Source organism: Falco punctatus, assembly GCF_963210335.1.
Source record: "Falco punctatus genome assembly, chromosome: 10".
Taxonomy (NCBI): Eukaryota; Metazoa; Chordata; class Aves; order Falconiformes; family Falconidae; genus Falco; species Falco punctatus.
Genome location: NC_137590.1, coordinates 19,797,435 through 19,850,149, shown reverse-complemented (window position 1 = coordinate 19,850,149; position 52,715 = coordinate 19,797,435). Strand labels below are relative to the sequence as shown.

The 52,715-nt window shown below is 38.8% G+C and overlaps 1 protein-coding gene across 1 annotated transcript; it reads left to right on the top strand.

The window, feature by feature from the left end:
* The first annotated feature begins 11,173 nt into the window (after positions 1–11,173).
* CAT (catalase) lies at positions 11,174–30,960 on the top strand. Its single transcript, XM_080404912.1, has 13 exons — positions 11,174–12,460; positions 17,691–17,862; positions 18,868–18,978; positions 20,241–20,371; positions 21,288–21,392; positions 22,421–22,546; positions 23,884–24,075; positions 25,010–25,162; positions 26,308–26,446; positions 28,390–28,520; positions 29,141–29,248; positions 29,864–29,950; positions 30,398–30,960. Exons 1-13 carry the CDS (start codon positions 12,395–12,397, stop codon positions 30,461–30,463), a joined length of 1,587 nt encoding a protein of 528 aa, XP_080261038.1. The 5' UTR covers positions 11,174–12,394; the 3' UTR covers positions 30,464–30,960.
* The last annotated feature ends 21,755 nt before the right edge of the window (positions 30,961–52,715 follow it).

Below are 52,715 nucleotides of genomic sequence, written 5' to 3'. Positions count from 1 at the left end.
CAGTGTTCTACCAGGCCTCCTGTGTTTACTGTTGGCTAACTCTTGGCCGTACAGCTACCCTGGGTATTTACCGTAAAAGGAGTAAAGCAACATCCCCTACACTGTGTGAGCACACCTGTCACCATGTACACAGTATTCCAGCCAGAAATAGAAGTCCTATGCTGAAGGTTAACAAAAGGCGGCATTCTTGTGTTACATTGTCCTGGTCCTGTTCGTGTTTTGACACTGCCCTACATCAAAAGGTCAGTAGTGCCTACCCTGTCTTGCACTGTAATGCATGGAGCATTCTCCCTCCCATCCTTGCTAAGGTGTCATGTGTGGCCTAGGGTGACAGGCCTATTGGAAGAAGTCTTCTGCAATTAGGAACCTCTGAAAGGAGTTGGATAGGAAACACACATCAATAGGAAAAGATAAGAGGTGTGGTGACTATCCCTTCACCAAGATGATACCACATAATTTATATAAATGGCATTCCAGCCTGTTGTTGATGTTGTTTCCATAGGAAGTAAGGATTGACTGGGCTTTGTACCCAGGGAGCACTAACTTTTTCTGATCTGCACAAGAAAGATTCCAAGGAGGCACATACACGCACGGGAATGTATGGATGCTTGTCAGAGCCTTTTCTTGCCAGGACATGTATGCATCCTACTATATTTAATGCAGTCACATGCTCTCCTTCACATATATTCTGCTTTCATTTTCTGAAATTAAAAAGGGCCCTGCTCACCACTATTGGCAGAATTCAGGGGTGTTAAGCTACCCTAATACCTGCTAGCAGTGTGTCAGGCTGATTGTGCTGGAAGTGACACCTCCAATCTAGGCCATCTCCAGGCATGACAGAACTATGCCAAAGTCTTCTCACGAACCCAAGCCAAAATGCACTTGATGGTTTTGTGTTCAGATTTACTGGGTTGTTTTTCAGGTTATCCTGAGCAGTGTCAAGGTGCTGGCAACCCTCCCAAAAGCCATACTGCTTAGGCTAGGTGTGGTACACTCTAGCAGGGAGTAAGGCAGAGTATGAAGCATAGGAGAGTATGATGCCTTCTGGGATGGCACGGGAGGACAGTCAGGCAGAGGTAGCCAGACTTTGCACAGTGCCCTCCACACCGTCTTTACGACTGTCTTCTGACTATTTTTTCAGACACACTGACACTTCATCAGCAAGGGACGTAGTACATTCAATCCAGAGACACCTCAGGAGTGAACTAACTATTCAGGTTAGACCATGGAGGCCCAGGCCAAGGAATGTGAGAGCCATGCAAAGGGACAGTGCAGATGTATCCAGGAGATCCTCAGCACCACAAAGGACCTAGCAGCTACAGTAGTCATCTGGCACGCATGGCTCATTTTAAGCCTTGTCTAAATCTAGCATTTCATCTTGATTCTTCCCATATTTTATTAAACTCTTTCAGCCACCAACTCATTGCTGTTCTGGTTTGGTAGTGAATCAATAATAACATATTAAGCCACCAGAGCAGTAAAAGGGCAAGTAAGAGAGACAGACTCCTGCAGTACTATCCCCATAGCACTCATCTGGAAGGCAGGACAGAGAAAATGTCAAACATGTTTGTGGGAAAAACTACAATGCATCAGGATGTCCAGCAACAAAATAATTACTAAAAGAATGCCAAACATGTTACAATAAGGGGGAAAAAACCCACAACACAAGGTCTTCACTTGCACAATTCTCTCTTCACTAATAACTTCCTATCTTTTTATGTGACCCCTAATTTTCTTTTCTCTGATTTCTCTGATAAGAGACTTCAGCCATTTCCAATATATAGAGAAAACCTTGCCTACCTGCACGTAAATAAACCTAGAATAGAATCTTACAAATTTTTCAGTTGGACGTATACTTCATAGTGTTTAGATACCTCAGAGCCAATATTACATAATGTTAACAGTAAATAAATGAGTGATTGCCAAAAATTAGGGTGAAATTTTAACAAAATTATATCTAAAATCTGTAAGGCATATGTGAAAAGTTCTATATAACTTACCTAGCATGACCATCAATATTGGCATTTTAATGAAAAAGAAAATGGAAAACAAAGCTTTGCAACATTAGTAGGCCACTGAAACATGAAAGTTTGAGATAGAGGTAAAATTTTTGGTTTTCTCTTAAAGATTCTGTAACAGTTTCAAAGAAATCTTTTTAGTCTACATAACACCATAACAGCACAGTAACTAGTATTCTAGTATCCATCACTAAATTATGTTGCCATATTAAAAATTCTAAGAAACCTTCAATGAGAAGATTTAATCTCAGTATGTTGGAGCAAGAATTTGTAGTTTGACACTTATTATCCAAGTGAGTGTACAAATTAATGGAAATTTTCTGAGTTTATATGATGGCCAATAAGTACCTCACACAATGCACTGTTCATACTTTTTCAGTGTGCTTGCTCCTAGTTCTTATGTGAATGAACAGTATTTTACCATCTCACTATTCTTGTGAAGATGCTGAATGTGTATACCACCATACAGGTTTTGCTACAGCAGAAGAGCATGCATACTTCCAACCCAAAGAGTAAAATCATGTGAAAAACAGCAGGGAAACAATCACATAACAAGGTTCCAAAACTCACTGTCAGTTCAGTACATGCACATGTAGCTGAGTTGTTTATTAGCACTGTTGGCTCAAGACCACCTCATCAACATCCAGCCTTAATAAACATAACACCATCCACCTTCTTATACACGTAATTCCAGTTATGACACAGGGTTCCTTGTTATCATATAATCCAGGAATATTTTTCAAACAAGGAGACTGCTGACACAGGCACACTGTTATTGCCACTCAGGATGAAGCATATGCTGTAAGCAATGGATAGATAATTACCAAGTCCCTTTTTTTTCCACCTACGTCATTGGGAAGGCATACCTGTGACACATCATCTGTAATGGCAGTATCACAGTGCTATACAATGCTCTATGCATAGCACATCCCAGTAACTGGTCCTAAAAAATCATATAAGAATAGTCTGTATGATTCAGTAGAAGGGGGGCTGGCACCAGGATCATGAAATATGGGATCCATCAGTACTCAATAAAATGATGATTCAGAGGTGTATCAGAGGTTGACAATAGAATTAAATTAAATGAAGAATGGTGGGTGGATGTCACAGGATAAGTCATTAGAACTGGATCACAACAGAAACCTCCTTGTTCAGATCCATTAAAATACAGGGGGATAGACCAAGGTCTATCTCTAATCCATAGAAGAATACTTGGCAGTTAATACAATGGAGCCTTTTGTGAATAGGATATTACTACTCCTACTACTGGTAAGCAGGGAAAACATCAATGTGGAAGAAGATGGTGAAAAGATCTGTCACGCAGGCAGAAAATTAAGATATCTCTGTATCTTGAAACATATTTTGAGATTTCAGGAAAATGTATGAATAGCAGTATCAAACAGAAGAGGTATTAGCACACTATAAAAACGAATAAAGAAACCCCCTACAACAGTAACAACAAAAGATAAGAAAAAAACCCCTCCTCAGCCAAACAGTATGATAACCAGAGAAAAAAAACCCTGTTTTCACTGTTGGACACGGTTGTATCATGTATTAATTTCTTTGTAGCAGTAAAAAATTATCCAACATTTTTAGACTAGAAGTACTGAAAAAAACAAAGGCAGCATATTCAGTGAAAAATATGTATTCCTTATAAAATTGTTTAGAAGTCCACACTATGGACCAAGACCCAGCTGTGCTGTTCAAACACAGAACAAACACTGCTCATAACCCAACAAAAACAAGAAATGCACATAAAAGGAATGCTGATAGATCACTGTAGATCTCTTTAGAAGGTTTTAGCATGTTCATAAGTTTGATGGCTTTTAAGTTATGACCTTTATTTAGTTTTTATCCCTCCATTGTAAGTTTCTTGGCAATGTAAATGGCTTGTAAACCTTTTGTAAATATCTTGTACATGGCCAGCCAGGGTGCAGGGGACAATTAGTAGTGAAAAAGAAACATATCGATATAATTAACCTGATAACTTAATGTCAACCTCCAGAAAAAAACCCAGCAAACTAATAATTTGTTACAGTTTCCAGGTAAGTTTCACCACTTAGTGGCTGTCATGAAACTGCCAAGTTCTGTGCTACTATGTCAAAGTAACTATTACCTCCTCTAGCAATTTCTATAAAGCAGGAGCACGTTTTAGAAACAGAGCTCTCCATACACGTAAAAAACAGAGTATATTTAGGATATATAAAATTGATCCAAATGTCTAACTAAATGCTGTAAAGACTACTGTTGTTATGGAATTACTTTGCTTTTTTTTAGTATATTAGATGCTTCCATCATTTTAACTTACCTATTTGAAGCAACAAATTTCCTATGAACGGAAACCCTAAGAAAAATGAGGTCGAATGTATATAAGACAACTCTGGCTTTAAGAGTAGCCATACCTAAACATACAGAAAAAATTCTGCTGTTTATTTTCCATGCACCTACCTGTGGTCAAAACAGTCAAGGGCTTGTCCAGGTCTTTTATTCTATTCTACTTCAGCAGAAATCTGAAGCAGTCCCTGGCAATTGTGTAAGTCTTAAACAAAATAATGGCCATCTTTGCAACCCATAATGACATATAACTAGTCAGTGTGAAAAACTGCTTTTATCTGAACGACTGGAACAACAACTCAGATGCTGCCATTAGACAAGACAGCTGGGGCAAAGGGCATCAGCAAGCTGCTGGCCATATGGCAGGCACTGTGGTGGACCAATTATCCCAGGCTAGAAGAGCTATTCTATATTTATCTAATATGCTACTAACAGTGCTTTATTTCACTCTGACTGTGCCCCTCGCCTCTCTGAATCTTATAAGACCATGGAATTTTTTGTAGTCCTTCTTATTGTCAAAATTAAGATATGTAAGCAGATGGTATACAGACTTTTTACCAGTATTCCATCCTTAGATGCCTCCTATTATGATGTAAAATATACTGGGAATGACAGCTACTTAAAGTGACAAAATTGGCTAAAATATTCACACCAAAATAAAAACAGATTTTCAAAGGTACTGAGAATCTACAAGCCCTATCAATTCAAACAAAACTAATCAGTGTGCTCTTACCCTAGGATTAATTATTCCCTTGGTTCTATTTGCAACCTTAAAATCATAGACTCGTTTAGGTTGGAAAGACCTTTAGAATTATCGAGTCCAACTGGACCATCTCAAGGGACAAACCTTGTTTTACATCTACTGCTGTTGCTCCTCTTAAAAGGGCAACTTAAGAGACAGCCATGATCCTCCTTCAATAATAAAGCAGAATTTTAAAACTGCATTTATTTCAAAATTCATTGACATTATCTTCAAAATATCTGAGTTATGTTAACCATCTATTTATCAGCTAGTTTAGAGACATGGAAAATAAATCAGTGATGAGCTAGCTTCCATTATATATTTTAAAGAATTTTTCAGGACAAAAAAGTGAAAGAGAAAACATATTAAAGTACAGGTTGATTATAAAGATGTTAAACTTAGGAAATATTATTATCTTAATGGGATCCTGGCAGGCAATCTCTGCCTTGGGAATTTGCAACAATTACCTCCAGGTGCTTCCATGGGAAACTGACCCATCAAGTCAGCACGCTAGATTATTATATATGTAAAACACTCACTGATACTCTAGCATACAAGTATCACGTGTACCTATTACAATTGTCACATGCACTGTCATAGTCTCTGATGTATCTCTGCCTGCAGAGCACCACACCTTTCACAACTTACACAGAAAAAGATCAATCTGGCCTTTCTTTAGATACCTAAACATTATTTAGATACCTAACTTAAATCTCTCAGGTTTAACAGTTTTGACTTCATGACTGAATAATGTATGGAGAATTTCTAGCTACTTGCCTGTTGGTTTCAAAGATAGTGACATCTTCTCTTTTTGTACTTTACAAACGCAACATACCTTCTTCCTTGTCCTTCCTTGTTTCCCAGCATCCACATTTGCCCTGGGTACGGCAAATCCATCTTGTTTGTTGCCAGGCCACTGGCTGGTTTGTTTGGGTTTTTTTCCCCATGAACTTCCTGTGATCACGTTATTGCCTCTTCCACTCATAATCATGATTTTATATTCACAGGAAAATTTAGAAATCACCACTGTAAAGAACAATGTGTGATCAGATGACAAATTTTAACATTGTTTTAGTACTAAAACTATGTGAAAGTTGAGGTATTCACCACGCCTAAATGCACCGTTACTGGTGTTATTCACCTAGCAACCTAAATATCAGTCATGCACTCAAAATGCCACTAATTAGGGTTTTTCTTTCAAAATGGAATACCCAGATGATAAAGCAGTATTGATACTGTTAAGGCACATAGGCAATCTCTTTTGTTCTCTTCCTATTCTGTAGACCTCTAATAAAGAACATATCAGGTATACCTTCCCACCTGCAGCATAGAATTAGATGTTTAAATCTGAAATACTACACTGATCTTTCCAGCACAGCATCAAACTATTCTTTCTTTTGCTTATAGATCATAGAACAAATATAATGGGCAAACAAATTCTGTTCATACACAAAGTAGCAGCTTCAGTTTAGTTCCTTTTAATGGCATATTAATGAGTTGTATGAATAATCTCTGTATATCAGTTGAGAGACACATTGATGCATTTAGCTACAGACATATATCCAAAATTTTCAAAAGCACGTATCTAAATCTTACTGGCAATAAAATAATACCCTGATTTTCCAGTCCTGCTGGGCAACCAACATTTTTAATTGCCTTTAAGTTTCTGAAAATTCCACTCGTTTGAAGAACCGGTTCATTTAGGATTCTCTTCTTTCTACAGAATTAGAACATATAAAATGACACCTATTGTAACAAGGTATCTCTTGGATCAAGCATCTATATTTATACATGCAAACATCCAGCAAGCCAATTAAGCGCTTGACTAATTTAAAGCACATGTCATGAAGTCATACTGGATGGTTGACCCATTTAAAAGTTTAAGAGCTTCTGATTTTAACAACAGAAAAAATATTGCTGTGTCTAGTTTTAAATCTTTTCTCATGCAGAATGAAGCATTAATGGGCAAAATCGTGTTTCAAAATATTAACTGCTATTAGCTAAATGCTTCAGACAATGCAGAGAACAAATGCAGAAAAACATTTATCAGCTTACTTATTGGTGCTTTAACTTGAAAGAAAATCAAATAAATGCAAAGGCATTAACGAAAGAAAATTGTATTTTATGATTTGAAATAATTTTAATAATGTAGTTTCTAGGAATAAAAATAAAGAACTGAGATATCAGAATGCTAAATACATGTTTGAATACCTTACCACCTGAGAAGTGCTGCGTTTCTTATTGTTATTGTTCTGCTCTCAGTTATCTCAAGTATAATGCAGCCATCTTTCGAGCACTAAATATGAAACACAAATTCTTATTATGATCATTAGGAGTAATGTTTATGATAATTAATACCTTATTGCAAAACATTAATATAGATAAATAAAATAATATTTTCAGTAAAAATACTGCAAAATTTATTTTACTTTAGGACTGGTGTATCCATTGACATTTACTAACCACATACACTATTAAAGTTTGAGGAATCACCGAAACCTTTATTATCTCTGGAGAATGAAAGAAGCAGAGGAAAAGAAAAACATGTTGTTTGAAACACATAAACTACTATTATTCTAACACACTTTTCTATGACTGAGGGTAGACTTTTTGTCTAGTGGTTTAAATTAAGACCTTGTGCTAGTAACTACAGTAGAGGATGGTGGAAAATTACAAATACAAACAGAGGTTTCCTAGCTGCGTTTTCCTAATTTTCTTCTATGCATGTCTTCTCAGAAGTCTATGTTTTCTCTCTGCTATGCATCTCAGTATCTCACTCTGTCAACTGTCAGCCCAATATATATGTGCTATTTCCCATAAAAACCAGCTTTTACTTCCTGCCTGCTTACCTTTTCCACTACTATTCTCTCAATCCTTAGAAGTTCACCTCTTCTGAAGATGTTATATTTCACTATTTTCCATGTTTTTCATTAGAAACTGATGACTGAAAATACAAAAATAAAAAGGCTACATATAATTCAAGCTACTGAATTATTAACTTATGATGATAGCTTAAGCAGCAAAATGTTTTCAGACATAACTTACAAAGTATATAAAAAGATCTCCAGTTTATTATTACCTATCTCATATTCCATCTCTTCTCACCATGTACTATGTCTACCATCTTAGCACCTGCCACCCAGATGTTGGCTGACTAATGGCACAGACTCCATGTCTATCTAATTGCAAGTTTAACGTATAAAATCGGTTTGGGAGTGTATTGCCACTTGGGAATCAAGACAGACAATATGTTTCATCTACTATATTACGGTGAACATTAACCTGATGTTTCTATTAGTATTTCTCTGTTTTTCTAAAATATAATAGCAACCTTTTCCTTCTGACTGTACTTGCTGTATCTACCTCTCAATCCTCTGTCATGTAAATGAACAGTTAAGTAGTTCCTCTTCCCTTATATGTTCCTCTCTCAGTGCTTTGCCTGTGCCCTGATGCTTACATCAGACATGACAGCACAAGGATCAGTGGACCAGTCATTTGTAGAGGTTCCTGAGGTACTTACTGTAAGTATCCCAAGGCTGGATGCTTATAACAAGGCCAATTGTTATTTCAAGTCTCAAGAATAGTTTCATTATATTACTTCACAGTTGGAGTACATGCAGTAGATCAATTTGTTTCATGACTGAAAATATATTCAGTAGTATCAATTATATTTTTATTACATGAGCCTAAAACAGGTCTTTCTGACCTTATTTCTTCTGGCACAGGTAGAAAATGTACCCAAGCCTCATCTCTAGATACATAATTTGGATACTCTGGGAGATAGTAGTTTGAACATTTTTAGTAGAAGGGGAAAAAAATTAAGTCTCCCGATCCTGTGATAAGTATTCTCACCAATAGTTTGATAAAAAATAAGCACTCTGTTTCTTTTTCCTGATCTTTTAGAATAAAAGTCATTGTGGCCCCCATGTTCTGTGCTGAAGTTAAATGCTTTGGCTATGTAGAAGTACTCTGAGCATACTTACTCAACAGATGTTGTCGAGAACATGGAAACATTTATGAATCTGATGTAATCATAAGCAGGCGGTAGGTACCAAGTCGGCCAGCTGACATGGCTGATATATGTATCATGAAAGCTTTAGGTGCCTATGTAACTTAATTAGCAAAGCAACAGACACTACTGACCTTGTACTCAACTAATTCTAGACCATTCGCTTGGGTGTAAATCACTGAACTATGCGTAAACTTTATATACAGCACGATTCTGTGTGTGTGCATGCGTCAGAGTGGAATTGACCTTGTAGTTTAAACTCACTTTAAATACAGAAAACAAAATACAAATGCTAAGTATTATGACTTTTAATCTCACAAAATCTTAATTAAGGGTGAAGTGTGGTTTGGATTATGCCTCAGAAAGACACGCAGCAACATAGAACCAGTCTCCCCAGCTAAATAAAGATGATTAATTTGGAATTGTTTGAAGTTTGTTTACTTAATGCATACAAAACAGGAGGCTTATGCAAACAAATAAGATGCCGCGGGAATTAAATATCAAAATAGATGGGGGAAAAAAAGGAAATAAATACAGATATCCACATCAAGGTACCTGTGGAGTTCAAACCAGTACTCAATGCTTTCTTCACTGAAAAGATAGAAGATTAAGGTGAGATGAGAGAAAAATTTCATATTTGTTTCACATCTAGCTTTGTATATAACCTTTCTTAACAAATGCAGTGGCTTGGTTTTAGTAAAGCTAAAGAGCAAACACTTTGGAAAAAACATGCCACTTGCTCTCTCTTGGATATTTTTTTTTGCATATTTTCTTTGCCAATATTTAATCTCTTCTTTTTTTTTTATAACACACACATACATGTACATATACACACATATATCCTTTCCTCCATCATTACCGTTATAATAAGAAGAGTTTATGGGAAATGGAAGAGAAGCAGTTTTTGCAAGTTACTCTTACTTTGAAGCAGATTTGCGACAAGCAAGTTTATCTACACATATTTGTTGACATAGTATTAAACTTTAAAGGAAAAGCAAACAGTGAGTTTTCATGAAAATGTCCACATTTCCCTCATTTTGCTGGTTAAACAAACTGACATATCAATTACTTGATTTAAAGAAAGTGTGTATGCACTCCTAATATTAAGTCTATAGGACTTGTCAATCAGTCTTTTCTTATGAAAAGACCATATTTTTATAAAACAGTCATTCTAAAAAAGAAAAGCTGTATGGAAGAACAACACATAAGTCTGAATGAATACCTGAAAAGACCATTAAATATTCTCAGGAATGGCTGATGGTGAGGCCTACAAACTTAGTTTGCAGAATGGGAGCTAGCAAGTTGAAAACTAAGTTTTCTGTGGGTTGAGACCTTGTTGCGAAACTTGGATACTTTTCTCTTTGGCTGATACTATAGAGAGTTTTTTGCTGTGTACAAAGACTTTTAAGATCTTTGGGGATTTACTCCCATTTAGCTTTACCAAGGATCTTCTGAGTGTAGTGGAAGTCTGGCACATGGAAGTGATCAGTGGTTGCACAGAAGATGCAGTAGTAGGTATAGTCTGATGTTGTATATTTAGCATATTACAAACATAGGGGATGATCTTTCCGGCTCTTCTTTATGACATTGGTTATCGTGTTAAGGAAGAAAAGATTGAGATTTGGAGACATGAAAGAAATGTCCCAAATAAGGCTGAAGCACAAAAAAGGTAGTTTACCGTTCTTACCACTGAGGAAAAGGAATAATACCATTCATGATATTCCCTATGTAGTACAGACCTGAATTTGTGAGTCTTAGCCATCTAATACATAACAACACATACTAGATAAAACAGTTGTCTGATTGAAATAAGGAGCTAGACCATTCTTTGTACCTGTTAAGAGAAAAAAATGTGTACATAATCTTGCAGACAGGCATTTTCTCAGTTTCATTTCTTTCTGACAGGCTATGGGTAAACAGAGCTGCTCTGCTTCATTGTTGTAATATGTATTCTGTAAAGAACCATACTGGATTTTTATCAAGAATGATGGGGGGTGGGGTGGGTGGGAAAGAAACCACACGCACACGCACATGTGTGCACGCACGCGCACACACACACACAACACACACACTAGCTGGTTCAGTTGATTTTATAAACCAGCACTCCTGTAAACCACATTTGGGTAATTGTTTGTTTGGACAGGTCTCCTATCTGCTGTGATTACCCCTGTCATTGTCATTCAGGAAGTGTTAATAAGGGGAAAGGTGTATATATCTTAGTTTTCTAGCATGTATAAGAAGTCTTACCACCTGTCTGGGTCCAGGAACCCCCATACAGAAGATTGTGCCATGAAGTGCAAGTCCACAAAATAACTGGTAGATAAATATCTTAATCTATCTTTCAAGTGTCCAGTGTCACACAACCTAATAGTTTAAAACAGATTATTCATGTTGTTGGAAGGTTTTGCCTCAAAAATAGGAAAAAAACCCTGCCCGTTAATCTCTTTTATCACCTGCAGTACTACAGTTGCCTGACGGGAGAAATGTATTTACCTCATAACTTGTAAGTACAACCCATGGAGTCTTCTTATTAGTTCAGAAGTAGGGGTTTTTTTAAGGTTACAAATTCAGGCCTCCAAAGAAATCCAGTTTACAGTTGGGCACATACGAATTATGAGCAGTGTTCGTGTATCACCTGTGCTTCATTTGAGGTACAAAGACAAGAACCAACATTTAACTATAGTCTCGGTCACTCCGATTTTGCAATTTAAAACATTTCTTCCCGCTGAAACAAACCCTGCCTCTGAAACTCCCTAAATAATTGCAGTTTTCACAGTGCCCTCATCCTGTAATTTCCCACACCGCTGAATGCCGTCTTCCCAATCAGCAGCTTTAGAAAGTTCCGACATCGCAAAACTGGAAACACGCACCAAAAATTACTTACACACCTCCATACCACGCCATAATTAAACACACCAGAGTGCCCAGGGAAGGCTGCTCCCCTCACCGGCCCGTCGCCGACCCCCGTCGCCTCAGGCGATGGCGGGGCTGCCGTCGGCACCGCCTCACAGCGCGCGATTGACGCGCGCCTCACCCGCTCACAGCTCGCGCTGCCCGCTGGGCGCGGGAATATTGGCCGAGCAAGTAGCGGGGGCGGGCGCAGCGCCGGGGTAGGAGCCGCGGCTGCAGTAGCTCCCGCTACCTGCTGGTGCTGCAGGGCGCGGCGGTGCCTTTCCGCGGGGTGACCTCTGCGGTGCTGCCTCCTCGCTGCACGGTCCCGCCGCGCCGCTCCGCGCTTGCTCCCCCACCGCCGCGCGCGCCGCCCTTCCCGCCTTGGGGGTCTCTTGCAAGATGGCTGACGGCCGGGACGACGCCTCGCAGCAGCTGAAGCAGTGGCGGAGCCAGCGGGGCTCGCAGGTACAGCTCGGCGCGGCCTGAGGGACGGCGGCCCTCCCTGGGCGGGAAGGGTCCGGCCCGGGGAACGGCGGACCGGTGGGGGGCTGCGGGCGTCCCCGGGCGGGAGGGCGCCGAGTTCAGGGGGGGCCCGGGCCTGAGGCGGCGGCGGGCAGCCGGGGGGGAGGCCGGGGAGCCGGAGCGCCGAGGGGCCGGGGGCGGCAAGGGCGGGCAGCGGCTGCCTCCGCCTCAGCTCTCCTGGTGGGCAGCGGCGGGGCTTGGCCGTGCCCGCTCGGGCACGGCCTTGGGCAGAGATACGTGTGCATATACATATATATATATATGTTTCTTTTTTTGGTCTCAGATCGGGTGTTCACGTTTTCATTTCTGTTGTCCTGTTGGTAGAACCCAGTGAAAATGTAACTAGAGATTAATATGAAGATGAAACGCATTCCACAAGAGTGGAGGCTTGTTTGCCAGGTTGAAGTGGGTTTGGGCAAGCAGTTGGCTGAAATCATGAGAAGGTGTAGGCAACAGCATGGCATTCGGTCTTCTGGAGGTGTAGAATATACCCCGAAATATTTGGGTACAGGTACCAATGCTGCAAGAGTTGATTTCCCTTCTTCTTTATCAAATCACTGTGGCAGTTTCTGCTGTGTCTTTTCTGATGGAAGTGCTTATTTGGTGTTAAATAGTTTTTCTGTTGGTTATACCAAGCACCACTCTTACAAGACACAAGTGGATGTCTCAGGTCCCACTGCTTGCGGTTGTTAAGTCATCTCGATTTCACTTTTTTCCACTTGGTTCTAAAAGGTACTGTATGAAAACTACCTTCCAGTGATGAACTGTGACCCCATCCTATTCTAGCGTGTGTCATAATTATTTTTGTACCGTGACTTATTTTTTTTGGTATGAATATCAGCTTTTCTGTAACAAAGCAGTATTTGAATACAGGCCAAGGTTAATTTGAAGACTGGGAGGCAACCAGAAGTCTGTGTTGCATAAAGAGTCATGAGACCTTAAGATAGAAAGTAAGGAGGACTTATTAGAATTTTAAAGTGACTTGTATAAGGTGCAAAGTATCAGTAGTGCATGGAAGTATGTACTTTGATGTATGGTGTTTACAACAGCTGTGACTAAAACTCTCCTGGCTTTGTTTCCCTTCTTTCTGTCTTGGCAGGTTAGTGCTGTAATGAACTAAACATGCAGATTTGAAAGTTCTTATCTTTCAAGGTTTTGATTGTATGCAGTTCCTAACCATATGAAAATACAGTCATCAAACAAACTCAAGTCAAAAGTAGTATGAGAATTCTTCCTAAAACTACTGTGGGTTTTTTTCTCTCCCTCCACACTGATGGAACTTATTTTGCGTGCCCCACATAACGTTATCCTGAAACTAAAGTGAATATATCCTACCACTTTAAAAAAAAAAAAAAAGTTTGTACTTCTATTCAAATGCTGGAAAGAACCTTTCAGAAAGTCTGCCTACACAAAAGAGACTGTACAGCCACAAAGCTGTTAAATTTTTTGACAGGTTTGAAACTAAATATTTTGAAAAATTGTGGGTTTAGCTACTACTTCTAGTAGTTTTAAATCTTAGCATTATAGCAGAAGAGGTTTTTAGGCAAAATTATAGCCTGTTGGTTTGAGAAGGGCTGTATTACCTCTGCAAACTTTTATCCTTTGTTGCATGTGTAGTTTACAACTAATATGCAAGGGGTTTTTCTATCCCTAAGGTGATCACATGACAGGTATCATAAAGGTATAGGTGAATCAAAAGGACCTAAAAAGTCTCCTTAAGACTAAGGATATAGTTGTTGGGGGTTTTTTAACTCCTCCTGTCTTTTACCAGGCTCTTGCAAGGGCATTGTAGAGGAGAAGGTCATAGGTGTAGGTATATGCATTACAGTGTGTGTTTAAACCTGTGAGGAGCTGCTTATAATTTATTGGGAACTCCAGGATGAACAGGTCTCTAATTCAACATAATTTTTGTTTCCCAGTGTACTGAATGAAACTTGGTTGCTGCTTCAAGATAACATAAGTATTAGTGATTTTAAAAAGTGGCTGTATGGATTGGAGGGCTTTTAAGAGCTATGTCTCATGTTAAAAAAGAGTTGCCAGAATCCAGTCCCCATGTTTGCTGTTCTTGGAATTCCAGTAGTCGGAATTCATGAACAGTCCTGAAGCTGGACATGGGGTTTTTGTGTCACAGGCTACCTTAGAGTGAGGATGAAGTGGAAATATCTGTATGTAGAACACATTGGAAGGATGGAGATGTCTGTAATGAATAATAACGCAAGGAGGTTGGAGAGGAAAATGCAGAAGTTTAGGATGCATCGGTAGGGTCTGTTATTTTCCATCACATTACAGTGAGCTTACCCATCTTAAATGAGTATGGCAGTCATCCATACAAAAAAATGTAATTATGATTAGAAAACCTAATACATTAGGTTTCATCTGTGAGAAACTTGAAGCTTTTAATAAGCAAAGCTAATGAAAATAAAAATATTGGCAGTGCTGGAAGATGGATTAAAAAAAATAGTTTTCCCTAAGCAAACTCAGAAAAAAATTCTTGGCAAAAAAATTTGAACTTAAAATGCTCACACGTCACAACAGTTCTTAGACTAATAGTCTGCCGACTGCCGTGTTCTAAGAAAGGGTTTTTGAAAGCAGAGGCTTATAATGGGTTCCAGGTTGGGTTGCTTGTAGCTTTCAGTGCAGAAAATGTCAGGATAATGAGCTGATAATATAGTTATGTTAATTTGTGCTGGGTGAATATCTTAAAGTAGAATATGTCAGACTTAGTAGACTGAATCATGGAGTGGATGAATGAGCTTTTTCCTGAAGTTCCTTGAATGTGATGGCATCCTGCTGCTTACTGGAATGTATGAAATTAAATTCTAAATAAAAAAATTCATTTGTAATGGTGACTTAAGCAATTTCTAGTTTAAGCTGATAGCTAAAACATAATAAGGCATACATATTTACAGATGTTAAATTATATGGGGCTTTTATGTTAGGGTATTTTTAAGAAGTTGAATTCTTAAACTGATTCAGCATGGGAGAACTTCCCACGTGGTCTAACTGGGTGATTTCTCATTGTGAGCAGTGAAATAGTTTTCTTGGCTCATTCTAAACTGAGCGAAATAGAAGGTAGGAAGCATGCAATATATAAGCAGTGGAAAGAATACTGAGAACAGTTTCTACTTTAGCATGTTTCCCTTGCCAAACTATAGATAACATTTTGATTTAGGTTGATGTTCCTTTGACTTGAAATACTTCAAATAAAGCTCAAGTAATAACTTTCCTGCAAGTTTCTGAACATCGTGTTCCTGTTTGTAACTGGATGTGTATTGTCTTTTTTAAATGTTTGTACAAATTTCTGAGTAGGTTAGGATTTCAGGCATCCTGAAGGAATTGAATTTATGTGTATAGCTTTATGCTAATGAAGTGGTGAATGAAGAACCTAGATATTTTGGGAATTCAAGCCAGCTAGTGTGTGTTGCATATTAGTAAGTACACACTGGAAATGCAGTTATCCTGTCAAATGTCTTTTATGTGGTTATTCATGTACCAGAGTTAAACAAAGGTGCGTGTATAACTCTCCCTGTGTGCTCTGCCTCATCCAGAGCTCTGGGTGTAGATGTGAATAATTGTCCTTTCCCCTGCCTTTGTGGGCTGCTGCTTGAGGTCGGGGGCGGGGGGGGGCAGGACACAAACCAAAAAAACCCCAAAACCCCCTGGAGGTTAGTGCAGTTCAGTATGCTCTTCCATAAGATAGAGATGGGATTTTTGTCTGTTTACAGTAATTAAAACAGCGCTTAGATTGTCAGTATAAAAATTGGAACCCCATAAAGTCACTGATATAATAGTGAAAGCCTTCTCATCAAAAAAGTTACTTTTCCCTTCTCTTCACTGTCCTTTTTCATTTATAGAACTTTAAAGGAAGGAGAACTAGGCAGCAGGGGATGAGAGAGTTTATTCTGTTGTATTTCCCATGGTTCAGGTGTGTGGGTGCTACTGGCAGAAGAGGGTAGGATGGTATGGATACAGAGGCCATATCCATGTATGTTCAATGTGACGTGTAACTGGATTTAGTGTTGGCTGGTCACTATCTGTGACTGATATTTGAGCTCACCCTGTTGCAAACTTTTCTTTTGTTTGGGGTTTGTGTTTGGTTTTTTTGTTTGTACTAACTTCTGTTCTGTTCTTCAAAGTCTTTTGCAAGCATTGCCCAGGCTCCTAACAATAAATGTTCTCCAGGAAAAACTGACACCAGAGACTTGACAATCGCAGGAGCTGATGTACTTTTCTTGCTGTTTTCTACAGTAGCCAGTAAAATAGGACTGGTTCCTTTAGAGGATTATATGACCCTATATGTGATGCAAATAAAAGTTTTTTCAAGTTAATTTTTTTTTAAGAAAGTAGGAGTATGCTCAATTATAGTGCTACAGAGTTCCAACCAGTGTTTCTTGAAGTTGTCTTGGAGTGACTGTTTTTTTCAGGTACAGGGTTATTTCTGCTGTACAAGGTGCTGCAGCTCTAAGTAGGTTAACTTAAACTTGGTATGGGAGGGGGAAAAGGATTAGTATGGGCTATCTTGCGCAGTTTCTTTAAAGACAATAATGATCTTGGTAAAAGAAAAAAGGTGGTTTGCTGTCCTTTTGACAGCACATTTATTGGCAGTACGGCTTCTTAGGGGTTTTGTTAATCTTAGTCCTTCTATGGCTCAAGAGTTGAGAACGATGGTTCTTCAGGTGCTTTTGCTTATGTTGTTTTTCCACAGCTCTTCCATTTAGTCTTTATGCTGTGTGACTGTATGTCTTTTCTTTTGCCTCCATCCCTCTACTGACATTACCTTCTTCCTCTCCTTTCTCCCTTATTACTTTCCAGCAGCAACTCCTTTTCTAGCTGTCTCTCTCCTCATCCTGTCTTGTTGAAGCGAGGGTAAAAAGTGAATTTTAACACCTGTTTTTAAGGTTGATGCTTCATATTTTTCTTGAAGCAAGATAGTCTCATTTCCGAACCATGGAAGACATTCTTGGATTATACATGACTTGAACTCCCTTTCTTAAGTAGCCCCAGATGCAGCACAGTGTTGAGGTGTAGACATCTATATTTTCTGTAACTGGTTCCACAATCTTAAGTCCTTTTGCTATGTGACACATAATGGTCAAACAGGCGTGCACATTGTGTGGCTCAGGTAGAAAGGGTTTTTAATTTCTGTTGTTGTAATATTGTTTCTTGCTTTCAGAAACCAGATGTTTTGACCACTGGTGCTGGCAACCCTGTAGGGGATAAGCTTAATATTCTGACAGTAGGGCCACGTGGACCTCTTCTTGTTCAAGATGTTGTTTTCACTGATGAGATGGCTCATTTTGACAGAGAGAGGATTCCTGAAAGAGTTGTGCATGCAAAAGGGGCAGGTATGTTTAAAAACACATTCTTTTTCTCTGTGTAGAATCAGACTTTAAAAAGCACCGGAATTAACATGTAGAATTTGACAAACTGCATTATATTATCTATAATCCAGTATTATAGATTATAATAAACAATTTTATATCAATGACAGTAGTAAAGCCAGGTTTAAAAAAACTCAATGTTAAAATTTGAAGCACTGAAAAACTTTCTTTTTTTTAAAAAAAAGGAAATATAGCTGTAGCCCTTGGACTTTTACTGTATTTCCTGTAATCTGTGCTGCTTCTACCTGTTCCTCCATATTACCCCATTCCTCTGGAAAGGAAGACTTGCCCATCTCTGTTTCAATGTCTGTTTGCAAGTTATTTGATAGAGATTCTTGCCTTTGTCATCTGCTGTATCTGTCTGCCAGAGCAAGATGATGATCTGATATTTGAATTTTAAAACACCTAAACCAACTCTTAAAATTTGTTATTGATCTTAGCAAGGTAGAACTGGCACCTCTGATTAGTTATGTATTGCTCTAGAAGAAGAAAATAAGGGATTGAATTTATAATGTGAACGTACATGGGAAAAATTCCTCTGTGAGGGTGGGAAGAATTTTATTGCTTCATCCAGCTTACATGTGGACCAAAAATTCTGCAACACATCAGGATTAAAGAAATACTTGTCTAGCTCAGAGATAAATATGCAAATCTTGGCAGAAGAGCATTCAAAAAGCTACTGTTTGTTATTTTGCACAGTAGAAATGGAAGTCTGTATTGTTGCTGGGAACTGTTAATGTTCAGTGAAGGAAGGAAGAGTGAGCACTGTGCAAATAGTTTAAGTAAGTTTCATTTTGTGAAAACGAATCGAGTATTTTAGTGGGTAGATATGAACTGTGTTTTAAACTGGTGTATTTCCGTGTTTCCTTTAAGTCAAAACTTTCATGTTCTACCACAATAGAATAACAGATATGCTGTGAGTGGAAGGAAGGTATGTAGATCTGATATTTTGAAATTATTTTTCTTCAGGAGCCTTTGGCTACTTTGAAGTCACTCATGATATTACCCAGTATTGTAAGGCAAAAGTGTTTGAACATATTGGAAAAAGAACTCCGATTGCTATACGATTCTCCACTGTTGGTAAGGCTCTAAAGTTATTCTGTGTCTTCCTATGTGTGTGCCATAGTTACACTGGTAGCCATGTTTGCATTGTGGAGTGCTTAATGGACTTAAGGTAGTTTGAAATGCTTTCTGCCAACCAGTTCCTCGTTTGTGAACTTCATTTAAATTCTAAGACCTTAAGCAGCTTCTGCATCTTTGTCAGAGCTCTCTGTAGACACTTTTCTATCTGGACTGTGAGAGGAAGGATAGCTTTGAGCTATTTCTTTTTTTTCTGACAGAAAGCTTGCTTTGTTTCTGGATCATAATCAGCATTTGCATACTGCAGTTTTAACACTTGAAAGTTAAAAACCTCTAATCTCTTAATGCTGTAGAAATGTTATGGGGATGAATGCTGTAAAATAAGTACTAGGCAGAGAAAAATAAACAATGTTCCGTAAATAAACTCTTATTTCTTAGAGCTGAATGCATAAACTGGCAAAATCTTAAATGCTATTAGTTAAAACATGCATTATGTTCAATATCTTGCCTGATAGAAAACTGATATTTCAAAATGTATGTGTTACTAAGTTACCTGTATTTAAAAGAAATGAAATCCTAATGAAGATTCAGTTCAGGAGATAGTATTGGAGAGAGAAGTCCAGAAAGGCTCAAGATGCTTCTGGGTTTGGCCTACTGGCTTTTCCTTGTGTCGCCAAAACTTAAGGGCATGGAATGTGATACAGGGGAAAGACATGCCGCTGAGTTTGATCTGCAGACTTTGTGCTGCAGTGGTTCATTGCATAGTTACCTTTGCTTTCCCTGCTCTGTTTGAACATGTTTCTTCCTAGCTATTCTGTAGTATGCCCCCCCCCTTTTTTTTTTTTAATTAATGAGAGAATGACTGTCCTCGTACTGTCCTTGTTATTTCATCATGATGTTTTAGTTAGCATGAGCTGTTCCTGAATACTTCTGGAATGCTTTTGCTCAGATATTGTGGTAGACACTTTGGCACTTTTGCTCTGGTATAAATTTGCCCATTGAAAAGACTCTTCTGGATAAAGCAGGAGGGAAATTAGAAGGGTTACAACTCTTCTATAATACATTTCCTTTTCATTAGGCATGCTATGTAGATTGCTACCTTCTAAATGAGAGCTTTCACACTGGGATATGATGCACAGAAATTAATGAACCCCGTCTTTCGAAGATTTTTATGGCATATTCTCAAATTCTATGTTTTTATGCTTATAATTTGTATGCATTTCCTATTGTAACACTTCTTTCTGTTCATGTGCTTCTTCAAGCTGGAGAATCTGGGTCAGCTGATACAGTTCGTGATCCTCGAGGCTTTGCAATGAAATTCTATACAGAGGAGGGTAATTGGGATCTTGTGGGAAATAATACTCCTATCTTCTTCATTCGGGATGCCATGTTGGTGAGTAAGCACAAAAGATGAGTGTACTTTGTGAAAGAGTCCAAAAGTTCATTCACATCTTGTTCTTGCTTCACTAAGAAGCAAAACCTGTTGTTAAAGTTTTGTTGTTTGTTAAATGGTCTGAACACTTTTGACTTGAAAAGGTGTTATTTTTTAGAAAAACAAATTATTTCAAGAACTAATGCTTGTTTACATACATGGTTTCATACCACAAACAGAACATGCATAGTTGTGTTTGCTGGTACATATGTCACAACAGAATAGCTAGCAAGGACATCATTGTGTTTTTAACTTCAGATCTAATAATTTTCACTGGTGTTCATATTAGCTGTTTTGCTTTGTAGACAGTTTTTTTTTGTCCTCAGGCTATTTCAGAGGACCGGGGACAGACTTTTCACTTTAAAAGCTTCTTGCAACTTCTTTTCATTAAATGATTGTTTTGATGTTTCAGTATAACAGCACTTTGTAAGTAGAAGGGCTTTCCTTGAGTGAGGGAGTTCTGCACAGATATTTTATAATATCTCTGTATACGGAATATCAGACTCATAAGTGAAAAGTTCAGGTATACAAATACAAAAGATTCACGTCTCGCTTTCAGTCACAAAATGAAATAATTCTCTAGCTTTGACCAGCCTGTTTATCGTAGCTGTAAATGTTTTACTTACCCTAATTTTACTGGTCTGTGAATGAATTTGGTTGCAGGAGGGGTATAACAACGAGCAGATTTCTTTTCAGTGATCTTACAACTTTCTCATCTTTCAGTGTGCTGTTCCTTTCACTGTTGAGTGTATTGGAAAAAAATGTTTGTCTTGTTTTGTACCAGGAGTTGCTTAGGATACCCCATATAGTTTGGAAATGTTACAGAAATCTTTTTTCTTCTTAATTTTTCCCCCTCCTCCACTTCTGGACAAATTAGTTTCCGTCCTTCATCCATACCCAAAAGAGGAACCCTCAGACTCATTTGAAGGATCCAGACATGGTGTGGGACTTCTGGAGTCTTCGCCCTGAGTCTTTGCATCAAGTGAGTGTCTCTGACTTTATTTTGTATGATTAAGAAAATCATGTTATGACAGCATATGTTTTTTAACTGTCTCTTTTCCAGTTTTATCTAAAGTCTACGTAATCTAGGAACAGTAAAGGTGAAAGGCCTATCATAACTTTTAAAGCTGTTAGTATGTCTATCTAGCCTTTTTTCTTTTAATGACACTGTGAAACGAGTGATATTCTTCTGTTTTCATAATTGTATTTTATATAAGGATAAAGGGCAAGTTGTGAAGCTTTCTAACACTAAAACAGTGGAGATACTGATGAACAACAAACTACTAGAGAACAGTAAAAAAAAAAAGTACAGGGGAAGTAATGTATAGTTGTATATCGCGTTGCACATTAGATCAACCCCCAAAATGACTAGAATTCACAGTGCATTCTAGCTATTCGGGAATGTATTTATATTTAAAAATTATGCAAAAAAGCTAATATAAAATTAAAAATGCAGTTGTTGTCTTTTTTTTTTTTAAGAGACTAAGTTCACACAGAAGCCTTCCAGTAATTACTAATTGGAAAAAGTACCACAAGCATTGTTTGTGATCATAAACCTAAAGAAAAACAGCATTTTGAATATGTTTGCATGATGATATGGTTACTGCTTGAAGACTACGTTATTAAGGACTTCTGTTTTCAGATTTTGTCTTTCACCTGGAAAAAAACTCTTATTTACGTTTGTAACTTAAATTATCCATGCTTATCTGCTCTGTGCTTACAAGGGAGATCATAACATTATCACTAGGTTAATGTCTTGTACTTCACTGAATATTTCACGTGAATTAACCTACATGAGGTTTTATGCCCACAATTGTTCTTTGTGCAAAACCAAAGCAGTCTTATTTCATTAACACTCTTAAAACTTAAACTGGAAATTCCTCAAGGAATTCATAACGTTAAGATAGCTTCCAGGGATGCAGATTAATGCAATAAATAAACTTGTTCTTGAATGGTCACTTTATCCTTGATCTGGTGAGTCCATTGATACAGCTTGATCCTTCTCTTTAGGTGTCTTTCTTGTTCAGTGATCGTGGTATCCCTGATGGTTATCGCCATATGAATGGATATGGATCGCATACTTTTAAACTGGTTAACGCTAGTGGAAGACCAGTTTATTGCAAGTTCCATGCAAAGGTATTGATATTTTTTTCCAATTACTTACAGATAGTATACATCATTGGTTAAAAAAATCCATTTAAATAGATCATTGAAAAATTTTCTATGACTTTTCAAGTTTAATTCAGGAAAGACTTCTTAGTGCATAAGCTCAATCACCAAGGTGCATGTTTTTGTTTTTTTTTTTTATCAGTTTCATGCCTTTAACAAATATGACAGTCAACATTTTTCTTGGTATGGATTTACTAGACTGTGAAGAACGCTTTGTTGGGAACTCTCTTGTTATTGCAGAACTTGGTGTACTCATGTAGTGAGCTATGATATCTAGCTCAGCTTACTGGACTTCAGCCTCATGCCACTGGGAGTTGTGGATGTGAAGCTGTGCAAGAACTTTCCATCGGGCTCCCTTGCTATTCAGTGCAGATGCAAGAATCCTCTAGTCCTTTGGAAATTGTTTTGTTCAGTGTGTGATATGTTCCTGTTTCATATTCATGGTTATACAGAAGTTTGGATTCAACAGGTGCTTCTTCAGATCAAAATTCTCTCAATCTGGATCTGGTTTTTGTTTCTGTTTATCCTCTGGATATAAGCTGCATTGATCTAGTATTTTTAAGGTGGCCTGAACTGTACATCAAAATATAAAAACTCTGTTTCTAAGAGCTCTGCAGCTGAAGCTTGTGGCACCTCACAGAACTTTCACACTTTTCTGAGAAAGCAGTCTCTAGCATATCTTGCTTGAAAACAACTTCCCTTCAAAATTTTAAAGGCCATACAGCTTCTTACCTCATTAGACTTTACTGAAGGCTGGACATCTACCTTTGAAGCAAGACTTCAGAAACCATTATTTTAAACTAAAAGGGATTGTATATCAGCTTTTAGCCTTCAAGGATTCATTCAAAAGCTTATTAAAGTGATATTTTAGTCCCATTTTAGATGGGAGTAGGAAATTGAGATTCATGTAGAATCTCAGCCCTGAGGGCTGCAACTGTTTTATCACTTTATGTTGGCATGTGATCTGTAAGAGAAGGTGGGATGGTGGGACAGTGAAGGAGCACTCCGTCCTGTAAGGACAGAGGGGAAATCTACTTCATGTGCTGCAGGTATCATACCTTCAAGTTTGATGTCCTGTTTTGCAGTATAGCGTTACCTATTTATTTCACTTTTATCAGAGAACTAATTTTTATCTTGAAGGCAGCTGTTGAATGTACTGTTATTCTGAACTCAAATTATTGGAGATTAGAACATGGACAGTCACATTCTTGGATTATAAGTCTTGTTAAAGTACGTTCTTAGTAATGATTTCTGTAATACTTTCTGCATGTTGTAACTGGTGCTACTGTTTTAATCACTTTTAGACTGACCAGGGCATCAAAAATCTTCCTGTTGAAGAAGCAGGAAGATTGGCTTCTACTGATCCTGATTATGGAATACGTGATCTTTACAATGCCATTGCCAAGGGGGACTATCCATCTTGGTCTTTCTACATTCAAGTTATGACATTTGAAGAAGCAGAGAAGTTTCCATTTAATCCTTTTGATGTAACTAAGGTATCTCTGATACTGCTGTGAATATTCGATTTCAGCTAGTTTAAGAAAGGTCATGAGATCAAAACGTAGCAAACGCCAAAACTGAGGTTTCTGTAGAAGTGTAACAGTTTCCATGGAGTAGCACTGTTTTCTTATTAGTCCCTATCACTAAAGTTAGTCTGTCCTTTTTATTTTTCCCTTCTGTTTAAGTGTACTCTTTATTATAATGATCATGTTAAGTCAGAAATCTTGGAGATGAAATTATATTGATGTTATATCTGACATTACTTTTCCTCAGTGAAATATGGATAGGGCTTGATTCCAGGCCTGCAGATTACAACTGCACTGCACTTCCAAAGAGTCATCTCGGATCATATAGTCACACCCTGAGCTCGCTAGTTTTAAGTGGTGTTGACAACGTAGCTTCTGATTGTTGGTTGGATTTTGTCAGACTTCCAGTTGCCGTTCCAATGAATGGCTTGTTGAAACATATTAAACTAAACTTGTGTTACTACTTTTTTTTCCTCTTTTTTTCTAATATTGCTCACCCAAAGTGGCTAAAGACTTTTGGACTTGAAAGTACAGGCTAAGATGACAAAGAAAAGACTAGCTAAGCTAGCTGTGTTGTGAAGTAGCTGAAAACAATCATGCTACCATCTCCACCTACGATATTGCATTCCTAGGCAGTTTTTCAAGCACCTGTGGGTATTTCATTTAAGTAGTAAAGTAGCTGAGATTATGCTGAAATGATGAAATAAGTTGCATTAATACTTGTAGTAATTGCAAAAGGCTTCTTAAAATAAGAGATCTCCCAAAATGTTTGTTAGCAAAAAAGAAATTTCTTCAGTAATGTATTCGCTCAGTCAAGACTTAAATCAGGCAAATGCTGCCTAGTAATTATTTAAGCTGCATAATTCTGTAATAACATTGACTTTATGTGTGTTATGTCTTGTAGATTTGGCCGCATGGTGACTACCCTCTCATGCCTGTGGGAAAGCTTGTCTTGAACAGGAATCCTGTGAATTACTTTGCAGAGGTAGAACAGTTGGCCTTCGATCCTAGCAACATGCCACCTGGTATTGAACCTAGCCCTGATAAAATGCTGCAGGTAAACTACAATGCATGTAAGGTTTTACCTGAAGAGCATTATGTTTGCGTTGCTGTTTCTAAATCCTATCCCCTGTTCATGTAGCAGCAGTAGAACCTGACAAATGAAAAGTAATTGGTTCTTTTTTTTTTAATTTGTGGTTGTTTTTTAATGATCACAATTTGATGTGCTCATCAAAAATTTAAATATAAGGAGAATGGGAAAGAACTAAAGGAATAGAAAAATCTAGAATTTACAGGGTATCTGCAACAACTATCAAAGTTAATGGGGAAATCTGCCAGGCTGGCAAGAATACAGGATAAAGTCATAGCAGTAGTGCATGTTTATTCATGTTTTTACAATAGATCTTAGAACTATAAACTCTTATGAGTGTGAGAGGTGGACTTCAAGTGCTCTTAAAATACAGAAACAGCTAATCCCTGATACTACTTCTAAAGAATGGTCTTGTGGTTTGTATCAGATTTCTTACAGGTCAAAATATCTAAGACAAGACTGGCTGCAGTAGACTATACTGTTTGCAAAGTCATGGATCTTTGCACGTTATGCTTGTTCAGATTAAAACCAGATTGTTGCTTCAAATGATATCCATAGGAACAACAAAGTATTTTGACAATTTTACTGGATAAAGTCTTGAACCATCAGGCAGTTCTTTCATTTGTCTCTCTGCACTCCCACAGACTTCATGGTTAGAATCCCTGTCATCTTGGCGTCCAGATGTCACTAGAATGCTTCAGATTCAGTTCAGTAAATAGATAAGGGGCTACCTTATTTCAATACAATCAAATTTTAAAACTTAAGGTTGAAAATACTATGTTACTCCTAAGTAACATTTAGCACTACTATAGTCGCTTTCACCTGTACACATACAACCATTCTGCTGCTTCAGAATAGGTTTAGCCTTCTGAAATGGGTAGGAAATACCCAAGCTGCACGAATACAACGCAGCCTGCCATTCTTCACTGGTAGTGCAGCAAAGTTAGCTTGTGGCTGTCACTTGGTATGTAATATGAAGTATGTAAGGAATATATATGCAAAGGAAACAGTCTTCTTCCTTGTAGTATTTAATATATAGTGCTTTGAATTTGCATCTACCACTTAAGTTATCTCTTTCAGCAAGTAGTAAATATTTGTGATCAATGTTTTAGGGTCGCCTTTTTTCGTATCCTGACACTCATAGACACCGTCTGGGACCTAACTATCTACAAATTCCTGTGAACTGCCCCTTCAGAGCTCGTGTGGCCAATTACCAGAGGGATGGACTAATGTGTGTTTCTGACAACCAAGGTAGTAATGAAAATGTCTTTATAATGATGCTTATGCATGTACCACAGAATTCTTTCCTGTTCACAGGGGATTTAAGATACTTGCTAAACAGATTTGGGTCTGGGGGTGGTGCCGGATATTAGTAATTTATTATACTATAAGAAATGCTACGTTTTCTCCTCAGCCATTTAGTGTCTCTTGGGGCTTTTTCGCCCCAACACAGACATCACTGTGTAACTTCCTGAGCTTCAGACTTCCCAGTCTGGCTTTTTCCTTTTATATGAAAACTGTTCCTTACCTCTCATAATCTTTGTCAACCTCTTGGTACCTTTCCTTACGTTACTAGATGCTTTCTGAGATCAGCTGGCCTCGCCTGCCTTTGTTAAAAATCCATTATATGCTCCTTGTATAGAGTGCCCTACTTTTGTCTGTGTGCAGTTCCTAATACTGTCTCTAACTCTGCACTCGCCAGCAATCAGAAAGTAACTTCTAACTGTCCAAATGAATTCAAGATGTATTTTGTGACTGGTCATGACATATCTTAGAATTCATGATTGTGCATGTATAAAGTTGCATGCGCTTCTATTCCCCGTGTGGATTACATGGCAGATAAATTTGTTTTCAGAAAAGCAATTTTCATCCACTGTTTTGGTATCATGAGATTATGTGTCAGTATAAATGGCTAGCTTTGATTTTGACTGAGTTAAAGTTTGCAGAGGCTGAGCTGTCAGTTTGTTGATTGCTCCATTTTCAGGTAACTTTATGAATGTGTTCGATAGTACTAGTCCTCTCAGAGAGGAGGGCTCTCCCTGAGTAATTCTTTTTACTATAAAAATTGACCTTTTATTCCTGTTTCCTATGTTCTTGATACAATACTAATTGACAAGATACTGACTTTTATCCTGTTATCTCTTTTTTGAGGGGATCTTGTTGAAAGCAATCAAATGAATTCAGTAATGTCCCTAGTTTGTGTTCCTTTAAAGACTTCTAGAAACATACTTGTTAATTGAAAAAGTTCCGAAATATTAATAATTCAAAATGAAGAAATATGCCAGAGAAATAGTTTCACAGAAGTTAATTACTACCTCTTTGTTTCTACTTCTAGGCAAAAATCTATTTGAAAAATAATAGAGGTGGCCTGAATGTCTTTGAGAAATCTTTTATATGCTTTTTTAAGATTTAAAGATCGATTTTCCTATACTTAGTCCACTTTGTTAAACTACTTAACTTTCTGCTCTCCAAGAGATTGCGAAAGGCAAGAGCATAAATGCCAAGACTAGAGCTTTAACTTCCCTTCTATTCAGCATGTTGTGTTCTGTCAATGTTTGCCCAATAGTGGCTGGTTTACACCTGAGATGAAACAAGGATATACTTATGTGTCATGCCAAAATGCTGTATTCCTCTGGGCTATGAATTCTAATACTTGCTGAGGTAGGTGAGGGAAATATTTGGAAAACAAGAACTTGAGAACAGCTGCTCTTGTCCAAGAACAGATAAGTTCATCTTTACGCAGTTCTGTAAGTTCGTAATATGTTTAAAATAACCCCCCTACATAGCTAAGACTAGTAGTTCTTCAAATATGCAGATGAAAGTGTATTTTCATGCTGCCTTGGACTAAAACTTTGAATAACTTCCGTGACTTTGTATATTTAAAAGGTCTGAGCAATGTTGTTGTGAGAGTGGCCAGATTTCCTTATTCCTGAAACAAACAAATTTTCCCCACAAAAATCTATCAAAATTCTCTTTGTGGTAAGTGCTGTTAAGTACTAGCTGGAAGACACAACTCCTGTTCTTGACCTGTACGTTGACAAAAAAATGCTGACAACTTTTTAATAAAGTCAGTCGAGCTGGGGAATTGATTTAGATTCTTCCAGGCAGAGAACATTTTCTGTCTTCTGCCTTAATCTGGGAGAGCTGGCATCTGATTGTTTTGGTTTTGTGTGGGGGGGGTTGTTTCTTTTCAGGTGGTGCTCCAAACTATTACCCAAATAGTTTTACTGGTCCTGAAGATCAGCCCATTGTAAAAGAGAGCCGTATGTCTGTTTCGGGAGATGTGCAGCGCTTCAATAGTGCAAATGAAGATAATGTGACTCAGGTACAATGTATGAAAAGGCTTATTAGATAAAATGAGATTAAAGAATATTGGTAAGAATCATGCGGATGTGGCTTCTCTCTGAAGCACCTGGGCTAACCTGAAGTTCAGCTCCCATGAGAGCCTGGAAGATCTCCATGCAGCTTAATTTCATGAATAACTGAATTCTTGCTGACAGGACAGTTAGTGAATTCTCTCAGACCTTTGCCATCTGTATTCTGGACACAGATATCTAGACGTTGTTACTTTGGCATCTTGTGATTAGTGTCTGCAGATATGCAAACTAGAGTATGAATGTAACGTCATGATCATCCATTCCTGAATTGTACCCCAACAGCAATATTTATTTTAATTCACCAAACACCAGTTATTTCCACCTAGAAATGGAAAGAGTTGTTAGCAGGTTTTGGGAGGAAAAAAACCCCAACCAACCACATGACCCCAAAACCACAAATTGATTGCCTTTAAGTTTAAGTGTTCTGAGTATTTTAAGCATTGCCTGACTAGTAAGTGATAGCTATTCTTCAGTAATGATGAATCTTATAAGTGTTACTGGCTGATAAAGGTAGAATGACTTGCTTTTATGAATTTCAAAATAAAACCTCTTTGTTTCTAATTGTAAGGTGCGAGATTTCTATACGAAAGTGCTGAAGGAGGATGAACGCCAAAGGCTGTGTAAAAACATTGCTGATCATCTTAAAGATGCACAACTCTTCATTCAGAAGAGAGCTGTAAGTGGCCTGTTTGGTTTTTAGCCTTTGCTCTTTAGTCCAGCTTTTCTTGCAGTCAAAATGGCAATATGCGTATGGAAAGGAAGATCAGGAATTATTCTCTGAAAAGGCAACTTCTGGATTTTTTCTTATTTGTGAATTTTCAATACAGACCATTTAAATATGTGCCTAATTACATAATAGAACACTTAATATTTAACATGCTAAAGTAACTTTTGTTTGTGATGGGAAAAATGGGGTGAACGTTGAACATCAAGGATGTCATGTGTTTAGCTGCTTGTTTCAAAAATGAGGCGACTGCCAGTGTAATGTTTTGCTCTAAACAAGGAGAAGGCAGCGAGGGCCAGGGAGGGATTGATCTTTATCTTTCCTAATAGATCTTTCTTTATATCGGGAAAGAGTTCTGTGTGAGATAATACAAATAGTGTTTGAAGATGTTCATAGCTCCCTTTCTGGCTGGCCAGAATTAAACTTTTGGAAAGGAATGTTCATTCTCCTCTTCTTCCTTATAACATCTACTGCTTGTGGACCACAGAACAGAATATGTGTTAAAGAATACATTTGAAGTGGAGGAAAAACTTCTTATTATCTCTTGTGTTCTGTCTTCATGTTAAGGTGAAAAACTTCACTGATGTTCATCCTGACTATGGTGCCCGTGTTCAGGCTTTGCTGGACAAATACAATGCTGACAGTGGGAAGAAGGTATGATAATGATTCCTGTAGCTGAATTTTGACTGGCTGTGAATTAGCTTCTTCTGTAAAAACAAAAAAATGAGTAATAGTCTTGATTCCCATTTAGTTTAAATGGCGGAACTCAGCACGTATAGAACTAACCCATGATGAATCATCATTAATTACATTTAAGTGTTGATTAACCAATGGTGTACAATTAACTTTGTTTCATTTGGTTTTTGGAAGGCTTGTGAAAGATAACTGTACGTGATATGCAATGTGTTCAGGCTGATTCTTCAGACCAAATGATTACTCGTTCTTTGTAATGGTAATGAAACATTTCCATAAGCCTTTCCTGGGCTCAGTGCTTGCTACATAGAATAACATTGTTGCTTTAAGTACTCAATTTTTTCCTGAAGTTCCCCTAACTACTTCTAGTGGACCTTGCTCTGAATATTTCTTTTGTATTATTTTTAGGATGTGATTAGGACATATACACAATCCGCATCTCATGTGTCTGCCAAAGAAAGATCCAACTTGTAAAGCACGCTGCGGAGACTTAATCTGTGAATTTTGCGTCCTTACAACTGCAGGACAACCTGTTGAAGATGTGAATGAATGTAGCGACTTCTGCACAAACACTGAAGTGTTTTACAGGCTCGATTTGTTAAGCTTTCAAGTGCCTGTATCTGTATGGGAAACTAGGTAACACAAGCTAATAATCTAGTGCCTTTCAACACTAGTGCTTTACCGCTCGTTAACAGTATCGGGTATTTTTAAGGAAATTGATGATTAAAAATTATCTTCATTTCTAGATGCAAATATAAGTTGAATTGCAATATTGCGCGTTTTATTTGTGGTAAAACTCTCCTGGCTAAATCACTCAATAGAATGTCTAGAATGATACTATAATTATCCTTAAGGATAAACTTGTTCATGTTAAAGTTGATGTTGCTCCGTATTTCTAATAAATTAGTTCTTTTAGGTATTTGTAGATGCTTCCTTTGAATTTTGTTTTTGGCCTTCCAGAAGTAAAATGTGCGGTAGTTGGAGTAAAATGGTGGTTATGTTTCAGTCCTTATGATTGAAATGAAGCTATCTAGAAAGTTTAATCTGAATAGATGTAAATTTTATACCCAATATATATTTTAAGATAATCTTTGCTTACTAATGTTAGGTTGGGATATAACTGACCAAAGGGAGATAGGAAAAGATACTTTCTTATTTCATACACTTACAACTAAATTGATTACATCTTACAGTTCTTTAGGGGTGGGGGGATTGTTCTATCTAATCTGTAAGAATTTAAATAGAAAAATACTGATTTTTCTAAGTTTCTAAAAAATTAACCTTCAAATGCATGAATATTTTTCTTGACCGTGATCTTAAGTTCTAGCATATTCAAAACTATTCCCAATGGTTTCTGAAATTCTGTTGTTTTACTGCCGTAGTCTCATATTACTGTCTTCTGATCAAGCCAGAGCTAGTTTTCAGAGTTAGACTTCAATTAAAGTGGTAGATTTCTATGAATGTGGATATCTATAGTTGGATATATGCATAAAACTTGACTTTAAGCATGTTGTAATGTTGCCTAGTATTTGATATTCAGCTAATCAGTATAAAAGACTTTGGAACCCTTTAGATTGAAAAGTGATCCCTATTATTATTCCTCAGATTGAAAGGAGTTTCTTTAGCAATATTTTTTCTTCAATCTTAGAGTGTAATCTTTAATCAGGTCTTAATAATTGGCACAAAATGAAAGTGTTTATATTTGAGACCTTAGAGCAGTAGTTAAATGATAATTATTTGTGGACACTGTGTTTGAATCTGAGTAGTAGTGGTTACCTCAGAAAGCATGTTGTCAGCATCTGAGCACTTTACTGTACAAGCATACAACAAAAAACAAGGCTTAAGCTACTGCTTTATAAGGGCCAAAATCCCACCTAGTATTTCTTGTTAGATAACTGTTTGGAAAGTGTTATCCAGTGTGGGATGCTGGCGTTGTTGGTGCTGAATACAGAAGTCCGTGAGTCAGCAGGGAGTAGTGGGGTTCGACTTGAACGACATGCTTGTCTCACAAAACAGATGTGAGAGATGTGAACTAACACCAATCAACCTGAGTGGTGTCTGGGGTGAGGTGGGGATTTCACAGGCTTGTGGTGCTTCAGTAAAGCCAGAAAGACTCCCATACATCTCTACCAAATACCCTGCCCCCTGCTGTGCCACTGGGCCCTACTGGCCTTCCCTTGCTAAGGGCCAACTGGCACACAACTGTCCCACCTCACCACGAGTATAAATCTGGCATTAGAGTCCTCTATTTTGAGGACAAGAACTCCAACTACTGGACAGGTTGATGGGCCTGGACCTCCTAGACTCCTCTCAGACATGGTGTTTAGGAAACGAGGGTCCTTTTTGAACCTCATGACTCAACGGGAGGGCTTTCCCCTGCTACTTTGCCATATGCCAGACTCATACACATAAAGCAAGACCCAGTTATGGGGTAATTAGTGTCCAAGCTTACTGTTGGCAGTTTTGAATAAAAAAAGTCATAACTGTTGCATATTGAAGTTGGTCCTAACAGACCGCAAGAGTTTCAGAAGTGTGTGCTCAGTAGAATCGGGTAATTCATTGTGCATCTAGAGTCCTGGCAAGTTATAGGACTCTGCCTGTAACTTCTGCCTCTTTCCTTGCCAAACAGAAAGATCAGCATGTATGTGTAAATGGTTGAGATTGTAGTTGCACAACAGTACCCCTTGTATGAAATACTTGCTTTCCTTGTTTGCCTGTTGATACTGCCGCCTTAGGATTTGGTCTGGAAAAGGCTTGAATAAATGATACAAAGGATTTCAGAGCCCAGCTACTAGCTTGTAACTCAAGCAAATGTTTCACAAATTTCAAATCATAGCAAGTTTTTTAATATTTGGTGCATTTCTGGGTCTGTCTTGAGTTGTGTTTTGAGCAGGAGTACTTCCCAGTTTGGCATTTAAGTGTGAATTTGCATTGTAAGAAGTGATGATAGATAGGTGAAGGAAAGTAGACACTAAGTGCTGTTCCAACTCATTTATGTACTAACCTATTGTGAAAAATTAGCTGTGGTGTAGATGCTGTAAAATAATATGAACTGGTAGCCTACCTTGTTCTGGGATTCAGTTGGATTTTTACCTGAAAGAGCTACATGAATGGGTGGGAATATTTCTGACTGGAACATAGAATCCTAATGAGTTTTGGGAAAGAGTGAGCAAGGCTTAATCTTATTTTTGTTGTTTGCTAAATTAATTATACTGTCTTCCTTTTTTATTTCTGAAATAAAGCTAAACTTAAAAAATCTCTTGGCAACGTGTTGTCCGTTTTCTGTGCAAGTATTTTCAAAGAGTTTATTTTAATCTAGGAAGTTCATATCTTCATCTGTTTTTTGGAGATGATGCAGAAGCTGTTGGAAGTTCTGGGTAATTGGTATCTATTTCAGAACGTAGTTATTTGTCCTGCACAGGCTCTGGCTGCCAACAAAGGCCTTGGACTCAAGGCTGGTGCTTGGTATTCACACGTAGGGGCCAAGCACTAAGTTCTGCTCAGCTCAGTGAAATTACTTGTTAGGAACCTCTTTAATTCCCTCACCCTTCAGGAAAGGGAATGCTGCTCATGTGTCTACGATTGCATGTACCATATGAACTGGAAAAAATTGCTGTCCTGCTTTACTGTGGGGTTTGTTGACAAAGCCTTGCTTAAGCCTCTGTTTGCTGAAGAACCTTTTATTTTTTATATGAAAATTTCAGTGACAATTTACAGATTTGTCACAAGGTTACCTTGTTTTTCATTGCAGTTCACTCATCTGTTAGCGAAGGTCGGTTGTTAATTGTTTGAGTGTGTAGAGTTGAAATGTAACATATGAAGTGTCTCAAAGCTACCATACAGCCTTTCAAAAAGCTGTCAGTACAGAAATTTATTCTACCATTTGTTACCCAAATGTTTGGTTCTGCTTTTCATATTGCAGTTACTTAGTTCCTAAATCTGTCCTTTTTTGTTTCATAGGTAAGGAAGTGTGTGCCTCCTTCCTCACTGTATATTGTAAGGTAACAGCTAGAAAAAAGTGGATAAGTACACTTACTATGTAGTGGAAAGGGTACTGTGACGTGAACTTGCAGAGGTTTTAGTAGAGTAATTCACATGGAAAGCTATTCTAAGTTTGTCCAGGTGGCCTTTATCTGACCATGGCTGTAAATCATTGTCACTAATAAATTCCACTCTAATTTATACCAGTTTAGAGTAGAGGTTAGGCTAAAGTTTGGATGATGTCAAGTCAGAAAAGAAAATCAAGCTCTAGGGAATGAGGATGAGAGGAAACACCTTGTGCAGTAATGTTGAGCAGGGCAGAATGGGCTAGGTAGGTAATATGTACCTTCTGCAGCTACCTTTGTTTTGAAAACTCCCCGTTTCAGCATAACAATGCTTAAAAGGCTAACCTGTGTTCTGTGCTGCTAAACTGGCCGTGACAAGTATTACACAGTCAAACCTGGCTTTTTCAAAACACAATGGAAGGGCACAGAACACTGGAGGACAATAATGCTAGTTCTTCAAATAAACAAGATGATGAATCCACTTAGAGCTACTTACTGTGAGAATAAGACTATTTACGTGACGTGACACAGTCTCACTTGTGTTTTGACTTTGTGTTCTGTTCAAGTAAAATCAAATATTCCTTTGGCAGGTTGTTGCAATGCAACTTTCAGTTAGGTGTAAAGGAGAATTGCTCAACACTTTCCTATTACTGATTTATTTCAGGTGCACATCTGTAACAATGGAATTAGCAATGAATTTGAAACAAGCTCTGGAAATTACAGCTTCTTTAGGAGTACCTCTCCTTCTCATGGACCCTTCCTCTTTCGTCCTAGGTGATTTTGCCTTTTCCAGAATGTTTGAACCTGAGTGGTCAAAAACCATGAGCAGATTCCAGAATCTCAGTGGATGTTTGTTAGAGCAGGCTGTGCCAGCAGATGAGTGAGGGTATGGCATTGCTAAATGTTCTCCAGGGCAAAATGAGTGAGGCAAGTTTGGAGCAGATAGTTACTGCTTTAAGTATCTTGGGAAGAGTGAGCCCTAAATTCTTTTCTTGAACCCAGCTAGCTCACTGCCTGGGGAAATCCACTGATGAAAATAGTCCGCTAAGCAGCGTGCTGATATCCATGACTTTAGCATCCATTAAACCAAGTTGATTTGCGAAGTTATGTTATATACCTGTTACTCATCTTGGAGGAAAAGTTCTCCATTTGGGTATCTGATACACAAATTCTCAGACAGGCAAATGACTCTCCATTTTCTCACAAAATTATATAAAAGCAAGAGTCTTTCCTCACCTAATACCGCAGGAGGAGGTGGTTGGGAGTCTATGAAGGTTCTCTTAAGCCTGAAAACCCACATTTCATGTGTTAGTGCCCAAGTTTTTTTTAGTTGGGGCTCCATTATTTTTTCTTTTAAAAGCATTTCATTTTCATCTGCAGGTTAAATGTGAATTGTGTGAGAAGGAATGTGAAGGAGTGCCTGCTTTCATACTAAGTTATGGGCATGAGTTCATGATACTAAGGAAGTTACTATATTGATCAGCACTGCAAGCAGATGTGTGCTAGAGATGAACATACCTGTTTGATTTACCTTATCCTGTGGGATATTTTTAACAAATATTTATTTACAAATCCTGTGGGATGTGGGGCTTCAAACCAGTACCACAGATCCAGTGTTATGTTGCATGTTCTTATCTCTTGCTGATAGTAGATTATATGAAGATATGCAATGCATGGTAAAACTTACCTTTCTTCCCAGGCAATATTGCAGAACTGAATCTGAACTGATAATTTGGGCTCACAATTGTATGATCATAATGCAGGTCATGACATGGAGAGCTGGGCTTGAGCATAGCCTTGACTCAGCTGATAATGAGGATGCAGTTGCATAAGACCATTTTGGAGATAAATGGGAAAAGAACTAAGTCTCTGTTCTGATGATTGTAAATGAAATGAAGGCAATTTTGCCAGATTTGTGGTTTGTCTGTCAGCAATTGGTAAATTCTTACTTAGCTCTTGAACCTAGCCTAAGAGCTAAAGACCTTTACAATTTGTGCTGTACCATCTCACAAATAGCTGTTTAAGGTATCTGCAAAGCATCTGTCACATTCCCTTTCTCTTCTGTCCCGTTAAGAAAGGATTCATTTAATTTTCCTGTGAAAACTTTTCCCACATGAGAAGTTCTGAAATCCTCTTCTAGTTCAGGATGGCTTCAGTTGCGGGGATGGATCATTTAGACTGAATAAGTTTCCTGAAAAAGCCCTGTGTTTGCAAGAGGTTGTAAAAGGCTGCATAATTATGTAGTCTAGGGAAGCTAATCAAAGCTAAACAACAAGGCAGTGTAGAAATAACAAGTGAAGTAGGTTGATAGCTGGATTGCTGGTAACGGTAACACTTTCACAGCCTGGATTGCTGTGTAGAGCCTGTATAATTTACTTGTGTGATAAAAGCTTGAACTTTGTCATGGTGGGGTTCCACCCAAAGTCAAACTTCAACCTCAGTGCTGGAAATCGCACTTCATTGCAGGCTGAGAGTAAACAGGCCCTCAGGACCTGTGCTGAAATTTATTTTCAGGTCATTAAAGCTTGATAAACTGATAGTTTGATAATACCTTTTTAATTAAAAAAATAAATTTTTTTTGCTTTCTGCTTACCAGAGCAAAGAAGCTGGATCAAGGAGGTCTAGTGCTGTTATATAATTAATCTTGAAATTTTTCAGCCCAGAAGTTGCAGCCAGACTTATTTCATTAAATGACAATATGCTGTTCTTTGCCTTGAAAGAAAATATTAGACACTGGTTACTTTGCAGTTTTTTTCAGAAACTGCAGAAATGTCCACCTTGATCTTAATCAATCTCATTCAAATCATTACAAGATTATAAAAGCCATTTTGCTTGGTTGTTGTAACTGAAGTTGGATCCAATGATTTGAATCAAATGCTGTAAAGCTATAATGGAACAAGTCAGAAGAAAAACTTCCTTTCCTGTTTCATAGCATGTGATAAACCACAAAAATATTTTATGTAGATTTGCTGTGTCTTTAACTTCAGTGTTTGTTCTTCATTCATTCCTCTCAGATTTCACCCTTTTAAAACTTTAACCAATATTGGGAACTTTGTTACTTTTTAACTGAGGTGTCTTTTTTTTTTTTTTTTTTTTTTGGGGGGGGGCGCGTTGTGCAGTAACACCTTGTCTTGCAGTGATTGTTGATTTAGCATTGACAGCAACAGTATTGACACACAGGTGGATACACTCTTCTACAAACAAGTAATTGGGGAAGAATCATCTCTTTCCTGTTTCTGCACTTAAGTCTCAAGAATTTGCCTTTGACTTTGTGCACATATGTGTAAGAATTATTGAGGAATGAGGATGATGGGAGATCATTTGCAGACTAAGTTGCAGTTGTGCAATACTCCCCAAACAGAATGAAAATACAAAATGCCTACAGGCAGCCTTCCCTGGGATGGCAGCTGGGCAAGCTCTAAGTCTGGCTCATTCACAGATGCTGCTGGGATTGCCACTGGAAATGTGTGAAGAAGCAGGTAACTGAGTTCTTGTGGAAGTTCATCTCTCTTTTTCTATACTTGGACTGTGAAAAGGTGAGGTTGTCTGGGAGATGGAGACTGCTGGGAGACCTGAACCCAAACACCCATCTCACTTCCCCTTCACCTTGCTTTATTCAGTCCGCTGCAGTTACTTCACTCTCATTGATCATGTTCAGCCTTCTTTTTGGTTCCTCCTCACTTCTAGAAAAACAACTCAATTAAACATGTTATTTCTTCACATTAGTATTGTCTTAATATAATAGATCAAAGGAAAATAGAGTAAATTGCCTGTTTGATCAGACGTGATAGTTTGTTGACTGCTTTAGTGAACATCTGCCCAAATGGTGCAGGGCTCACCACCTGCCTGAGCTGAGGTCTGTGCGACCTGTTCCCAACCAGCTCTGCTCAAGCAGCAGGTGACTGGACCCTGGCAAATAAGCTGGCCAAACCAGTGCTGCTTTAAATTACACAATACTTGCTCTGCCTGAAGGTGTAATCTTTAACAAAAGTCTAACATATTTTGCCTCACATTTTTTCCACTAATCTTTCTGTTAAACCCAGTTAAATCAGGCAGTAAGACTGGTGTTACATTTTGTGTCGCTTGAGATGAGGGGGGAAATGAAAACTGGCACGTACGAAGGAGCTGAAAGCGCATAGCTCTGCCTAATCATAGTTTTTGTATTGTCTATGGGGTCTTGATAATACTCTTGCCTTTGTGGAGGGAAGTTGGAAAAGCGAGAACAAAGAAATCTCATTTTCCCTGCTTTACTTATTGCATATGTGCAGTGTCCAACATGCTTTGGACATTTGCTACTTTTCCTAAATGTTGCTCTTTGTTTAAATTTAAAACAAGTAAGTCACAAGCTTTTATTAGTGAAGTTATGCATCTGATAGGCATATGTGTACAAGTTTGTGAAGACTGCAGGATGAGGAATAGTTTCGTTACTTCCATGAAATGAAGTGTGATTATATAAAAAATTTGGCTGAGACCTGTCAACATTTTAATACATACAGCTTTTTGTTAAAAGATTAAGATTTTATTATTATTTACATTTAGCTTTATAATGCAAAGACAATGAGTGTGCTTAGTTCATTAACTTAACTTAATATCTAGCTATTAAAATTACGTGCTGTGTATAAAACTGATTTTTTTCATGCATGCTGATATTTCTTAAACTCTCTCTAGAGAAGGGTATATTTTATCAGAAAAAATACTTAATTTTAAATTCAAGCTTTCAAAATTATTTTCAGTGGAAACTGTCTGTCCTGGACCTCTGACTTCAAGATTTGACCATTGGAAAAGAACAGAATTTGCATTTCAGAGTTACAGGAATGAAGGCTGTATTTTAGAGTAAGTCAGTTAATATTTTGTATAATTTCCATCTTTCTTCACATATAGAGAAGATGCTGTCATAGTGATGCTAATTTTACTTCCACTCTGTTTTCATGCACCGTAACTTCTTTACATAAGAGTAATTATTTTTGTGGGTTTATGTTGGGTTGTGTAGTTAGTATGTATGTGTTTTCTTCTTTGGCCTTCTCAGTGATATCTTCTTTGTAAAATCTCACCAAGCTATTAAATATTCTCCTGAGATAATACAGGCAGCCTTTCATCTAAACCTATACTACCTACCATACTGATAAGATTGGCTGAAGATACCTGGGGAAAATTTAGCAACTTCTCCTGTTTGCTCTGGCGTTGATCCATATTGCTTAGGCTTTATTCCATATTAATCCACAGCCTTTCATCTCAGTCTTGCTTAACCTTCAGGCATACCTTGCCTCATTTGCACACTCTTGGGTCCTCAGCTAATGAAAACATTTGCAGAGCGCTTTTTTTTTTTTTTAAATTGCATTTTGATTTACAGGGGTCCTGACTGCAAATTGCACTAGAAGCCTAATGATGCTGAAGTCCCAAAAATTAAATACTGGTCTTCAAAATTGGGCCTCTCATCTACCCAAGGAAATTATTTTCAGAGACTACTGAAGGTAATTTTTAAAGGCTTTTTAAAATAGTGGAAATGTGTTTGTGAATAACTGATAGTGTTTTGAGTCCTGCTTTGCTCCTTACTTCTCCCACAGAGTTTTCAGGAATTGCTTCTTATAATCCTATGGTTCAGGAATTACACTTTCTGCTGTTAACATCTAAACATAATTGCACATTTTCCAAGGCAGAAAACTGTTTAATAACAAATCTTTTGCATATTCTGGCTGACTATACCGGGTTAAAGGTTTTTAAGTAAAAGTCAGTACTGAGCATGACACACATCATTCAGGTAATCATTGCACAAACAACACAAAGTCTGCTTGTTATCTAATCAGAAGATTTCTTGTATCTTTATTTTTACCAGTCAAGATCTCTGTCTATTAACCTAATCATTTTCATTATTGTAAGAAACTGGTCTTAAATGCTGATACTCAAAATTAATTTTTTTGTTCCCAAAGTCCGCTTTCCAAAAGTTAGTATTTTATTTCAGGGTCTGAGTATGTACTCACAATGGTACTTGCTTGAGACAAAGAGCACACTCCCTTACTAATTAACAGAAAGATATTGCCTCCTCTCAAGGGTGATTCGAAGTACCTATATCAGCCTCTTTCCCTGCCTCGCCTTCTGCCTAGCAGAGCCAAAATCTAAGTCCACTCAGGTAATTCAGTTTACTCTTGAACTCTCAAAACTGCCTTAGTAAGCTTGAGCTTAACAAGCCTGGCCTTAAGTTTTGACAGACAAAAGTCTATATGTCTTACTTAAAACCTTGAGTCTGGATCCTGTATCTTGTTCCCTTACAGTATGCAGCCAGCAATTGAGTCCAAACAGCTGGCATGCAACCTTGTGTGATGCTGATTTAAAAAGTAGCCAGGATGTACTCTGGAGCAGGAGCAACCTTGCATCATGATGAGTTCACATGGCTGTTGTTCCTACAAGCCAAACTTGCATAAGCAACTCTGCCCTCTTCCCTGCTTTCTTGTCCTACCTTCCTCACCACATCTTATTTGTAATCCAAACTCTTAGGCTCATTTCAGAGCTGTAAACCTCACCGGGAAGCAAGAAAGCTTACAGCCCCTCAAAGCTTCCTAGGATGTTTAGAATCTTGATGTGACTTTCTATAACTACACAGCATGAATGAGCTCCAAAAGCTGTAATATAAACTCCCCCCTAGGTAGCAAGGCATAGGAAGTAAAAAGAAAAATGCATTTTAATTCATTTAGTCAAAAAACCTTCAAATCTGTCTGAATGGGCTATGGTTAGGTTTTGTTAGAGATGTTAGTGAGGGACTATGAGGGTTGGGGTAAGGGCTGCTAGGGTTAGGCTGAGGCTTAGGGTTAGTGTTAGGGACTATTAGGGTTTGGGTTGGGGTTAAGGTTAAGGTCAACGAGGTTAGAGTTATGCTTAGTGCTACAGCCTATTAATGTTAGGGACGTCAGAGTTAGGGTTAAGGTAAGGGTCAGGGCCTATTGGTGTTCGGGTTAGGGCCTGTTAATATTAGGGTTAGGATCATTAAGAGTTAGCTTTAGGGTTAGTGTTATGGTTAGGGCATATTACAGTTTGAGTTACCTTTTAGGGTTTGGGACTATTAGAGTTAGGGTTAGGTTAACATTAGAGTTAGGGCCTTTTTGGTTTAGGTTGAGGGTTGGGGCCATTAGGGGTTTGGGTTTAGGCTTATTAGGTTTTGGGTTAGGGTTATTGCTTGTCTCAGTCCATTTGGATCTCTCAAAGTTACAGGGTGACATGCTCTGTGATTTAAAATTAATTTCACGAGCTCTTTAAGAAATATGAAAGGAGGGGTTGCTTAGACTAGTCTATCATGTGAATTCACTTACTCACCATTCAGGTCTTAAGATTTCATAACATATAACCCATAACTCTTAATTCATGCACCTATAAGCAAAAAACAAACAAAAAAAAGCCCCAAAAAAGTTCCCTAGCCAACAGTGAGAGTGTTTATCCTCTCTCTTGCAGCACAGTCCAGGTGTTATCTGTATCACACCGGGAAGCACAAAAGCCTGAGCAATCCAGCTGCTGTTGGATCTACTTTAAAAGTTTTCTCAGTAGGCTGATATTTTACACTTGGCCACTCCTGTGTGGAGCCCTAGTCCCAGTGGGTGTCTGTTTTGTGCTGGGCTCTGGCTAACCTGATGCCTCATGCTAAGTCTGAAACCCTACCGTAAACTTAGCTGTTTATTCTAATCCTTATCTCAACACTAACCCTAGAGCTGACTGCCCTGCAGTGATCTACGAGGGCCCTCTGGTGTGCACCATGGCTTTGTGAGTGCCTTTTGGTGTGTTCAGGCATCACCCGGAGCTGTCTGAGGGGCAGGACGGGCATGCCTATACATTTCTGTGCTGTCTAGCGTGGGTGAAGAATACCTTCGGATGCACTGCGAGTGCCTTTAGTGGATGCAGGCATCTCACAGTGCCCGTCCCTCATGCTAACCTCAACAATAATGTGAACCCTGACCTTGACAAGTCAAATGCTTGTCCTGAAGCAAATGGATCCTCCACCCTGATCCTGAAGCCTTACCCTAACCTTAACCCTTACTCTAATGATCTAATCTAAACCTAACCCTATCCAGTAGTTTACAAGCTTGTGTATGTATTGGATCTACTTTTCTACTATGAACCTATGACACTAATCAACAGTATGATATGTATTTTTTATTCATGTAACTATATTAGGCATTAGCTTATTTGTTCTATACTTTTTTGTAGAACCCCATCATTCTCTAAGCAAGTGACGTTATCTGCTGTGACTTCACCTGCGGCTAGCATCTGGTCGAGGAGCAGTGCAAACGCCATGGACTGAGGCAAGACTGAGGAGCTGAGAAGCATACCCTGCCAAAAGAGTTTTGCTCAGCAGCACCTGCAAGCCTCAAGTTCCAGGTGAGTACAGCTCACTCTGAGGGCAATGAAGAAACAAACCTGTTCCCCACCATCAAGTTGATTGAATGTTTAAGTGCAGAAGTCCTGAACTTGCTTCTACTGATTATAACAGTGATTTAGTGATTATAATGGGTTTATGATTGATATGAATTGTGTGGAGGAAAATAATGGCTCAACATCATATTGCGTTTGCAAAGCTTCAGAACTCGGGCTTGCTTAGTCTGATCTTTTCCTGGCCTGTCTGCAACTTTGTTTTGTTTTAGTTGCAACAGCGACTTTTCTATTCGACCAAATATTTATGGCCAATTTATTTTACTTTTGGTTTATCTTTCTGTAGGATGATGATAGTCTTATAATAGATAGCAGTACCATGCAGTTACTCTATGTAGAATGAGATATAGCTGTCCACATAAGGAAATACAGACCTGCTATAATAGTAGCAACTGAGAAATGAAGACAAAGGATGTGGCATGAAAGAGTACAGGTATGAAGTACTTAAGAGCACTTTAGGGCACAGACTTGACAGTGGAGACCTCATGATTATAAATAATTCGGCCAGACCAGCATAGGGAGTGTACACATGGCTTAGCCCAGCACAAAGTACAAAAAACCCAAAAAAAACTAATAAAGAAACTTTGAAGAGAGCAGCAGGCTTGAGCTGGTTTCAACACATGTATTTCTTCCTGACAGCTGGGGATGCCTGGCATTGTGACAATGAGGATGCTCCAGAGAACAGTAATGAGAAACACATTTGTTGTTACTCAGCTGAATATTGCAATTGCTGTACTCCTAGGTGTGATATGTAGTTTATTATGATTTAAGTGCATTGCTGGAACATGGTGTTAATTCAAAATCCTGTGCAATTTCAAATGAATTCAAATAAGCAAATGTTTTATTAAGCATTAAACCTTCCACATAAGGAGTACCTAAAAATAAATAAAATAGTCAGAGGACTCTGAAATGAAGTTAAGTGTGTGCAGCTGCACCAGTCCATGATCTGACTTGAACACATACTCAAGTTCAGAAATGGTCTTGGCCATATTTACTTAGATGCAGCAAAGAGTTTCTCCCTGTTCTAACCATTCATCTCCTACTTGCCCTACCCACTCTTAACATATCTGAAACAAAACACCAGGAAAGACCAGAAGTAAAATTCACGTAACTTCATATCTATTGGAATCATGTCCTTCAGTTCTCATCCATTTTCTTCTGCCATGGAGTCCCTTGTGGTCCCTGCTTCTCAGCTTGCTGGAAATGCAAAGGTGTGGCAGGCTGTGAATGATATCATCAAGCCTTGTCGTCTTATTTGTGTAGGTAGGCATCAAGCCAGAGCTCTCCTGAATTCTTCAGAGAGCTGAGAGAGAGAAAGAGAGAGCACAGGAGGTCACATTATGCAGGATTGTTTAGAGGAGTGTTGGTGGGGACAATGGAAATGAGGGTTTCACTGTCTTGATTTGTAAGAGAAGAACAGGCTAACCCTTGTTCTCAGGATTCCAGTCTCTCCTACATCCTTCTGCAATTTTTTAACAGTGTGGTGTTACTTACCACACAATGTCTGCCAAAGCTGTGAGCAACAGCTTACATTGGTACTCAATGCCATGTTCGGCACACAAGGACTTCACCAGAGGAGCCACCTTCCAGTAGTTGTGTCTTGGCATTGAGGGGAATAGGCTGTGAAAAGGAGACAGACAAATTCTTTTCCAGTGCTTTGTAAGAAATAGTACCTTTCCCATGTTTGTGTTCATTATTACTTCCCAGAGATCCCCTAGCTCATGCTGAGTAGGGTCTGTAGCTGCTCCTGGTTCTTCTTTCCCCTTCATGTGCTTTTAGCACAAGTAACTCATAAGACTTCCCTGCTTTACCCCTCTGTTATTTTCCACAGTTCTCTCTAGCATCTCTGAAGCAACACTTCTCCAAATGAAGCGATGCCATGAACTGGAAGAAACTACTTTCCTCTTCCCCTTTCTCCAGAAGTAACCATGTCCATAGCCCAGAAAAAGAGATGAGCCCGTATTTCAGTTGCATCTCTCAGAGTAATAGCATAAGTAGTCAGTATAGGTAGGCTTAAACTACTGTGTCAGACTATAAACAGGGTGCCTTAGCATGTACATTTTCATTAATGCTTACAAGCTACTGCTTTGGTTAGACCCTGTTGCTGTCTGTAAGGTTTCATAGATCCTGCCCATATTCAATTTTCACTAGTCATTTCCACCTCCCTGTGAGTCCAGTGAAGCTTTATGAATTACATTATGATTCTCTTCAGAGTTTTCAGTCTTTTTAAAGGCAAATTCCTTGGTGCCCCACAACTACTTGTAGAATTTGGAATACTCCAGTAGTGTGAAATTGCTCAGCAAGAGTAGGACACAACTTCCATCTCTGCATAAGCAGAAGAATGGCGCAATAAGCGAGGAGGTGGGGTTGTTTAGGAAATAGAGCTGGGACCTAGCTTTGATTTCAGATTGCCCATGAATGTGTCATTGCTGTTGTCCTTTACTGTTACCAGAACAGAATCCTGTTATCCTATTAACCTCCACTTCCCAGTTACCAGAGGAGTTGCTTGTCTTGTGGTTGGAATTTGTACCTGTATGGCCACAATTCTTAAGAATGGAAAATATTTTACCTGAGTAGACACCCAGTCCAAATTGTTGTCATAGTAAATATCCATGGGGATATGGTTCATCTGTGAAACCCAGACAAACCAGCTGCTCTCCAGCATCCTGTGCAATCAGGCAAAAGGCCAGAATTCAGTAACAGGTGACAAGCTCAGTGACAAGCCATTGACATAACAGCATAGACAGACTTACAGACACATGGCTGAACACCAGCCTTGCTAATTCACACCTGGAAGAACTTCCAAAACCTGGAAGTTTCATACTTCCTTATGAAATTCATTATTATTTAATATGTTTTGTTATAAAACTGACATAGCCTGGTGTTCATCTTGTTTTATGTGTAGCCAAGGTCCAAACTGATTAGAATCAGTAAAACAATCCAAGTGCAGAACATATTGCCCATTCAGGCCAATGCTGCTGGGTAATGCTGGGCATCTGTAAGCCCAGGCTAAGCTGTTAAATCTTCTTTTTCTAATCAAGTAGTAGACCCAACATCCAAAGTACTGAATATTAGCTAAATATTTCTCAGTTTGGTCAGCACTCAGTGAAGCGTCTTTGCTGCCAGAGCCAATGAGGCAACATAAATCTTGAACTGGCAATTGAGCAGAACAGTCTTAGTTTAATTTTACGGAATTAAAAAACTAAGCAAAAAATGAGATGATAAAGGAGAAAATGGAAAGATAAGCAAAGGCAGAGAAAGGCAGGCAGGCAGAAAGAATACATGGAGGAAGGTGGAAGAACCATCTAAAAAGATATCACCTGAACATAAAGTAATATGCTAGAAGACTCTTGATTTCTAATAGTGATACATAAATAAAAAAGAATCTGATATAGAAGGTCAGCATCCAGGCCAAGTCCTATCAAAACCAGAGACAACAAGAAAAGAAAATCATAAGTTAAACGTGCTTAACTCTTTTTCTAAGCTTCATAATATATATACAAGAAAACAATCTACATTCAGCTTTTACAGGGTTTTGCTGAATTGAATCATCTGGAACAATCCAAGTTAACATAAGCTAATAATACTTTTCACGGCTTGCTATAACAGATGAGTCTGATCACTCATTGCCTAGTAAGTAGATTGGTATATTAGCAAGAGACTGTGTATTCAGAAACAAGAGCTGAAGACTTGTATCAAATCATTGCCCAGGACTCCACAGTGAACTAAATGCTGGACCAACGCTCTCATTTTGGCTGGAAGTTGCTCTTCTTCCTGTATGTGTAACACAGGCCAGAGAAGGAAGAATGAAGCATTAATTCTGGCTGCCTGGTATAGGAAATTATGCCAAGTGTATGCATGCTGGTAACAAAGCAAGGACAGCGGTTCCTATAAATCCCCATCCTCCCATTCCTGACCACAGTGGACCTTCCAGTTTGCTTCCCAAACCAAAGGAGGCAGTATGCTCCGTGGTTCTGCAAACAAGGCAAAGCAGTACAAGCCAAACAGTCTGTTGCTTGTTTTCAGGCCTTTATCATGGAGCTGAGGAACATGATGGGTTTGGCAGAAAGCATGCAGAGCCACTGAAAACACTGCACCAAACACTGTCATATTAGGCTTAACTGAACAGCACGCAGTGTCACACAGCAGGGACTGAGCTCTGGACAGAAGCTGGCTGCACATTCAGAAGAAAGGTAGAAGGCCCACACCTGACCCCTTCTTGGTTGCACAAGTCACATACTTACCGCCCAGTACAGTTTTGTGTATGCAATATAAAATGTGTGGTAGTGGAAGTAGGTGGGAAACAGGAGTGGAGGAAGAGCTGTAAGGGAGAATTCATTATCACTGGTAACGTCACGGACTGAATGACAGATAATCTAATTGGAAGCAAAGAATTCCTGAACAGCTACTCAATATGGAGAATGTTCTGAGAAGTTTTAGGACTGCAGAATTTTCTAGATGACAATCGGTGTGCATCAGCGCAAACAGTAAGCAATCTGGGAGCCTGCTGACCTCAAGAGGTAAAACAACGGTAAGACAGAAAGATTGGTTCAGGACAGCCCTGTACTGCTGTCACCTGTCAACACAGGTAGTATTATTGCCTTCCGCTTCCTCATGGACAGATATGGCCATGAGTGGCTTCTTTTAGAAAAGAGTCAAACCAAAAAAAGGGGTGTGTAGAAACCTGAAAAATAAGGCAGAAAATTAATAATCATTTTCAGTATCACAGGTAACCACTTTGCGAGAGAGCCACTGACTGGTACTGGTTAGGATGTTGTATTAGTGCTTCTACACATTTCTAGGTCTGTCCATAAGCTGATAGCGCTTAGAAACCTAAGATTTCATTTTAGGCTTTTAACTGAGGAACAACCACAGAGAAGTTTGTTCTCAAGCCACAGCCCCAAAGCTTATCAGGTTCCCCACTCAATTGTTCAAATCAGGGGAACAACAGGAGTACAAAATCCCTTGCCTACTAGGGATTTTGGATTGCAAGAACTCAAACTCAACCTTCATCTTCCAAATGAACATCTTAACACTTCAAAAACTTACTTACACTTCAAAAACAAACCAAAAAGAAACCACTAAAAACCAGACTGTTACTTAAATTTGAATACTATGGGAAGATGTGGTATGGTGTAACTCAGAGCCACTGTGGAGGACATGGAAGATCTAGGATAGAATCACCTTCCTGAACTCGGCATCTTGGAGTTGCCTATCTGAGATACACGCATCTGAACTAGCCCTGCTAGTTCTGTCTAGTCACTCAAGAGAACGGGCACTGCTGGGGTGCAGTTCCTGCCACCTTCAGAGGTCAAGGGGAAAAAACATAGGTCAAATGAATCACACCTTGAAAGTGCCCATTTCTGCTGGGTGTTTGGGTTTCAGATTCATACTGCTGCCTTCAGGCAAGCATCCCAAGCAGCAGGCTTCAGACTACTCTGGAGAGATGCAAGAGGTAATACCTCCTTGTCCCATGTTGAAATTGTGCTGCATTGCAAAAGGAATAAAGCTTCACTAAGATGGAAAGAAGAGGGCAGGAGTGAGCCTAGAGATCAGGGCGCTGGCAGTGGAGACATTCTGAGGTTTTCCTCTTGTTGATGCACTTTAATAGCCATACGTTATACAGCTCACATAAACAGTCCGTGGAGCCCTCATCTCACTCTCCCAAGTAAATTCCTGAGTGAGTTAAGTCTTTCTCCTTTTCTCTGTCCAAATAGAGGTAGACTTATTTTTGCAAAGCAGTTCAGTTCTAAGCTGACCTGGGATAAGCATACCCCACTATTCTTTCTACCCTGGAACAAACTTAAGCCATTTGGTTAGAAATTTTCAAGCTGAATTAATATTCTTTGAGTCAAGAAGGGTATAGAAACCTGATTTCACATAGGATAATATGATTCAGTATGGAAAGGACCTCAGGATCTCAGAGCAGCATCAGCTATGAGGTCAGACCAGCATACTCAGGATTTTATCCAGCCAGGTCTTCAACTCATCCAAAAATTAGATGCAAACTGATTATTATGATCTTTGATTATTATGTTCTTTGATGCAGGCGCCTTAGTTCTGCTCAAGTCCAAAAGGTCAAAAGTAAGATCTACAAGCCCCATTAGTACCCCTCGTGGTATTGCAGGAGAATGGGATACTCACTGATGAAGAAGTATTTGTGTTGGTGATTGTATGGCATGGTTTTTTTCTTTTTGATCCCAAGCTGTGGAAAGAAACAGCAGAAAAAATGCTGAGTGGAAACTATGCAATCTGCACAAGAAACTTGCTGGTTTCCATTCTTTCTTTTCCAGAGGCACTTTTCTTGCACAGTTCCCACAACCCTCATTCCTACTGTCCCCCTCTTGTGTGCTGTCCTATTAGTTTACATACAGAATATGCCTTTTCTATAAACCCTCATTGCATTAGTGTAAGGCTTTAATGCCTTACAGCTTTGTAAAGTCCTTCAGACATAAACCATTAAGCAAGCATGAAATTTTTCTCCAGTAGGGGAAAATAAATAAGTGATTACTGGAAAGTAGTTCTGGATATGTTTATGACAAGCCAGAAGAGAGGTAACAGCCCATAAGAAAAAACTATGTTGGGATATGGTAGGAAGGAAATTACTGTCACAGATCCCCTCATTCTGGGTTGGAATGGAATGATGCAGTAATAACTATAGCAGAACATTTCCTCCATTAAAAGATGGTGTGATCTATAAGTTATAATAAAAATAGTTTTGATGGTGAATAGATATGAATTTTAGCTGGTGAATTTCTTCGGCTTTGTGTTCTTACCACATTTATAATTAATTTTGTGAAATTAGATATTTCAAGGTTAAGTTATAATACTGGTTAAAAAGTCATGGCTTTTTTCTCTTCTTCTTTTCCTCCCCGCCTGCCCCTTCTTCCCTATGTCTTTGCCTGATAAGGTACGCAGAGCAGAGGAACAAGCAGCAGTCATCACAGCACGATGTCTGTACTCCCAATCCCTAAAACTATGTCTTTGGTGCTTCTTCCATCATCTTCTTGGCAGGTAGCGTAGGGCTCAGATGGAAGTTGTGCCTAGTGGAGGTTGTACTGTATGTGCATGAACATAGTGTGCCATCTTGTGGTAGGACTTTTGAACGAAATTATTCCTTTTCTGCCACCAGTTCCAATAATCAATATAGGTCTTCACTTTACTCTTCCCAAGATGAAAAGGGGAGGGTTAAATGCCTGTATGAAAAATAGGACCTACAGCCGAGTCAGCCTCAGGCTGGAGAGCACTGAGTAAGGAGGATGGAAGAAGAAATGAGCGCAGTGCAGGTGCGAGACCAACCCACCTTTGTCTTTGCCAGCTCTGCAGACGCCTCCCAAGCCTGATTCCTGTCTGCATGCAACCCAACCCACAAAGTAGCTTGCCAGTCTACTTTCCCAGTCTTTTTGGGGGAAATGGAGTCTGCATGGAGCCAGGCACATGCAGGCTCTGGTGCAGGCCAGCTATGGAATTAAGAAATAGGCAAGGCATGTCCATGGATGGGTAAGAGGATTCACGAGGTTCCCACCTACATAGGAAGGTGTGGTCGTGGCACTCTGGGACAGCCAGACTGCACCGAATTGTATTTCTAGTGTCTGAGTTGCATGGGGCCACCTATCATTTTGCCCCCCTTCAGCATGTGATGTGGGACTATGCAAAGGAAAAGTCAGGGCAGGCTAGAAGGAATGGAGAAAACAAAGTCTTGGGTAGTGGGAAGCAATGAGGACCATACAGCCCAGGGAATATTTGTACTCTGAGACTTCCCATGTTTTCCATGCCTCTTTCATGAGGTTTTCTTTGACATACCAGACTGGTTACTCTGACAGTCCTTCTGTGAATGATCATCCTGTGAAAGACCTTGAGACTGCTATAACAGGCTGTCCAAAAGGGCAATGAAACTTAATTCAAGGCTGAAACACTCCATCCTGCTGTCTCTCCCTCAACAGGAGAGAGAACAGTCTGAGAGTTTACTACCAGCTGAAAAGAACTACATAATGTTTGGTTAGCTCTTTTTCAAAGCAAGGGAAAGGAGAAAAGGTGATAGCTGTGTTACTCATTGGAGCAAAACAAGGCTCTGCTGTTTATTTAGAGTTACTGTGATAAAAAAGTCACCTTCAGGAATCTTATTCTCAGTGACATCATGTGGATTAAGACTAATATTCATGTATTGTTTCTAAGCAGTAACACAAAAAATTGTGAAGAACCTGGATCCCATTCTTCCAGGGGCTATGCTGATACAGAAGAACAAGGTCTAATTTTAGAATATTTCCCTTTAATCTACCTTTGTTCTTTAGTGGGCTCGATACTGTGTTGATCTGGTGCCAGCTCCCCAGTCTGCAGCGACTCCAGGTACTTGCTTACCAGCACCTTGTCAACATGGAATGCTACAAAGGCATCCTGCAAATGTATCAGAGTAAAGGAAGAGGTAAGAAAAACAAATTCTGTGTTACTAACCTCAATCTGCTGTGCACAGCAAGACAGTGACTCTGGAGGAGCCACAACAGCAAAGATGGCTGGTTTACCTTTCTAGCTCCTCAAGCTTTTGTTGACCACTTTTTTTTTTTTTTCTTGTGTTTGTCCTGTACTCTTAAATCAGCTGGCATACAGAAGAGGTCTGACTTCCACTACTGCAATTACTACTGGTATTGCAAGCTCCATAACTCAAAAATGTATCAGTCTCCATCATATGCCTAAAGCAGAGCCTAGTTCCCATGACTTTCTTCTTTCCGTCTTCTCAACACCAGTATTAGTGATTTTTCCATCTTCCTGGACATCCAGGTGCCCAAAAGACCTGTCTTATCAGCAGACCACAATCCTCTTTGTTGTGCAATTTGTCAAAAGAAAATTGTCCTTTGAATCAGACTGCTTAAAAGAAATACATGGTTTGTCTTATTCACTGGGTAGACACCTTGACTTCCAAATTAACTAGGACAGGAAGCATTTCATCAAGAGATGAATCAGAGAACTTTGGTTTTCCTCTAGTACTTGGAAGTATTCAGAAAGAAATAAAGGCAAGGACACAATTCATAAGTACAGGCCTGGTGTTATTGATCTCTCAAAGACATGAGCATGAAAAACCAATGGTGTGATAGCCTCTAGGCAGGGATGGGATCAGGGAAGGAGATCAGGGCGTTGACAGAGCACAAAGGGGGCAGTTGGAGGCCTGAAGCACAGCTGAGACTGAGCTGAGCTGTTAATTCAGTCTGTAGGAAAGGAATTTTCCCAGAAATTCTCCAACCGTGGAAGAAATTGCTTTTGTACATCCATGCCTTCAACTTAACTGATCTGCTCGCATGCCTGCTTTTCCACCATCTTTCATCTGATTTAATTTATTCATCCTAAACAGGCCAGAACCAGTGCCTTACTGCATTCCAGCCCCAGAGTGACTCTGTGCAAATACTTATTAAGAATAGTTGTGTGACAAAATGAAGTTGTTTAGCTAATCTCTTTGAGCAAACTGCTACAGGATTTCTGTCCTCTGCCCCAAAATAACACAGATTTGGGCAACTGTGTGACTAACACTGAGGCCTATCTGTAACATACAGTGGGTTTAAATACTGTGCACGTAATCACCATCACTGATGAATCTGAAAAATCAGCAAGCAGTTTCTCTGCAAAATAATCTGCTCCCAGTACCTGGTTATTTCATGATGTTGCAACACCAGATGTTTTTACAGTCTCCAAAATTCAACCAGATTTTGCCAAATTCAGCCAAAAATTCCAATCTAAGGACTGTTACTCCTCTTTTTCTAACTCACTTTGCTCCTTAACTCTGCTTTTCTATCTTTTTTGAGAAAACACCACAACAAAAAGCAGCAATAAAAGGACTCCACGGTTTTGTGCAGTGTCACCCTTACTAATACTGTGGCATTAATTGTACTCGTTTTTCCATTCCTCAGGTTTCTCTTCTTACCAAGAGCCTTCTGTGTTTTTCATCCTTTCCTAAGTTACTATCTTTCAGGGCTATATGCTCTTGGTAAAATCTTCCAGTCAAACTAAGATAATTTCTTAATTTTTCTTAAAATATACATCCAAAAGACTAAGCAACTGACCTATTGCAAAATGTACAGACCTCACTAAAGCATTACAGATTTTCTTAATGAATGCTTCTTTCACTTCTTTTTGTCTGCCTCCCAGATTAACCAAAGAGCCTGCGACACTGTGAATTCAGCATGAAACTGCTCTTAGTAATGAAGAGTTCCTTACTTCACCCACAATGTCCTGGATGTATTCCCAAAGCAACTCGGTGTGGATATAATCAAGTTTGCTCC

Excerpts from the sequence above, each read along its gene's own strand:
- CAT (XM_080404912.1), top strand. The coding sequence starts at position 12,395 with ATGGCTGACGGCCGGGACGACGCCTCGCAGCAGCTGAAGCAGTGGCGG. Across the intron at positions 17,863-18,867 it reads TGTGCATGCAAAAGGGGCAG|GAGCCTTTGGCTACTTTGAA; the intron begins GTATGTTTAAAA and ends ATTTTTCTTCAG. Across the intron at positions 28,521-29,140 it reads ATGAAGATAATGTGACTCAG|GTGCGAGATTTCTATACGAA; the intron begins GTACAATGTATG and ends TCTAATTGTAAG.